At 42.4% G+C, this 72,089-nt stretch overlaps 1 protein-coding gene and 1 long non-coding RNA gene across 2 annotated transcripts; both read left to right on the forward strand.

Annotated features, from left to right (window-relative positions):
* The first annotated feature begins 17,340 nt into the window (after positions 1-17,340).
* LOC107201741 lies at positions 17,341-25,995 on the forward strand. The gene is made up of 4 exons (XR_001520382.2): positions 17,341-21,767; positions 21,948-22,097; positions 25,114-25,217; positions 25,858-25,995. It is a non-coding gene; the product is annotated as an uncharacterized LOC107201741 (long non-coding RNA).
* Positions 25,996-52,122: 26,127 nt separating this feature from the next.
* LOC107202509 (cytochrome P450 1B1) lies at positions 52,123-58,729 on the forward strand. The gene is made up of 3 exons (XM_015623300.3): positions 52,123-52,375; positions 53,131-54,147; positions 55,809-58,729. Exons 1-3 carry the CDS (start codon positions 52,356-52,358, stop codon positions 56,419-56,421), a joined length of 1,650 nt encoding a protein of 549 aa, XP_015478786.1. The 5' UTR covers positions 52,123-52,355; the 3' UTR covers positions 56,422-58,729.
* Positions 58,730-72,089: the final 13,360 nt, after the last annotated feature.

Here is a 72,089-nt window from a genome sequence, read left to right on the forward strand (position 1 = left end):
CACTTGAAGAGTTAGGCTGAGTAATTTCCTGAGAAAAAGACAACTTGTGTCTGAACTTTTTCATCCTAGAAAGGCAGGATGACTTTTCAGTGTTTTATTGATGATGATGATAATGATAACAATGATTACTATTATTACTATTGTTTCATTCACATTATACCCATGCTTAAGATGTGCTGCAGGGGAAAGAGCCCACAGCAGGGGGACCAGTGAAGAGCCAAGGTGTCTCCTCCATCTCCTTGCCTGTTGTGATCACCTGCACCCAGGGTGGGCATGTCAGAGTGACCCAGGTGGTGTCTGCACTTGAACTGCACCCAAATTCCAGAGAAGTGCAAAACCTTCCCTCCCTTGGTTTTGGAGACAGCAGTGGGGATTTCTCAGCTGCAGGAACACCCAAACAATAAGGCTGGCAAATGCACAGACAGTATATTTAATTTCCCGTGGGAGTTTTGCTGCTGTGGGAATGTTGTACAGGCAGATATGGCAGAGGTATTGCCAAGGCTTATTTAATCTGATTACAGTGCCTCATTACTGACAAACATCCATTCCAGTCCATGGAAGGTGTAGGCTATTTTATAGTGGCCCTTGTGGCTCTCATTTATTTTCTCCGGAGTTTGATCTTGCTAGGTATTTGAACTAGATGCCGTCAGGCAACAACAATTGCTTATTATAATATAATAAAGGAGGAAGGTTAAGCAGGAAGTGGAAAATTCCTGTACAGAGCCTTAGCTGAACAGGAAAACTGAAAGAGTAAAGTATGCAAGGTGTAGATGTAGATGTGTCCATCTCTCATATATATGTGTGTATAGACTGACATAATCTATATATATGGTCAGAGTCCATAATTAAGCATAATTTATTCCTATTTCTTCCTACATCAGAGCTGGGTTTTCTTAAAGCGCTTTGCCTTTGTAAGACCATTAGGTGTTCACAATGGTCTTTTTCTTCAAGACCTTCTTTTCACAAACAGATTATGCCACTCTGTGAAACTTAAAATTAGGGGTAGGAGAACTCTTCCAAGGAGTCACAAGCCTACAGTCACTGCCCTACAGTCACTGCCCTACAGTGCCTGGTAGGGAACAGTAGTGATGGACTATTTACTGCCATGCTTGTTTCTGATCACTGATGAATGATCATGAAGTTCACAGTGTCATTTTTCAATATGACAAATTTGGGGATAAAATGTCTACCTGTAATTTTACTCACTTTATCCTTCCCTATGGGTCTTGTGGGGCAATGAAAATTCCAGGATTGTGAGTACCAGCTTTCCCCCAGCCATGCTCAGACACTGTGCTCATGCATCCAAGACCACAACAGAGGTCCAGCTGAGCTTCCCAAAGCTCTTGAGGATGACAAACACTGGTCTGCCACATGTTAAGATTTCCTGCCTCTTCTGGTTAACATGATGGAAGTAAAAAAAGGAAGCACTGCAAGACAAAGAGAAAATAAAACCACAAGAATGGCCAACCTGCAGCCCACAGGTGATATGAGAAGGCCTTCTGTCAGACGTACTATTAGTAGTGAGAAGAATAAATATCGGCAGGACAGTTTTGGATTTAGCAATTGTAATTAAAAGCAGGAGGCTGCAGTAGCAGCAGCAATGTTGTGAGTCTCCCTAGCACATTGTCTGTGTGCACACAGTGAGCTAATGAAGCAGTCCATATGTTTTATCACTGTCAGCAGAGGAGGGCTATGGAGGAGTAATCTCGGGAACAGGATTATGCTGAGTGGGATGAAGAGGTTTTGTACAACAAGTAGGGATTTCAGGAGAATATTTGGTATGTCACATGAGTCTTACCAGAAGCTGTAGGTGAGCAGGTTTGAGTATACATATGGCAAGGTAGGTTAGAACTAGCTGAAAGTGATTGAACAGGTTCTTTTACAGAACTAGCAGGACAGGCCCAGAGAGGCTGGAAGAGAGAGGAGGAAGCAGCCAGGAGCCAGGAGCAGGCACTGCCCACAGTGGCACGCATGAGTGCCACTGAGCTGTGCCCTGTTTGGGTGCACACAGCCACAGACACTGGGCAGGGAATCACAGTGTCTGAGGAATGCCCAGGAAACCAAGTGTCTGATCCAGATCAGCTGAATGAGTAGGTCTCACTGGTGTCAGTGAACACAGAGGAGACCAGGGAGAGGAGGAAACAAGGAAGCCTCCTGAACTACAAAATCCCCTGCAGCCTTCCCATTACAGCTGATTCTCACTTGGCTGTGTGGGAAATCCCTGTGTCCTGCGTTGAGAGAATGAGAAAGCAATTTTCCACATGACCGGTGCCCTGGTCTCTGTATCACTAGCATGGAGATGTGAGAAAAATCTGTGCTTCCAACAGGTTTTGCCCAACACACAGAGGAGCTCTGCAATCCCTGGCACTGTGTTTTTGCAAGGTGTTTCATGGCATGCACCTCACACCATGGCATCTCAGGGATTATCTCACAGTGGGTGTAAAACACTTGCTTATCTGATGGCAGCTGGTGCCTTTCTTCTTACACACCTTTTATGTCCTGACAGGCCACCTCCTGCCACATCTTCTCTCTCTCTCCAGTTACAAGGTGGGCATCCAGCTGACAGAGCAGACACCTTTTGTGTGTCATTGTGTGAGGCAGCAAAAAAGGGCAAGTTTCTCATGTGGGACCAGAGTAATGCAGGGATTAAGCAAAGTGTTGGGGTTAAAACCACGTCAGGACCCAGAACAGGACTCCAGATTTGGCTAGAACTCAGGGAAATAAAGAGAATTTATGCCCCGTGGAAGAAGGGGCAGACAACTCAGGAGGACTACAAGGATGCTGGCAGATTATGCAGGAAGAAAATAAAGACCAAAGATTAACTCACCAAGCCACTTTCCATCATCCACCAGCAGTCTTGTTTTACCAGGGAGGTCCCAGTTGACTGGAATTTAACAAATGTGATGCCCATCAACAAGAAGGATCATACAAAGGATCTGGGGAACTACAAGTCTGTCTGTGAGTCTGACCTCAGTGCCTGGGAGGGTTATGGAGCAGAACAACTTGAGTGCATGTACAGGACAGCCAGGGCATCAGGCCCAGCCAGAATAGATTTATGAAAGGCAAGTCCTTCCTGACCAACTTGATCTGCTTTAACCTCAGGGTCACCCACCTAGTGGGTGAGGGAAAGGCCATGGATGTATTTACACAGACTTTAGTGAAGCGTTTGACACTGTGTCCTACAACATCTTCCTGGAGCAACTGGTTGCTCATGGCTTGGATGGGTGCACCCTTCGCTGAGTGAGAAACTGTCTGGATGGCTGGGCCCAGAGAGTGATGTGGAATGTAGTTACATCCAGCTGGTGGCCAGTCAAGTGGTGCTCCCCAGGACTCAGTGTTGGCCCAGTACAGTTTAATATCTTTATCAACAACCTGGACAAGGGAATCTAGAGCAGCCATAGTCACTTTGCAGAGAGCAACAAGTTTTTTTGGCAGTAGAGGATGTGTTGTATGTCAGCCACCCCAGGGTACAGGGTGAAACTGAAGATTTTTTTTCTTTTATCCCAGGGAAGCAGAGGTACAAAGGGCACTGGGAGAAGTTGGGGCTCCTCTCAAACAGCATTGGGGAGCAAACCTACAGCCAGCAGACACCCTCATCAGTGTTTCACCCTGGCACCCCTTTCCTGAAAGTCAGAAGCAGATGTACTTGGCCTCACCCCTTTCCTGGCTTGCTGGCAAGCTTTGGATGGGCTCTGCCCTGGCAAACCCATTGCTGACAGTCAGCAGAAAGCTTTCAGCTACATAGACAAGATGCCCTGCTCTCTGAATCATTAGCACCACCAACTTTAGGAGCTGAGTAAGTCATTAGTTCCTCACAGAAATATCATTTTCCCTTGGTAGCCTTCCAGGCTAATGTTGCCAAAACCTTTCTGGATGGTACAGGTAATACCATTTCTCTTTTATGTTAATTTTAAGTTCCCAGGATGAGCTGTTATCCAGGTCTGTCTCCTTGGGCATGACATCAGTCAGCAGGACGACAACTTGCTCAGATTCTATTTCCTCCCTCAAAGCCTAGCTTTAATCCTAAGGGAAAAAAAAAAAAAAAAAAGCTGTTGTCCAATTTACAGAATATTTTCTCACCCCTGAACAGCTGGAACATCAAGTCCTTCTGCAAAACTCACACCACTACAAACCAGTGACACAAAATTAATAATAGTTCCAGCTTACAGCAAACAAGCACCTAGAGCACAGAACCATTTTCCCCTCTAGAGTGTTTGTCCTCTTCGCTGATTGGGCAGGTTTTAGGAATTCCAATCCTTTTTAAAAAGTGACACACAGAAATATGTGGAAGGATCTGCAAAACACATAGTGCTTTGTTAAGATAGCACATTCTTAGTGGTCTTTAAATACTGACACTATATTTTTAATGACTGTCCCCAAACACTTCTTCAGCTTGTCTTGGCCCTAGATAAGACAGACACAACGGGAGAACTTGATTCACTTTCTTATTATATTTTTAAGCAGTATTTGAAATTTTGACTTCATAAATCATATTCTTTCACTCACCACAAATCTCCCCTTCATTACTTCTTCTTATTAACACTATCTCATTAGAGCTGGGGGCTGACCTCAGCTCTTGAAACCAAAAGCAGGACTCTTGTGATCAGGCATTCACCAATAGATGAGAAAAAAGTACTGAATGTCAGTGTTCAAATACTCCTCATAAGGAAATCTAGACATTTCCCAGTTAAAAGAGACCACGGCCACATGTGGGTCATACCTGGCTTCCACTACAGCTTGTGAGAATTAATTTTCTCAAATATCTTCCTGGTCCTGCGATAACTGGATTTCATTTTATTTCCATGGATATGAGGATTTACCCCAAGTGACTTGCAAGGGATTGGAAAATAAGCTCATGTAATATAAAAAGCTAGAAATGCATGCATTCTGAGTACTGTTTTTCTCATGAAATTTCATCCCAAATGCCAGTCCAAACCTGCCATTACAGTTTCTTACATAAATGACATTTAAGAGTGTGAGCATTAATGGGAAAGTTACGGTCACATTAAAGCACAGTACTTACAGTCACATTCACTTTCTCACCAAAAGAACCTAACGCATGTTTTAAACAGACATATCACTGTTTCCTCACATCAAATATTTAATTAGAACAGATAAATCAAATTACTTCCTTTGCCTGTACACATAAAATCCCTGTGTAATTACAGACGAGAAGGCCATCCTGCAGGCCATTCTGTGGCATTATAAATGTGCTGATTCACCTGATCCTGAGCCAAGCTCCACTTTAATCTTCTGAGTCTTGTTTTAGTTTGAGAAACAACTAAACACACCCAGTTGGGCAATAGAGATTAGGCTTCCCACTATTCAGTAAAACAGACAAAGATAGTTTTCTGAGATATGTTTGGGGTTTTGTTTTATTTTGGGTTTTTTTATAGTGAACTATTGTAATCTCTAAGATCTATAAGGATTTAATGAAAAAAGAGAAGAGGGGAGGGGGCAGGGAAAATTGATAGGCATTTCTATTATGCATTTGTTAATTAAAAGGCACAGAACTTTCCTTTGGGTCAAGAAACACTGTTGCTTTAGTTGCTACACAGTGTCTCTGCTGCCCTCAGTAGGAAGTGATCCTGACCTAGGCTAGCACAAATAAAGATGGCAGCAGGAATAAGGACAATGATGATGATTGTCATGATGATAACATCTTTCAGCTGTGACTGCAAACAGTGTCCCAACAACCAGTGACCAACAGACTTGATCCTGTTTTCAAATGCCCATCACAAATCCAGACAGAAGAGCTGCAGAGAGTAGGTGATGATACAGCTGGCTTTCTGGAACAGCATGACCTGTGGACTCTTGTTCGGCAGCTGAGATCTTTGATTCCCATCTGTGCTTGAGCAATGGTCTGTCCCTGGCAGGAACATCCAGCTTTGGCTTGGGGACTCAGAGTGCTGGAGACTTTCTCAACTCCTCCCATTTCAGCAGCTAATTGTGCCCAGTGTTAAATCTGGCAGGTTTCAACTTTGAGAAACTATTATCTTGTCCTGCCTTTATCTGTTAAAGAGCCCCACACTTTCAGGTATCTTCTCCTCCCCTTCAAATGCACACTCAGGCTCTGATTGAATTCACTCTTCCCTTTCTCTGCAATTAGTTAATTGTTCCCTCTGTGCCCATCAGCCTCCCCTTCCCCAAATCACTGTTCTTTCCCAGTTCTTTTCAGCTGGCCCAAGCCCAGTGGCAGGCACTAATGGCAAGAGGATCTGTCATGGTTCTGCCCTCCTCTCCCACCCCATCCCACACTCCTGGTGCTGGGGTACTCAGCATTCTGTGGCCCCCAAATATGTCCCCTTGGGCAAGGCACCCTTGCCATGGGCACCCTCTGGTATCAGCCTCCTGAGCACCCACAGAAGTGATACAGACCCCTTGGTCCAGGCTTTCTCACTGCTTGGTTGCTCCTGTCACAACAAAGGAGCCAGAATGTGCTTTTTCCCCTTCTGGCCTTTCTTAGCTGTTAATTCCTGTTCCTCTGATTTTTATGCCATCTGCAATTGTGTCCTCAGTCAGCCAAAATCCTCTGTTTCTTCCATTCCTGGTGAAATGCAGACAGGCTTTTCATGTGACTCATTCCCCATGAAACACATTTTACCAAAATCTCCTGTGGATTGGTATTTCCTCACTAAGTCTATGTGATTCCTTCAGACCTTCAGTTAAATCAGCTGGTGACTTCTTGACCACTGTCTTTTAGGCAGTGATTGCAACAGGAACAGAGTCAATCTCCCAGGGGTTAAGTGTGCCTCTGATTTCTTACAAGCATTCTTGCTTTACCCAAAAATGTTTTCCCCCTTTTAATCAGACATTGAATCTTGGAATCCAGCCTTTGCTAGGAAATTTTCTTCAGCAGAAGATGGTGTACATGTGAGTGCCATGAGGTCAGCACATTTCCACTGTACTTGGGTGAACCTGCTCCATGAACGTCCTTGCTGTGTGTTCTACAAAGAAGTTTTGGGTTGCCTGGAGGTGGTCAGCTCCAACAGGGAGGTGGTTTAGAGTGAAACCACACCAGACTTTGAAGGCAGTCTTTTTATCTATTTTCTATAACTCTTATATCCAGAAACTGCCCCAAGTCTTCAAATTATCAGTTCTATGGTTTTGCTTCCTATTTTTGTGGAGTTCATACTTTTGTTTTTGTTTTTGTTTTTTTTCTGGTCAGACACAAGCCTCAATCATAGTAGTAAAACAGACAGACCTGTGAAACTCAGAAGGAAATTCTGGTTGAACAAAATGAATCAGAAGTATCAGAAAGAGTAATCAAAAAGAAAATGTTTATGTTTATGGATGATATTGCCTTTTGTTGCCTAAAGGAAGGGACAGACTAGAATTGCTAGAGTTCATCAAATCTTATTATTATCCTGCATATTCAGTGGTGAACACTGAAGAATTGCAATCTCAACTTATGCCAGGGGACTGGCTATCTTCCAGACTCACTCACTGGACCAAGGTGAGCACTGACTTTCTAGCCAACGTAGTCACTCTACACGAGGCCTTTTAGAGGTCCAGATAAGAAAGTGAACTAGAACTTCCCTGGGAGATAAAGCTGAACATCATGTGATTTCAGAACTGGCAGATGGTGAAGGCTCCCTTTGCTTCTGCTGAAGGCTGGCTAACCACACAACTGTACTACAGCCAGGGCACTGAGGATGCAGAGTACAAAACATTAGCACAAAGCAAACACGAGAGTATGTGGTGACAGTGCTGTAACAGACAGACAAAGGAAGGCAAAACCAAAGCAGAAATTCTCTGCAGCACACAGACAGAGGCCACTCAGTCTTGGGAGCAAGAGGACAGTGAATAGTGAATGAATATGTAAACATCATATTTCTGCAGGTTTCTGGCCTGAAGACCTGCAGTCAATATCCTCATTTCCTCAATTAGCAGCTTTCTCCTTTGGCCACACCCTTATCTTTGAGGTATAAGTTGCCACCATTTATCTCAGTGTTCCTAAACCTATAATGAAACAAAAGCGAACATCACAGACATGAACACATCCTGTACTGCCTGGTTGTTGAAGAGATAAAGAAACCACTTTCCTTGCCAGTATCCCATGCATGTCGGAACTCAGGAATAGAATGTTTTGATCTACCAGCCTGCTATGTTGACATACTGAAACAAAAAGTGCTTCCACTCAGCCAAAACCACATATCTTGGCAATCTGCAGCCTGAAAGACAACAAAGACGTAGTCTAAAAACTTGGCAACTGTCCTGGCACGCTACACCTTGGGATTAGCGAGTCAGTCACGCTATGCTGGCTCTGGTTTTACCATAATGCAGTAACACAATGAGAAATTCTGGAGTGTTGGTCCTCAACACATCGTCTCTGCTGGCTTTCAGGAGCTGCTTCAGAAGCAAAGTAAATCCCTGAGCTAGGAAGTTATGCTCCTTTCCATAATCCCCTCCTGGTGAATGAAAGGTGTTAAATGGAGGAAAACACTGCTAACTGCAACTCCCCTTCCTCTTACTTGCCCATCCTCTACTGCAGGTGTTTTCTAAGACCTGAATTGTTGCACCATGAATATAGCACTTGCAGATCTTTTTTTAAGCACCAACAAGCACATTAAGAGATCAGATACCAGATCCAGCCAGGCATCCTGGAGGCAGATCACCGGAGGTCTCTATGCCTGGTGAAAAGACACTGCACTGGCATGTTTCTTGTGGGATACTAGGCTGGAGAAGAGTGAAGGAGAGGAAATGAGAATAACTTTGGGCTATTAGGAGGGGCTAGGGCAATTTCCAGCAGGAGGCATTCATCAAACGTAATGTCTTGTGGATGGACTGCCATACCCAAATTAAAAAGCCATAGTACTAATTGCTTAGACAGGGAACTAGTAAACACCTGGGTTAGTTTTATTAACTCTAACACAATGTTGAAAATGTCAGAGCCATGTTAATCTCTGTCACTTCAGGATCTGGCCTTACTCTGCAGAATGATGTCTGTGAAAACATTAAATCAGTGTTTGAGGACTTAAGAAAATATAAAGGATCTACTGTGAAAATCTTATAATACAATGAATTTCACCTCTTTGGGCTAAAATCAGTGAATAAATGGTGTGCCATTAAAATGGTGCTGTCAGGTGCAAAAAATCAGTTGTTTTACTGCAGATGAAAAAAGGAAAGAAGAATTTATAGGAAAATCGGGAAAGTAAACATGATGTATAACAGGCAAAATAAGAGAAATGTTCTGAAGATCATGTCTAGTAGGCAAATGGATAAATACAGCATATTGATGGAAAGCTGTGAGGTTTCTGCAAAGTGAAGCCATATGTCACAAAATTCCTAGAGTTATCTGAAGGCAACAAGTGTGCAAACAAATCAGATCTCATTCATATTCTCTAGCTGGGTTTCTAGAAAGTATTTGAAGTGGATCACTCACAGGAGACTCTTAAAGAAATTAAACTGATCTAGAAAATGAGAGAAAGAGAGATTTTTCAGGTGGAAAAAGGTTGTTAGAAGTTGAGGATTAACAGGGGGAATTATGTGCTGTTTATAAAGATACATGTCTTCTTACTGTCTTCTCTGCCACACCCAAAGTGTACTCACACCTTCCTCCCCTCAACTTGAAAACTGAGATCATTCAGCCACAATTTTTTTCATTTATTTTTCCCTTTAAGAAACCAGATTTTGTTCATAACTTGAGAATATAGTAGTGTGGATATTTTCCCTTTCCAGTGTCACTTAAGAGGGAAACACTGGCACTGCTGAAGAAGGGAGGCAGCAAGAGTGCCCATTCTAGTGACAGAAGATCAGACATTGTGCCTGTGTTTGGCAAGGACTTGGCAAACAGTAAACCAGAGATTCTACATTCCATACCTGCAAGAGTTCTCAAACAAGGAACTGAAAAATCGGTTTGGAATTACTTAGAAGACATCAGCGAGACTGAAAATAATCAGCGCAGGGGTCGGAAGAACAGTCTCTGACTTAGTGGATAAGTTGGAAGTATTAGATCCAGATACATCTTGACTTCAGTAAGGTTATGTAGCATCACATGTTACTCACTAAAGTAGGTTAATGGACATTGGTATAAATAAAATGCACCCACCTGGTTGGAAATACAGTTTGAAGGAGCACACCTCAGGAATTTGCTGTCCATCTTTATATGTGCTCCTGCAAGGGCTTTCCTGAGCAAAGAAATCAACATTCCAGTAAACAGCTGAGAGAGCAGAGAAGAGTGGGCTGAAATGTGACACACCATGGTGGAAGATTTGTGAATTATTAAGGACTAGAATTCAAGCTAAGTTTGAGAAATCACAAGGACCAAAACCCAAATAAGGATGACATTTAGAAATAACAGTGCATGGTGCAGTACTCGAGAAAGAAAAATCAATCATGCAAATAAATGCTTGGTCAAAAAGGGAGGCTGGAGTTTGAGGCTGATCCTAAGCAGAATATGAAGTAATGATTTAATGCTGTTAATTCATCTCAGCTGTACTAATAGCAGCATCATCCATATCTCACAGGAGATAATGACAGCTTTCTTCTCTTTCCCAGAAAAGACCTCAAATGCCACATTGTGTTTGGTTATAAAAGGATGTGGAGAAACTGGAGAGAGAGAGACTGGGTTACAAGACATTGAAGCATTGACTAGGAGAAAAGATTGTTCTTGCTTACCCCAGGCACAAGAAGGTTCAGGGAGGGTGATTAGATAGCAATCTCCTGACAGGTTGCTCTAAAGGTTATTTGAGAGAGGACTGTGATAAGCTTGTCTAGAGAGTTATTCAGAGAAAATGAAAATAAATTATATAAATTTGCAGCAAAGAAGACTTAATTTATGTGTTGGGAATAATCCAACCTTTTTGATAGGAGTCCTGAAATAGCAGAATAGACTCATTAGGCAAACAGAAAGATTGCAGAAAACCACTGGACAAACCATTTTAGGTAATGCCTAAATGAAGTTCTTCCTTTCTTGTTGAAAGGATTTTGCACAGATCTTCTCTGAGGGCTCTTCCAAACACTGTCTTCTGAGTCTACAACTTCATTTTTAAGTAGCCAATCTTTGAAGGTACAAATATATATATATATATATATAAATTCACCAGGTTTTATGCACACTGAAATTTAGCCAACTTTATATTCAGTAATAGCTGGGCCTGCATGTTGCACGCTTCACTGATTTGTGTAATACTGTTATGATATCTGCTGTTCTCAGCTCTGCCAAGGAACATGCTGATCTTATATGCTTTACCAACAATTTTTCTACCATCCACCAGTAAATGAGGAAACAAGTATGAAAGGTGATGATTCTACAGTATCTGCTGTCCGTGCTGTGATACTGCCTACAGGCTATAACTGAAAATCCACTGAATGAGTACAGCCCGTGTGAATCACTGTTACGAGGTGTTCAGTACATTTACAGCTCCATGAACCCCTATAAAATCCCATCTTGGCTGCCAAGAACATGTCTCTAAGATTTAAAGATTTTTTTTATTTTTTTTATTTTTTTAACTGCTAAGGGGGAACAATAGTCTGACAAAAATTAATTCATAGATGTGAAGTTTTGATCAGTATTTTGTGAAAACTGGTAAGGAACCTGTTGATATACTGTGTGGTATCTTTATAGAACAGAATATGCTGAATACAAATAGGAAACAGATGTCTTCTTCTAAGTGAAAAGATAAATTCTAATCTCAATCATTACATGGTAACTTTTTCTCTTCCCTCACATAAATATGTTCTTCAGTTTTTAATTTTCTATTTTTAAGTGACACTGCTTTTGTTACTGATTGGATTACTACAGAATATTTTGTGAAAGTCAGGGTTGTTTTTTTCCCACAGAAGTAAAGGTGAAGTTCTCATTTAGTGAAAATATAACCTTACAGTATAAAAGAAAGCTTCTTAGGTTTTTAGAACACTTACCTACCCTAGCAACCATCTGTACACAGGCTGTGTGTTGCCATCACTACCATCTCTATTTATTCATCCATCACAGACTTTCTGGTTTTCTTCACAGGCCAGGCTTTGTAGAACAGGCACAGAGTATACCTGTAGATCTCTCCTTCTCCTGTGTCAGACCTGGTAAAAAATGGAACACCACTTCATTCACAGACTCTAAACATTGGCCACAGTTAGGAAGTGACATCCGGAGAATAAAGTGCTGCTCTCACATGAGCATACAGTAATAGAGGGAAGAGAAAGCTCAAGATTGAAAGGAAACAATTTAAAGTATCTTTCAGATAAAGACTGACATGTATACTAGAATTTGAGGATGCTAAAACAATAGAAGGGCACAAAACTAGAGTGATAATAATGATAACCAGTAATGTCTGGTACATTAATTTCTTTCATTGCTCTCCTGATTGCTCTAGAGCAGAAATCTTTCAATAAAGTGTAGTGTCAATAACGTCAGTCAGGCCTGGCCTAACACCTCTTCAATTTAATGTGCTGCAGGAGACAGCAACAGCAATTTTCAGCTGACTGCTATGGAAACACAGATATTTTTCATGCAGATGTTTTCAGAGGTGAAGTTTATGGGTTTAGGTGGAACAGATCTGAAATTCAATGGTTTTTCATGGTATAAAATCTTTTGTCTCATTTTGGCTACACTTGACATTTGGAGATTTTTTATTAATCCCAGCCTGTAAACCAGAGCAAAATTACTGAATATAAAGCTGAGAGAACCATCCAAGCAGCAAGGGTTGTCATGAAGACCCCAGACAATCACATTTTGAGCAGTCCTGCTTTATTTTGTCAATTTTTGGCTAAAAAGAGCAGGTGGGTAGCTAAAGACCTACTGGTCTCATTCTGCAGCCACTTTCCAGAGGAGAGGAATTGTGTTTGAATTTCAGTTTGATAGTGCACCCTCCAACACACAAGCTATCAGCCAGTTCAGCAGTTGTGCAAATACACTCTTGTCCACAAAACATCTACAGAGCTGCGTGTTATGAACGAGTAACACTATTTAATTCCTAGGTTAGGACTTGGCATGAGTGTCTTTATGAGTTGGTTTTGTGCCATTTTTTTCTCTTGAAAAAGTCTGAAATAATTTTAATATTTTAGGACATTCTGCTCCTGAATAGAACATGTTTTAAGATACTCAAAGTGTGGAAATCTGCTATGTGTCCTACAGCCCCAAAGAAAGTATTCAAAAAGGGAAAAAGATAAGCAGAGATGGCTTTGACCTGTCCTTGTACCTTTTGGATGAAGTTGGTCCAGCAGTCCAAGTAAATCCTCACAGGCGCTGCAAATTGTCCTAGATCTAGCAAAGAGCAGCATTTCTGGACAGAAGTGCCTCTACATGATTTTACCACCTCCTGGTGGCCAGTAAAGACAGTCCTGTTTCTGGCACACTTGTCATGGCTGTGTTTGGGAGAGTTTATTAGACAACTCTTCCTTGCCATCTTAATTCCTGATGTGAAGTGTCATCTGTCTTCATTTTCAAAGCCATAAGACCCCTTTCATAAATCTCTGTCCCTCTCACCCAGAGCACAAACATACTCTTCAGCTTCTGGGTAATACAACTGTGAAGGTGAGTATTTTGGTCCAGTATATTGTGTATTGCAAAATGATATTCATATCCTGTCAGATTATTGGAGAAAAAAAGGTGTTGTCTTTTGAACAGCCAAAAATATCAGAAACATATCCATATGGTAATCTGATTATGTTTCTCATAGTGGAACAAGTACTCAACCATGTACTTTCTTTTATTTAAGCTTACAATCTTCATGAAAGACTGGAAAACAATTTTAACACCTGTAGTAATAACCTCTGAGAACTGAGAACAGTACAATGGCAGCAGAGATAAAGCACTGGTAAGAAATTAAATAAATTGGTTTACTTTGCTATGCAGATTTAAATATTTACTTCTGTAGGATTAATGCCTAATTGACATGACTAAGAAAAATATTGGCATTCTGTTGGGCAAATTCTATTCATACACATGATCCATGAAACAAAGAAACCTGGGAATATGTGATGCTGGAAGAGATGTGAAAAATGAGGGCTGGTGTAGAGGTGCAAGCTGAATATGAAATTGCAAATCAAGCTGCCACAGTGGGGGCAACCTCATAGCAAAGCAGATGATGGATTTTTTTGTGTTTTTCTGAGCTAACAGCATTAGCTGTATCCTGGGCAGAAAGGCAGCAACAGTTAAATTCTGCGCTGATTGTTTATTGTGCAGATGTGTAATAAATTCATTGCACTGATTCTGCACTGAAGTTTATAGTCCTACTTAGTCTGCTTAAACGTGGTAGGATCCTGAATATATTATGTTCTTATTCCTCAGCATTACAGGATCATCAGCTCTGATCCTGTAATGGCAATATTTTTTAACCTGATAACACCCTACGTAAGATAAGTAGTCTCAGCTGCTCCCTTTTAACTAGAAAAGCCTCACTGATGCCTGATGCTGCAGCTATGGGCTTATCTGGCAATTTGTCACACAAGTACAGTTCTGCAAACAAATTCATTTAAATACTCATACTCATGATGATTATATTTGTCCTCTAAACTTAATTTCCAGGGGTAGTCTTTAAGCCACTGTTTGGGGCTGGATGGGCAAGAGAGAGGATCACTTCATGGTCTCCTGCTGACAGTGCAGATGAGAGGAGCAGTGACACCGGTTTCCTCAACCATCCACAGTGTCTCCACTTGCTCTTTGTAATGTTGAAAAGCTTTTTACAATGAATGGTGCCAGTGACTTGAGTAGTAAGAAATCTAGGCCTTGGATGGATGCAGAATTGTAGCAGAGAAATGAGGAGGAGTTAAAGAAACAGCAAAAGGGACTTCAGCAGTTGTACTTGTTTTCCTTGGATAGACTTTGGACTGTTCACCTCGTCTCTCAGGAATTATTTGGGTGAACTGGTGACTCCATGGTGTTTATTATTTTAATTGCCATCAAACCATGTGGATGAAATTTACTGAATAATAAATCTGTAGACAGATGTACTCTGCATATCGTCATACACCACTGTAAATTTGGGAAAGGAACAAGATTTTACTTACCACATTTAATTGGGCACAGAACAGAAGGGCTCCAGAATTTATAGCCAATGCTTTCATCCATTAAAAACAAGAGATTTTTCTGATTTGTAAATTATTGGATTAATTAATTCTAAATCATGTCAGAAGGAGCACCTTGGAGTCACCCTTGTTTCTAGAGCTTGACCTTTTTGAAGGATGCCCACAGGAGGAAAGAGCAGAAGTTGGGAGAAGCACAGAATGAAGCGCACTGCAAATAATTAAAAGATGTAGGGAACTGAGTTCAAAAATCCATTGACTCCTGTTTTATTCCAGCTGGTGGCTAGTATAGGAAGCATACTAGAAGCACAGAAAATAAGGATTTCTCAATGGCACCAAATGGGTCATAAAAAGAAACTGTCAAAGGCCCTTAGGGACAGGCAACTGTTTCCCTGCTCCCAGTTACAGAGAAAGGATGCTCTATGCGGACATCTCTTTGCTGTACCCAGATTTTACAAAATATAAAGGCTCTTGAGAGGAATGAACTTTGAACTTTTCATTAGCAGCATTAATCTGTTTTCTCCCCTTCAACAAATGTCATCACCCCTGTGTGTATAAGAGGAAAACACAGCAGTAACAATGCACAGCCATGAGTGGCAATCCCAGGCTGCAAACAAGGGTAGATCTGCAAAGCCTTCTTCACGGGGCTGGCAAAGAGAGAGAGTGCAGATGTAGCATGGGAGGGATCTGTGACAGGTGACCCAAGTTTGTTTAACTCTTTTTAACTTCCAGTAGAAATCCCTCAGATGCCAGGGTTTTTTTTTTACAGACTGAAATGATTCTCTCTGTGCAGTATTTAGAGTATAATACCAATTACAGGCCCATTTGAATGCTCACAGGAAGTGGCTTCATTACTCATCCTGCTGTCAGCTTCTTGCAGTGTGGCAAAATGGGAAAATAAATACTTAAGAAAGCAGTGATTCTGACAGCAGGCAACCTCTTCAGAAAGAACATATTCTATGATTTTGAAGCAACATGTCCTGGCTAACAAGATCACCTTCACCAGCCAAAAGCATCATGTCATTCATTAACTGAGTTACATAATGCTGATAACCTTAAATATAAAGACCTAAACCCCTTGCTTTATCCAGTGCCCTACAAAACATCAAACACAGACTTGGACCCTACCCTTGGCAAAGGACTGGCAAAAGCACCATGTTTTTCACAGGCACCTTTAACCCCAGCAGCAGAGCTCAAGGAATACTGCAGGGGATTGCTTCCCAGCTTACTCCAGCATTGGCCTTTCCACCAGTCACGCTTCACTGGCTCTTGCTGGGTGTCCCCAGCAGCAGAGATGCCCAACATCATTATGCACCAAATAACAACAAAGAGAGCTCAGATGGCTTCAAAGGACGTGGGATCTGCAGCCTAGGCTGAGGGGGGCTGACAATGAGCGAGGAAAAGTCAGGCTTCAGTAACTTCTAATGACAGCTCTTGTTAGGATTAAAAACACAACTCAGCCATCGTGGTGTGATTCAGTCTGAAGGGGTGCCCATCTCCTCTGTACTGCAGGTTGCAGCACCATGAAGGAGGTTGCTATCCTCAAAATTAATAATTGCCACAGCAAAAAGTGTGCAATGCCATGATGCAAAAGTCACTGCTGTCTGCCAGACTGGAGACTGACTGCTGCCACTTCAGCTATTCCATCTTTTTGCAGGATCCAGTTTCACCCATCAACCTACATTCTTGTTACAAGTGGGAAAAAGAAAGTTGTGTCAGCAAAGTCTGTCTTTGTCTTGTTTCCCAGGCCCTCTGATCAGCCCCTGGAGTAACTGGTGCAGATGGACACTTACAAATAGCACTGGCTAGAAAAATCACAAATAAATTGCCATCCTTCATTTGTCCCATTTCTTAGCATTTATTTGGCTAAAAAAAAAAAGGGAGGTTTAACATTTTAAAAAGCTCTTGTTATCCTTTCCTGCTTTGACTGGAAATAAAACTATTGCAGCAAAAACCAGTGGTCAGGATTTGAAGGAGTCAATGGATTCCCAAGCTTTTGGAACTTTCCAGAAATGCCGTATACTTGACCTTTTTCCTCATCAGTCCCACATGAGCCCTTGGATATCTTTTTGGCTTTAAGACCATTGTGTCTGCCAACATCACAGACAAAATCTATCTTAGTCTTAGTACTTTGGCTACATCTTCTGTGATCCTCTGCTGAGGATAAACTCTTTTCACCACTCACCTCTCAGTAACTTTCTTGTGTCAAGAATGGGCTACATTCTCTTTAAATGAATGAGACAAAGTGAAAATCCAGCTGTTGATACTCCTTTTCTTCTGAGAAAGAAATAATATTTATTTACTATGATTTGTGCTGCAATAGGTCCTGAAAGCCCCAGTGGAGACACAAGCCCTGGAATGATATGGGCTATACATGAGATATGGCTACACATCCTGAAAGTTTACAGTCTAAAATAAGAAGACAAACAACTCTGATGTTATTGCAGACAAAGAATATTGCATATCATGAAATTAAACAGTCCCAGTGGGAGAGAGATTTGCTTGGGTCTGTGGATAAGATTGGCAGAAATTCATCCCCTGAGAGTAACAGTATAAAATATGAGCTTAGAACAACATTAATTACCATACATTTAATAATTTAAATTATGTGTACTTCATCTGTGCCTCAATTAACACCAGACTAGCCCATTTATTTCAGGACTTGAATATCTTCTCTACTATCTGGATTTCTGCTGTAATACTGATAGACTAACATTTTATGACCAATTCCTGCTTCTCAGGAATTTTCATTCTTTAAAATAGCTCCTTGTAGCAGTTATCTTGAACTCACAATAGCTTCACATCAAGAATTCAGAGGTATCGAATGACTGTTATTTTAACATCATTTGTGTATTCAGTTCCACAGAATTATGAAATGTGATTAGGAGAAGGGGTTTAGAGAATTTAAGTGTAAGACATTTCACAGTCATTAGCAACATCAGCAAAGCCCAGTTGGACCAACACAGGAAGGCAGAGAGAAATGCTCCTATTTTTCTAGTGTTCTGGAGTGGTTTTTCCATTTGTTGATTCTAGACATTTTTTCCAAGCAAAACCTAGTTCCAGGAGCATGGGAAATCGCCCTAGATTTGCATTCATACACTGTGGAGGACAAAAACCTGATCCTACACAATAAATCATTTTCCATTTCATTTCAATATGGAACCGCATGACAGTACACTGGGGAAAATGGAAATGTAATGGTATCACAGCTGCTCATGGGCATGTTAGCAGGAGGACAAACCCAAGATAATACTGAGTTCAGAAGTTCAGTTCCAGCACAGGGTTATAAAAACTGAATTACAACCTTTGCTGGACTCAAATCCTTGGAGCAACGACTCCCCTGACAGACACACATAGACATAGACACACACACACACGGTGTCTTGTGTCCTACAGCAGGAATTACTGGGGTGCTTCAAATGGCAGCTTTCAAGAGTGAGTATTTCTGCCCTTCCCTTGCTATCTTCAATAATTTCTCAGAAGACCCATGACCTTATTATTTCTCAGAAAATTATGGAAGTTGCAAACCAACAGAACACCAGTTTTGGAATACCTTTAAATCCCATTTGTTAGCATAATGGAAATGTGCATGATGCATGTACACATATTAATAGCTCTTTTTGCAGGAATAAAATAGTCTAAGTGTACATCTAAGTGTACTTCTCAGTGTATGTAAAAACCTATTGGATTTTAATGCCTCAGGGTGTGAAAAATCAACATTTAACCCAAGGTTCTCACCATGTTTGGATGGAAGCATCACTCCTACATCAAAATGGCTAGCTGGAAGAATGGGAATGAGAGAAATGTTGTGGAGAATGTGCAGGGTCCAGCTCCTCCCATAAACTCATGCACCTTTACTGGCTGACAAACAGACTGCCCCAAAAAGCACAACCTCAGTCAGGATAAGGCTTTGTGATGGTTTTCACACTGCTAAAGGTATTTGTAGGAAATGGAGCTCCCTGGGGCCTGATGCCCACCAGCAACTTCACCCACACTCCACAGTTCAGAGCAAGCAGAGCCACAACAGGAATCTTTCCTGATTCTTGTTTTAATGGCTGATCCTGGATTTCTTTGCTGTTTTAATTCAGAGCAGAGCCTGCTGCAGGAAGAAGGCGTGGGGAGAGGGCTAGGGTCACTCATGTATCTCCTGGCAGGGTTCCTGCCCACTACAGCTGAAACCATGGAGGTTTTTGTGGGACAGCAAAGGAACAGACCCGTAGGGAAAGGCCAAAGGAGACACCAAAGTAATTTAGCAAAATGCTGGGTTTGTTGCTGTGACTTGCTGCTGTGCTCCTTTCTGACAGTGATCCAAGGAAACTGTCAGACCACCAGAGGCCATGTACTGAAGAGATTTATTGACTTATGTGGCCACAAAAAGACCTAGTTGGTGCTGTGTTCAGTGGGTCTCTAATTTATTTCTACTTGCTATTTTCCTAACAAGATTTTCCATCTCTCTCACACTCTCCCTTTGTCCCTCTCTCTCTCTCACACTCTCTCTCCCCCCATCTATCTTTTCCATCTGAGAACCTAAAATTAGGCTTTTAAATATGAATGTAAGGTTGCCAAACACTGCAGTAGGGTTTGGCAACACTTGGACTATTACTGAATTCCTCATTGTAGTGAACATCTCACTGCAATATGACAATATATTCTAAAGCAATGGATTTCATAGCAACAATGAACTCCATCCCAATCCAGGGCAATTAGCTGAATGCAATATCCACCACACCTCTGCCTCACAGAAGATATCCATCACAATTTGGCCAAAAGCACTGCAATGGTTACATGTCATTGTGATTTAGCAAAACCAGTCAAACTAAAGAGCTACTGAAATACAGTCACTGAAATATGCTTCCTTCAACACACCTTGCATAATATTTCTCCTCCCAAATTTATGTTTCTATTCTCATCTTTAGGAATCACTAGAACTACAGCTCCCCTCTTTTAATCTAGGGTCACTTCTCACTCTTTTGGTTGGCCCACCATAGTCTTATGCCATTCCAGCATCTTTTCACTACAAGAAAAATCTATTTACCAGTTTGTACTATGCATTTCCTTTTCCTTCATGCTTAGATTTTACTCAAACACTTCTATACTTACACAGTAATCTACAACAAACTGAAAAAAAAAATCTCTTTAAAACTGATTTCTTTCCAGAAGGGAAGGAAATAGGTTTTGCTACTGTTTCCTTTATAGGATCCCCTTAGGGGCTTGCATAGATACGTTTTGCTGCAGGCTTACTGCATTGCCTGTGATTTCCACTCAAAGGACCCTGCAACAAACAAAAATCATAATCTTTTTCCCCCTGTCTATCTCACACAATATCAGAGAGCAGAGAAGAACACTCATTTGTCTTTTTTAAAATGATATTTTAATTACTCATGTCACGCCTCAGCAAAATGGCAAGCCTTTTGTTAAAATGGGGCTTAATTGCATTACGAAGCCTTCATGGGACCCTTGCACATAAAGCGCTTTTCTTCAGACTTTCAAGACCTAAATTTGCAGTTGGCTCCTGACCAGCGCACTCGAGCAGATAGGCACGTAGGTAGCGGGCAGACCCCGTGTTGATGAAGTAATCATAATTGACTGCCTCGCATGTGCTATCCCACAGATTTGCCCACAAACAAAAATTGCATCTGCACGTTGGTTTTCATTTTGAATTCGTTCAGGAAGAAAACCTAACCTAAAAAAAGAACCCCAGCCCTTAGTATGTCAGAAAGCATGGAGACACCTTCACGGACTGTTGGCTACGCCTCAACAAAGCTTTGCAACAATCTGTTAGACAAAAAAGAGACTGATGCAGATACCTTAATAAGCATCCCATCTGTGAGGTCATCGGGATATTTCAAACAACTTTCAGCTCTCATTAGTTTAGTGGACTCCACAAGCTTGTTCTTATCTTTTGTAACTTTTGCAGCCAAACTTCCTGGGAAAGCCTCTGAGCTGGGTGACATTCCTACCCATGGGTCAGTCTGCAGTAATGAGCCGCCAATTTATGTGTCCTTTGCACTCGCAGGCAGTATATGTTTATATTAACCTTTACGTTGAGAATTTTTTCCTTTATCTGTGTAATTCTCTGGGTTCTACCATGCAAATCTCGTTTTTTCTAATAGGCTGCAATTAGGATATCCAAGCTGTTGATCACAGTCATTTGCAACAGTGAGGAGCATTTTCCGAGAATAAATGGTTGTTTTTTGGGTTTTTTTTTACTATGTTTGTGATGGAATGTGTAACAGGGATTATGCCTGAAAAGTAAGAGTGACTAGTGGAGTTGCAGACTCATGGGAATCCTTATCAGCTCTCTGGTTTTGTACCTTCAATTAACACAGGAGGTATAGCATAGTCTGTTGCTTCACATAAAACACACCATGCGTGACGTTGCACGGAAATGAGATTTACAGTTTTTCAAGTCTGCTAGGCCTGAATGAGTAAATGGGTATTTATTACAATTTCTTACAGTTTTATGCACTTGAAAGGGATAAAGCAGGTTCATCAGCACTTGCCCACATGTTAGGTCTTCATTGCACTAATGAGTACCCCTTTAAAGGGGACGTTGTAATGCTATTTTCTTTTCTAAGAACTCCCATGTCCATATTCAGAATTTGCTGGACTGAACCATTCTACTGCTTAAGGTACAAGAGGGTAATATTCACAGTCCTTATTCAGATCCTTCTTTGGCTGCTGCTGTTTTCTGAGTTTTGCATGAAGGCCGTGGGTGGAAAAAGAGAACTGGTGAAACACTGATAACAGATGGACGCAGTATGAAGAAATAAGAAGAACGTTTGTCTGCAGGACCACAAAAGGTAAAACCAAAACTTTTGAATAGGATGGAAAAAGCAAGGGAGGCCTGAGGAGTAAGCCAAAAGGTGTATGCATGTGCATGGTTGGAGGGGTGTCTGCCCAAGGCAGGACAAATGGACAAATATGATTTGGGGAAGAAAGTGAAAAACGGAGGCTAAGCGGAAAATATTTCAATATTTCAGGAGTGGAGTAATCAACATTCAGACTAAAGTTTCCGTGGGAATGCTGAAGTAGCATAAAAATAGGGAAGAGATTACAGGAAAATGCCTGAATGGGAGCAGTGCAAACGAGGAGTAAATTCTCAAAGATTACCATCATCTGAAAATTCCAAGGTGAGAGGGGCAATGATAAAGGTTAGGAAGGACAGAGTAGGATGGGAGAGACTGATTTCCCAGTTGAAGGTGCAAAGTTGTATTCTGATCACATTTTGTAATTCCAAGTGTCTTCATTTTCATCCATTGTAAAGAGAACAGAAGTTTTATTCCTTCTTTTATTAACCTCCCTTCTCCCACAAAGTGCGTTGGTTCACTTAATGTGCACAACAACTTCCTTTCCAAAACAAATAGGAAACATTTATGAGGCACCACATGACTTGAGTAAGGAGGGGAAAAGCCTCCATTCCAGACTTTCTCAGTTACCTGCTGCCTAAACAGGTTCCTCTGCCTTCCCATAGATGCCAACCAAAATGAATAAAACCTGGGAAAAGTCTGCTAGGAAGCATCACTCATGTCATATTCCATAACCAGGAACAACCTCGAGTTTGGATGTAATGGGATCTGATAACAATTACTCTCATTTCCTTCTTTACATCTATCTAACACGCTATTTTCATTCTGCCTTGACTACTTACAGTTTGCAATAAACACCAGTAATATCTTTCCTGTTGGTACTTCTCATAACCACTCTTTGACACAGAGGTGTCTCTGGAACTGCATAAATGATCTGCTCTCCCAGGCAGGCTGACTTCTAGGTTTCTCCCTTTACTCTTCTTGTACTCCCTAACAAATCCTATAAAATATGACCTTAAACTCAACAATCATCACATGCTTAGAGATATTTATTTGTGTTTTCCTGTTGCTTTTCATTTTTACAACTTGTGCTCTCATATGGAGTCAGTGTGGTTTCCTTTCATTGTTCTATAAAATAAAGTAGCTCACATTTGGAAAGGGAATTTCAACCACAGTAAAATCCTTTTCCTGTCTCAGAGAAGAATGTTTCTGGGATGGGTTAAACACTCTGTTTTCCTCATGCAAACCTGATGCAATTCAGAACAGACAAGTAAAATGCATTGTTGGACCACAGAAAAAGTGAGGTGAGGAAGAGAGGGTAAATAGCCAGTCCTGGGCAATGAGAAATAAATCCAAATAGTAGCCAATGCTTTTCAAAATGCTTCTGCAAAGGTATTTATAAAACCAGTATTTGCATAGGAGATTGAAGATTTGCGTGTGTTTTATGATCCTGAAGTAGCACGCAAAAACCATTCACGAAACACAAAGCTTTGCTGTGGATGTCCTTGAAAGATGGAAGCTTTACTATAATTTGTGATACAGGATATTAACTTTTGGAAATGACAGCAGTGCAGACATACAGAAACAGAGAAAATTTAACCCAAATGTTCTAATAAGGTCTCAGTCTTCTCTCTTAAAAAGTCTTCACAGGGAGCCCCTTCATAAGACTTGCAGTAAGAGCAGAGGGTAATGTTTTAGGCAGCTAAGACAGCAATATTTCATTTGGTTTGTTGAGCTGATACCTCTCAGACTGATGATTCACAGCATCATGATAACTGTCCTGCAGAACCATGTTAAACAATACAATTTAGTGCTTTCAGCAACAGTTTCATGACAGGTTGCCAATAACCAGTTTGCTTATTATGATTATTTGGGAAGGAACTAATCTGTAAGACACCCTTTCTCTCTGTTTCCTGGAAGGTCCAAGAGATGCAATAAAGGCAGCTTTGCTTCTAGGAGCCTGGCATAGCCTCGCACGCTGCCATCTCCATCTGCAGGGACACACAAACACTGCCTGGTTCTAGCCCCACAAAGCACTGACCTCAAGCTGCAGATATGTGCTTAGTGATACAAAGACTTACACAAATGTAAAAAAATGTAAAAGCAAGTAAGATCATCAGGAAGAACAACAACTGCTGTTAGAAACCTGATTTATTCTCTGTAGGATAAACAAAAACAGCATTTATGGGCAATTATTAGCCCTCCATAGATTAATGGCACATACATGCCCTTTATAGATTAATTACTCTATTATAGGGTGTTTTTGAGGGGTAGACATAGCCTAGATCTCAATGCAGTAGCTTAAACATGGGTGTTTAGAGGCATCTGAACCATGTCCTAGGTCTCTTTTCTCCCAGGTGCCACCCAGAAGTTTATGTGTATCCTGTAGATTCTGTGTAATTTTATATGTCTTGCACAGCTGTCTCAAATCCACATGTATGAGAAATTAGTGATTCAAGTATGGACAAGCAAATTCCTAGAACATCTAACTGGCAGAGAGTCTGCAGAACAGTACCCCTCTGGCCCTGAGCCCTGCTCATAATCAAACAATGAAAGTCATCACAATATGAAGAGACAATCCCTTCAGCAGGTGGTAGTCTAGATTTGTCAGTAACCAACAGGAGAGTGGAGAAGATGCTCAAAACAATGGGTGAGAAGGGACCCTGCTGACATATCAACCCCTCTGTCCTGGGAACAACCTTTTTGCCAACACAGAACTGCACACAGTGCATGAAGTGATGGAGAGCCTGCCTTGCTCCTGCATACACCTCTTGCATTTCTCAAGTCCAGAAGGTTCTTTCCTCCCTTAGGATGTCATCAGAGGAAGGAGACAGCAAAGCCAGGACTGAAGTAGAAGCATATAATCTGCTACTCAGTGGTCAAATGGTCTTTTACCCTGTAGTACCACAGGAAATGCCAAGGATTTACCAACCCCAGCAAGCCAGTGCCATTCAGCACCAGATCACAGTGTGGCCATGACCTATTATTTCTGGCTAGCTGACCTACCCCAGTGATGTGAGTGCTCACACAGGCCTAATGGGAACCTAGTACATTCTAAAATGCCAGCATGAAAACAAGATAAATTTCTGTCAGATTGTCATCAGACCAATTTTAATCTCCCAGAGCTAAACAATCCCTTCTGCTGAAGGCTCCAGATGGGATAAAAAGAACGCAAATAGCAGTCTAATCAGTGTGATAGAAAGGAAAGATGTGGGAGCAGAGCCTTGTTTTCTACTATTTGAAACCCAGCCAACGAGTCAATTAATCTGCAGCAACATGTATAGTACCAGTAACTTGTAAATGAGATGATTAATATAAATTTTAAATTTTCTTTTTTGAGATGTGAAGTTGAAGATAGTGTCCTGTAGGCAGGTGGAACACCACCTCTGGCAACATCCAAATAGTCTGAAAGAATCAAGCATTGAATTTCTTTCAGCAACCTGTGTAAGTACTTAGCCAATTTCAGCAGATACAATCTCATTAATAATATTTCTTGCACTTTCTTTCATGTTGTTTTCAATTGGATCTTTTTACGGTTTTATTTTGGAAATCAACAGACATAGAGAGAGGTTTTAAAATTAAATCCCCTTTTTCACCTAATGTTTACTTTTTTTTTCCATGTCTGACAAAGCTTGTACTGCAATAACTCTATGCTTTCTAACCTGGAAAAGTGCTTCATGCTTAACTAGTGGATGCTGATAGGTTTTTTTCTGCTCTGTATTTATAAAAGAATTAGCTGTAAAGAGAGATAGCAAACCAAAAAATAAACCAACCAATCAAAAAACAAACAAACAAAAGAAAAACCAAAAAAACCAAACCTGCATGAAGGTAGCCATGTAAGATTTACTCTTTCAGCTTGTATCCTCCATTTACCTTTTGTTGGCATCTACTTTTAGTAGATATTTAAAATAAACCAAAATAAGAGACTCAGAAAGTATATGTGGGTGCTCACTCTGCCCAGGCTGAAGCAGTCTCTGCCACACACAAACAGGTTTGGAACTAAGGTAAAAGGAATGGTGGAAAAAGGATTTTTGAGGGCTGTGCAAGATCCTCATTGTCTTGTGTGAATATTCTCTCTTACCAGACTTAAGCTGATTGATGTCCCATATGGAGAAACTTCAAGGGTTGACAACTGCTTCCAGAATTAAGCCACATTTCTACAGATTTAAATGATAAATTGATATCTCTCTGTTACATTAAAAAAAATAAAGTTTTTTTTTTTTCCAAGGAGTAAACATTTGTAAAATAAATTGAACTGTAGCTTTCATTATCTTTCTTAATTCTTCAAATCCCCCAGTCTCCTTCAATCCCATGCAGCAAATATCCCACTTTTAAAACATTTTCTCCATCACCTACCTCACTGATTTTATTAAGGTGATTCCATTTCTGTTATGGTTGAAATTGTGGTGGTGATTTTGCTGTACAGTCCGCTGACAATAACACAGGAAAAAGAGCGAAAGAGAAAGCCAAGTATGGATCAGACTTCTGCAAATATTTCTGTACAGATGGATGCACATGCAGAGGTGAGCTCACTGAAGTGAATGGGATGAAACACCACTCAAAGCTATAGGTAAGTGCTTACAGTAAGGTACATAATTAAGCTTCCACAGCCAACAGACATAATGTATTTATTATGGAGAGGTAAGAGCGTGGACAAACCCTGGAGAAAACTAATGAAAGGACATGCTCGTCAGAGTTTCTTGCTGCAGGTGCAATTAAATGATTCTTATTAGAGCTCCAGCCAAATACTCTGTAGGACAGAGAATATGGATTCGGTGTTGGGTGTGGAACAGCTACCCTTACAGACAGCCTGAGAGGGGTTTGCCCTGAAGAAAGCCAGTGCCCTGGTAGACCAGTTTTAAACTAATTCATGTGAAGAGGCACAAAATTGAAGTCCACTTGCAACAGTGAACCTGTTTCAGGACAGCCTCAAATTTGCTACAGCAGGTTTTAATTTGTATGCAAAAGCCCACATTCAGTGAGCTTGCTGCCAATTAAGACTATTTATAGAGAACATGATGTTTAATTTCAAACCTCGCAGTTTCAAGGAAGAGGGGGCAGGCCCTGAATGAATGCAGATAAGAGGCTCCCAACAGCGTTGGCGTGTGGCAGCATTTGGCCGCAGACAGACATCCCCGAGTGGCGATGTAGCTGTGTGGGGACAAGATGTCTCCGCCCTCCCTTGCCTGGGCTGCCACCTCCCGGCTTGTGAGAGCCATCCGGCCCCTTTCACTCCAAGTGAGCCCGACTACTGCCAGCAAAACTAAGTCATTTTAACAGAAAGAGTCCTGGAAGGAGGAAAGAGGGACATTTTGCAGGAGGTGGAGGCTGCAGCCAGCACTCCATGGCACAGATGGGCCACAAACCACATCTGGGGATACTCCACAACAGTGAGCCTTGCTCCTGAAGACCAAAAAACCTTGCCACTGGCAGGCTCTTTGTACAAAATCTCGCTTTTCATGCAAGTATTTAGAATTCTAGAAGATATTTCAGGGTATTTTTGGAAGTGTCCCTTTCCTGGCAGGTTTACAGCAGAGCCAGGACAAGTTGCAAACACTCTCAAGTCACAGAGCAGCCAGCCGAGAGCACCCAAGGCTCAGAAGCTGCCGAAGGGAGAGAGCTGCTGGCAGGTTTTAACAGGCTCCCTCCAATGGAGGTTTTTAAAAAGCACAAAACACCACAGCAATAAAAATGTAATGCACTAACCTGAGGTAAACCTGAGAATGAGCTGCTGAGGAAAACCTGCTGTTGATTTTGAGAGAGGCACAGCCCATTCCTTATCCCAACCCATCTGGCCTGGCAGCTAGAGAGTCTCTTGGCACAGTGCTTATCAAGTTCTTAATTACAAGTCTTATCTATCAAATTAAAATTCATTAAAAAATGTCTAGGTGGGCTCTTACTAGTGATTCTCTGTGGCAATGACACTGTACCAGTAAAATACTTACAGATTATGCTGGGTCCTGCCAGCTACACTGCATTGTACTGAACGTGATGTCAGGTATTGCTCATTATTAGCTGCTAAGAAAAACTAAGGGAATTTCCAGCAACAACATCGTTATTGTTAATGTCACAGATAAGTAAAACCTCAGCTACACTGGTGTACAAAAGTCTTGCTGTCCATGTGCTCAGGAAAAATGAAATCTATCTGAGACATAGGCAAGGACCACAAAAATGCTAAGAGGATGGGAATGCCTGATGCAAGAGAAAACTGAAGGAATTTATCCTGTTAAAATGGTGAGATATTATATTGCTGCAATTTAATAGCAAGTGCCATGGCAGGAGAAGATCCAGCCATATTCTGGCTATCAGAAGGGGAATGCTCTGGTGCAGCCTACCTGTAGCAGGAGTGAAAGCAAACAGCTTCATCTAAGCAATGGGCAAGAAATGATAACTTTCTCATGGTCAAGCTGCAAATTACTGATCTATAGTCAATTACACTGAAAGGAGAATGTTGTAGCATTCTGCATTAATGTTGCATTGATATAGTTCCATATTTCTTAATCCATGAGGTAGAAAAACATTGCTTTGTGATGTACATATCTTGAAATATTTTGTTGTTAAAATAATTTAAACTTTTCATTAACCAATACCAGTAGATTTAGAGGAGTTTAAAGCACAATTATGTGTGTAGCCTGCACTCACAGTCCATCCATCAAAAAGAAAAAGATGCATTTTCTGGGAAAAGCAAATAAACTGATATGAAAATTCCTGGTAGTACTTTCTAAGCATATATCCAAACCTGTTCATGTCCCAGATACCTTGCTAAGAAGAATGCAAAGGTGGTTAGCCCAGTAACAGTAACCAAAAGATGATAATTACTGTACCATTTCTATGATCAAGTTTCAAATTAGAGATTGAGACTGGGACATACATAGAGAGGACAGCATGGATCCCATCCTAATGAGATTTATCTTGTCAGAACTGATAAACAATAACAAACTCAAGAATGAGAAAACATGAGTTGGACTTGAGCCATAATAATTATCTGAGTTTTGTTATATTTTAAAACACAGAATAGAATTTTAAAAGTGTATTTGATTCCTGGTTTGATAGCTCAGGTTCTTCCTGAAACCAGAAAAGTTCTGAAATTTACTAAAAGCAAAAGGGAAGTAAAGGAACTAGCATTCACCTCTCATCAGGATGTAGAAAAAAAATTATAGTCCTGTGGGACTGAATTAAAGAGTGTCAATGCTGCATTGGCTCAAGTAAACAAAATGCTCACCTATCAGTATAAATGGCTTTCTCAGAACAATTCTGTTTCCTAGTTATTAGATGTTGTTTTACTCCTCAGTAAGGTAAGTTTGGTGGGAGATCTCTTTGATTTATGAAATACTTTCTTTGTTGCAAAACCCCATCTATAAACAAACAAATTTACTGCAACTTAAGCTGCAGTTGCTCCTATTATACTGTCAGTTCCGATTAACTTCACTATAATCTGGTGCATCAGTTTATTATAACAGGCAGACACGGGTTTCTTCTCATGAGAACAAAGTAATGGATATGGGGAATGAAGACCTTTATTTTTAGTGCTGTAGTCTTTTCTAATGCAGCAAAAACCAACAAGAACGAGAACAATGATGGATCCACAAATCTTTCAGATGTGTCATGGTTTAATCCCAGCTGGCAACTATCACACAGAGGCTGGCTCGCTTCCCCCACCCCAGTGGGACGAGCAGCAGAATCTGGAAAAAAACCAACAAAAAACTTCATGGTCTAAGAACAGTTTAATAACTGAAATAAAGTAAAATATACTAATACTAGTAATAACAGTAATGAAAAGGGAGATTACAAAAAGAGGGAAAGAAATAAGACTCAAAAAACCAAGCAATGTATGATACAACTACTCACCAGCTTCTGACTGATACCCAGCCATTCCCCAAGCAGCCATCAGTTCCAGGTAACACTCCCAGTTTATATATGGGGCATGGCATTCCCTGCTATGGAATATCCCTTTTGACAGGTCAGGCCAGCTGTCTTGGCTGTGCTCCCTCCCAGCTTCTTGTGCACCTCCTCACTGGCAGAGCATGGGAAACTGAGAATTCCTTGAGTTAGAATAAGCACTGCATAGTAACAGCTAAACCGTCAGAATGATGTTACCAACATCATTCTCATCCCAGATCCCAACCACAGCACTGTACCAGCTAGCAGAGAGAAAATTAACTTTATCCCAGCCAAAACCAGGACAAGATGTTGTCTACCAAGATTGTGATAAAGAATTTGACATAATTTCCAGCAGCATTCTCCTAGAGAAAGCATCTGCTCTTGGCTTGGACATGTACACTGTTTTCTGAGTAAAAAACTGGCTAGATGCCCAGGCCCAGAGTGGTGGTGGATGGAGTTACATCCAGCTGGAAGCTGGTCACAAGTGGTGCTCCCCAGGGCTCAGTGTTGCAGCCAGTTCTGTTTAATAACCTTATCAACAGCCTGGATGACAGGATCAAGTGCAGTCTCTCAGTCTGCAGTCAACAGCAAGTTGGGCAGAAGCATTGATCTGCTGGATGTTGGAAAGGCTCTGCAGAGGTTTCAGGACAGGGTGGATCTATTGGGTGACACCAAATGTATGATGTTCAATTAGGCCAATTGCTGGGAGGAGAGGGACCTGGGGATGCTGGCTGACAGTCACTGACCACAAGCCAGTGTGTGCTCAGGTGGCCAAGAAGGCCAATGGCATCCTGGCCTGTATCAGCAATAGTGTGACCAGCAGGAGCAGGGCAGTGACTGTCCTGTACTTGGCACTGGTGAGGCCACACCCTGAGTTCTGTGTCCAGCTCTGGGCCCCTCACCTGGGGGGGACATTGAGGGGCTGGAGTGTGTCCAGAGAAGGGCAACAGAGCTGGGGAAGGGTCTGAAGCACAAGTCCTGTCAGGAACAGCTGAGGGAGCTGGGTGTGCTTATCGTGGAGAAAAGGACGCTCAGGGGAGACCTTATCACTCTCTACAACTGCCTGAAAAGAGGCTGTAGTGAGATGGGGCTTGATCTCTTTTCCCAAATAACAAAAGGCAGAACAAGAGGAAACGGCCTCAAGTTGCTCCAGGGCAGGTTAAGATTGGATATGAGAAGAATTTCTTCACAGAAAGGGCTATCAATCACTGGAACAGCTGTCCAGGGAAGTGGTTGAGTCACCATCCCTGGAGGTGTTTAAAAGATAGGTAGATGTGGCACTTAGGGACACAGTTTAGTGGTGAACTTGGAAATGCTGGGTTAAAGGTTGAACTTGAAAATTTTAAATGTCTTTTCCAACCTAAAAAATTCAATAATTTTATGATTCTATGGTTTTGGTGCTGACCTTAAAGAATAGCTGTCATTCTTCTCACTGAGAAAATCACTCATTATGAGACCCTTTCCAGTATCAGTTTAATTGGTTCTGCCCCTCTCACTGTAGTGGTAAAGTGCTGCATTCCAACACACAGCACCCAGGCAGGCAACATGGAAAGTTTAGTTTAATAATTTTCTCTTGTTTAAACAGATTAAGTAGATTCCATTTTTGCCAAATACTTTATACAAAATAAATCATTTGAGAGCCTGGACAGTTATGCTGAAAGAATTAATTACTGCCTGACAACACCTGTCATCACTTTTCCATTGAATCAAAAAACAGATCACAAAGACAGCTATAGCTGAATAAGTTCGTCTCTTATTTACAAAGTAAAAAGTAACTGTGCTCCTTAAAAAGTTCAAGTATTTTGTTTGATGGCTAATGTTAAAAAGAAGTGTTTTAAGAATAAATAAGAAGATAGTCTGAAATGCCTCACTGTGGTTTGCTAAGCATATTTTCCCATATGACAAAGCAAGCTTTCCTGTTTCCTTGCTCATGGATCTAGCTTTCATAATGAGGGTGACACAGATGATACAACTGTGGGTCTACATTGCTCGACTTTCCCTCTTGTCTTACCAGAAGGACATGGGGACAACAGCCAGGTATTTTGTCTCCTAAAAGAACTTCACTTTACCTGTTGATTCCTTCTCAACCTCCTGGCACAACCCTGCATTCAAAAGAGACATAAAGAGGACATAAAAACTGCTCGAAATGTGCAGTGACTATGCAATCACCCAGAGGGAGAAGAAACTTGCAGGCTGACATCTTTACAGGAACAAAATAACATATGAATGAATCTACTCTTCTGCATTATCAGAGGAGATATGGTGTGATTTTTAGGGTTGGTCTGTACAGGGATAGGAGCTGGACTTTAATGATACTTATGGGTCCCATTCAATTCAGAATATTCTGTGAGCCTCTGATCCAGCAAGTAAAAGAATCCTCCTTTTGGAAGAAGAAGCACTTGGATCTGGAGGTGAACAACATATGAATCATGACCAGCCATAAAAATTCTATTCTGTTCAAAACTTACTTGATGTTATGAGCATTCAGGGCTTGCTCAAATAAATCCCCCAGGCAAGCATTTCCTACAAACAGGCTCTCCCACCTGTCTAAAATCTTAAAGAAAAAGGAGAGGTGGGATTATTCCTAGAAAATGATAGTGAAAACCTAAAGATTGAAAAATCCCAGATTAGACGCTGACAAAGTGCTCTCTGTGTAACTGCAGCACCCCATAGCAGCCATACACACTCTCAATACGTGGGAAAATTAACACCAATAAGGTTTGACAGGGATGTTTACCTACAGGCTCAAAAGATCAAGTGAAGAACATTGAATTTGTATGTTTAAATCTGAGGGAGTTCATGCAAGTTTCACAACTAGCTCAGGTTTTACATCCCTTCTAAACCCATTTTTGAGCCCTTTCAAAGTACTTCCAAAAGTCCTGCTGCTCACAGAAGTACCCAGTCCTCTTCCTCACTCATCCTCACTCAGTCCTGAGTTGTTATTTCTTGGCAATGAGTCTCAAGCTCCAGCTGTATGTTACATAAAATGCATTTCCTTTAATCTATTTGGAATTTTCTCATATTTCATCTCCCTTGCTCCTGTGTTGTGAGAAAGGAAATAAAAGCAACAAGTCTAACTGCTCTAAATGCTCTACCATGTTGTCCAATTTTACACATTTGCTGTTGCTTATACCATCCCAAATGAAAAAGCATCAATCCTTTCATCAATCCTTCTATAGAAGTTTGGATTCTTTGGAGGCAGAAGCACCCTCTTTCTACTCTTCATGTGCTAGAAGGGGAAACTGAGGAAGCTTTGCTACCTCTGCAGTCAGAAAAGGACTGACACATCATGCCTGGTGAGGAACATCTGAAGACATGGAGATCAAATTGCTGGACCAAGCATGTTCCAGACAAAGCCAGCTTTTTTGTGCATCAGCCTAAGGCATCCTAAGAAAATCATTTGCTTGTAGACTTCTTGGTTGTCAGGTAGAGGAAGGCAATGAGTAAATTAGACTATCAGGTGCTTTCCTGGGTGACTCTGTGCTGTCAGTCACAAACAAAAGCAGCTCCCACCTCACATGTCAATAGATGAAACAGGAGTAATTCATTTAGTCACCTAAATCCAGTGCTGCCTTCTTTCCTTTCAAGTTAGAAACTTTACTCCCCTTCTAAAGTATTGCTGACGGCAAATGTTGCAGAGCTGTGCAAATCATTATCTTTCAAACACATTTCTTTAGTTATTGCTAGGTTTCAACATTACCATTTCAAATCCATCTTAGAAATGTATTTCCTAAAAGGAATAGTGATTACAGTGGCCCAAGGAGAATACAAACTTCATTCTAGTGAAAGCAGAGACTCAGATTTCAAATGTCATTGTTGGTTTAATACTTTTCACAGCACAATCTTATTTCTCATAGATACAAAATGACTGAAAAACTGAAGACTGCCACGAATGGGACATACTTCATGGGATAAAACTTGCCGTAAGTGGGAATTCTCATCTCAAAACTTTTGCAGGAAAGTGGACCCAGATTTCTCATTCATGGAATGCACATAATTTTTAGCGAGGCCCAAATTACAAAAAACTGAAATACTTGGATTCTCCACAGCTCAGGCTACTTTATCTTTTATCCCAGAGCCACTCTACCCCTTTGAGCAACATCAGTGAGTTGGAAAGGTCTCTTACGGCTTTATAATGAATAAAATAAATGCTTCATCTAAAACTAGAAACAATTCACATACTTCTGAAGATGTAATAAGAGAGTTAGGGCAGAAATAGTTAGTTTTCTTAGAAAGAAATGCAGATGAGCTGAGTTGTCTAGATCTGGATCCCTACTGTCTTTATAATACCCAGTCAAAAAGACGGAGAGCAGGAGTTCTGCCAGCAAATCTCTCACTAATAGCTGCATATAAGTTTGTTGCTGCTCCAGCAAGAACCAAGTTGTATCAATTGGAAAAAATAAAAGCTGGTGGGATTGACTAGTCTGAGGCCACGAGGAAAAAGAGACTGGCCTGACTGTGACAGACTTCGGATAAACCACCTGCTTTGGAAACCCAAGGCAATGGCCAAGTCCTGAGTATGCATATTCATGGTATCCAAAATATGCAGACTAAATAGCTTAGAGAAGGCTCAAATGATCCTAGGAAGCAGCCTGCCCCTGCATGGCCCTGTGCAAGCACCAGTGTGTACTGGCATGCTGAGGTGGGCGTCCCCAGAGGGTGCCCTGTCTGTCCCCAGGCCAGCCCCTTCTGCCACTGAGCTCTGGTGGAGCCCCCACCCCACCCTGGGAGGGGACAAGGCTCAGAGGAGACCTGCCATCCTCAGCCCTCTGGGGATCCACTGGGAAGAGCCACGCCTAAAGGAGTCAGAGTCTTCTCCTTGGAGAGAAGGAAAAGGAAGACCAGCAAAGTTCAGCGCTACAGATTAAAGAGTTTATAAATAGACACTGTAAATGCTGTCACATAAACAACAAAAATGTCAAAAAGTCACTTTGGTTTGGTTCAGTATTGGGTTTGATCAAAAACTTGTGTGCTATCAATGTTCTCTCCCGAGCACAGCACGAACGAGAAGAATGTGACACATCAGGAAAGAAGGAGTGCTGAAGAATGATTAATGTAGCCATGCCTTGTAGCTCTGTAGTGAAAAGCTGCACTGAGAAACAGTATATATGCATAAAAAATAAGTAGGTGCAGTATCAGGCCCTGCGGGGCTCCAAAATACATAGAATGACCAGAAAATAAATTTATCAAGAGACTGATGTGGAAGTCAAGAGGAATATGCTCTGAAAGGTGTTTCAGAAAATTCAAGACTTGCAACCCCAAATGCACTACTTCACTTCTGGCCAAGGGATGTGAAACTACTGAACCTGCCCCTGTGGATTAGGGTCTTGTGGCTGAATTGTCTATTAAAGGATGAGCCTGTGATGAAGTATGCCCTTCAGCAAACCTCTGATGATACATCTCTCTTCTGTTCAGTTTGACTGAAGTTTATAGGAATTCCAGGACCCTGGGGATCTCAATTCCTCTAGTTTAGAGAGGCCAGTGGGTTCAAAAGCTGTTTGTGGGTCATTAAGACACACACGTATGTGCAGACAGCAAGTATTGCTCTTGCTTTGCCTCTCCAGGAAACCAGCTTAAACCAGACACTCTTCTCATCTGCTCACTAAAGAAAAGCATCCAAGAGAAATGTGGACAAATATTTTTCAGGACTGCTGCCTGCTCCTTTTAAATAATTGCTGCATTAAGGGAAGTTGGAACAGCCTCAGAGATCAACACATAGTTCAGATTTCATGAATAGCTGAGCTTGAAAAGCCAGGAAGGAAAACAGTCCAAAAAGGCTGTAGGTGGTCAAGCACATCTGCAAAGCCACTTGAACGGGATCAGACTGTGAAAAAACGACAATGAAAAACAAAGTGAGAACCCAGTGCTGCAAAGGCAATAGGAGATAGAATCTTACCCTTCTGTACAATTTTCTGACAAAAATATCCAGGGTCCTAGGGAAAGACAGCCATGCGTCTGTCCTGGAGCCAGCACTGGGACTGAAGTGACATACAGAGAAATGGTTTTACACCAATTAACACCTTCTAAGCATATATATATATGTGCTTCCAGTGTAAAAAAATTACAAAAAGCAAACAGACCTAGCTGGCAAGAGCCATTTCTGTTAAACTTAATGAAATTGTTTCAATAAACACAAACAAAAAGAATATAAAAGGAAGCTAATACTTTAATAAACTTAACAATCTTCAATATTCACTCTTTCGATGACCCAAGAGGAAAAAAATATATCAAGTTGGGCATGTGATTGATGGTAATGTTTGTCACTTTTCCTCTAGTAACCTTGTACAGTTTGTTATGTTTGTGGTTCACAACTTAGATAAAAACAAACCATCATCCTAAAACACAGGATTCACAAATCTCAAAATGCAAGCAAATTTGCTTCCGCAAATTATCAGATTATTTATCAGATTATTTATTTCATTAACAACTAGCCCAATTACAAAAGCTTTGCATGCTTGCACTTATAAACCACATTATCAGCTTCATTTAACTTCAGTTGAATTCATGCCCTAACAAGTATTTATCAAGATAATACAAATGACATCACATATTTGGCCATAAGGTGTTTTACAAGTCATACCTGGCTAGACAGTGTTTATTCCCCAAACTCTTCCGTAATTACAGATATTGCTTAAGTATCTGATGTGTGTGCTGGTGCTCTGAAATGCTCCATGTAAACACACCTTGGAAAACTGACTTACCACCTGTGGGGAAGATGATATCATACTTCCTAGGTGGTATTACCATAAGCCCTCAGTTCACGTTTGCTTGTAATATGAGACATGGGAAACACATGCTGCATGTAGCTAGAAGAAAAAAAATGACACATCTCACTTTTTAATCGTTTCAACGTTCCACAGCATAGCCAAGTATTCTGTGGTGTTTTTTTAGTATAACGTTCTTTACTAATGATTCTTGTCTTCGTTCTCACAATCTTCCCAAGCTGGTGCACTCATTGCAGTGTAAGCCTCTCATGCTACAAGACATCATCTTAGTCACAGCTGAAAATTTTAGTGAAATCAAAGGAATGAGCCACATATACCATGGAAAAACTGGTCTGCTGTCACAGAGGTTTAGCCCAAATCTTCCCAGCTGCGCCAAAGAAGGTCCAAGTCAAAAGAAACGCTACTGCATATACTAAGCCAGAGAGGTGTGAGGAACACATGAAGAACCTTATTGGAATGCAGAAGTGCCTTGTAACTTCCACTAAATCCCACAACAATCCCACATTTCCGGTGGTTAATAGGGAAAGTATATGATAATTGGGTGCAGTAATTAGATGAGTCCTCCACATCTGCTATGAGCAGAGGTGTTTACCATGGAAGTGGAGCTACTGCACTTGCAGCAACTTCAGAGAGGGAATTTACCCTAGTAGGCATTGATTTCTTTGGAAAGACTCTAATGAGAGTCTTTCACATCTGCCCAGTTTACATAATTGCCCTCTTTCTACTTTCTGTCCCAAACAGTACAGCTATCTTAAATGACAAAAGATATGCCACTGAAATACCAGAGACATTTTCTGAAGAGATGGAATGGACAGATACTGAAGGAAAGAAATGAAAGATAATTTTGATGAAGAAGATGATCTTACTGTATACTCCCCAAATAAACACTGTGGTATTTTTTCAAGCATCAAAATAACCTTGCTGAGAGATGAGAATGAAAAGTCAGGAATGTATGTAGTGTTTTCCAAGAAGATGATAAAAAATAGCTTCTGCTAAAGTAGAATAGCTGCTCCTGGGGACACATAAACCCCTGTGTCATTCCCATGGAAACAGGGAACACTTTCAATTATCACAACATTGTTATGACGATAAAACCAACAAAATCAATGTAAATCAAAGAGAGCTATACATCCATGTATTTAACTATTATAACTTCTTCACACTGCATTTATTCAACTTTTTTCATTACCTCACAAGATCTTGCTTCGGGAATTAAAATATTGAAAATAAACTCCATCCTGCTTAGAAAAGAGAGGTACAAGGTAATACAAATAGCAGTCCTGGACTGATGTGTCACAAGATTTATCTTTAAAAAATTAAATATTTTTGTTCTACACACTTGTACTTTTTTGAATGCTCTGTCCTGTTTTAGAGTAAAAGCAACATGGGAATAACAAGGTACCTGAGGAAAAAAATGAACAAGAATCACCATCACTCTGGGAGCTCTAATTTACAAGGAGACATGTGGGCTCAATCTAAGTAAAACTAAGGGGACACACCATGTCAGACTTCAAAGGTATTCAAGACTGCAGACAGAAGAACTTACGCATTGGATCTTTAATGAATAAAAAGTGATGTGTCTGAACTGCAAGAAGGAAACGTGAAGCATGACATTTGGCAAAGGGCAACAAAGCCCCAGATGTACTGTCAAAGGACAGAGTGGGATCTCCAGAGGGAATGTTTTTCAGGACAGCTCAGATGCACATCTGTTGGAAGCATTACAGGCATATTTGATCCAGGTTTGGCAGCAACAGGGTGGTCCGTGTTATCCTTGGAGATTCCTCTCAGCCCTCCATGGCTCCAGATCCATAATTCTTCTCCTTGGCAATTTCCAGCTGTAGTTTTCAGCCACTTGACCTCCTAGGCTGCTCGCTCCGCCTTGTGCCTGGGGGCACAAAGCCAAGGCACAAGGGGTCCCAGTGGGGAGCTCTGTGTCCTCTGGATGCTCACGAGTGCATTGCTGGCGCTGTGAGACGTGCACCTGCAGCCAAGGTGTGTCTCCAGGTCTCAGCAGGTGAACCATGCATGGGTTTCCTCTCCCATGAGCCAGGGCATGACCACATCCACAGCAGAGTTGGAGTCATTTGTCCCAGATGACAACTGAGAGGTGTAACAGAACATGCTCTCCCTGACCACTCCAATGTGGAGTTGACTATGTTTTGCCACAATTATTTTTCTGCCATGCTTGGTGTTTTAAATCTATGTTTTGTTGACAGATTTCCCAAAGGAGTTTATAAGAGGTGCCAAGAAAATGTTACAAGTAGGGTGAGCCAGTATCATCCGCCAGCCTCAGCACTTGGCATAAAGATGGAAGTGAGTGTGGTGCTTAGCTCATATTAATACAGGTCTGACTTGTCAAAACAAGGTTTGGGAATCAGCAGAATCAGGTGCATGTATTTATTCCTCTGGTATAAAAGAAGATGTTGGGATTTTTTCTCACATTTTCTTAGTAAGATGTCAAATGTGTCAAATGTTCTCCATCCATGGAAACACTTAGCAAGGTTATGCCTGAATGTAAAAAGATAGTAGGTATAAAAGGTAATGCCAGACAGAAGCATGAAAAAAGAACATGAATCTGTAGATAAAGTACAAGGAACAGAAATAATTAAATTTGATTTAATTTTCAAGCAAGTAAAAAATGTCAGGGATGGTCTCTGGAAAGTCCCTAATCATGTTATTTCACTGTTTTGCTCTCTAAAATGGAATTTCAATAATTATCCACCTCACAAGTGCGCTGTAGTGCTGTGCTTAGGAATGACTGTGTAAGGGTCTGTGATTAGCTGACAAAAAAATGTTGTTCACATAATTATCACTATGATCTGTGCACATTTATGCAAATATGTCTGTGTCCCTAGGTGATTTGTTTCAGATGCTGCCTGGAATTTAGATGCAAGTAACTCCTTCCACTTAAATTGTTCTTCTATAGTTAGTACAATGGATTGACAGAGTTGCTTATACTTATTACAACTGGTTTGTTGTATAATCTGGACAGTTGCCTAATCATAAATCAAGACAAAATAGGGAAGAGCCCAGTAAAAATTCATGCTGTAATATGTAACAAGGATGCTGCGGAGCGAAATATATTGAGGAGGGGTACATTAAAATCACAGGAAGCAACTGTTTTTTAAAAGTCCAATGTTGGCTTAAGAAACAGAATCCATGTACTTACTTGTTGAAATAATGTTTTCAGCCATCCTTGGTGGAAGTGTAAGAATCATGCTCCATAGCGAACAAGTCAGGCAACAACTGAGTAATACAATACAATGCAAGCCAAGCTTGCTTGGAATACATATCTAAAATACCTGGGCTACGTAAAACTGCCACAAACTTGCTCTGTCAGCTCAGATTAGTCCAGATTATTCTAAAGATACATGCTCACCTGTGCAGAGGTAATGCCAGACTAGATAGGACTTCCTTTCACATTGCTCTTATGGGTATCACATCTCCTTTCACAGCTGGCAAAGTGTAAAAACTGTGATAGGACAAGTTTACTGTGCCAGATGGTCTGGTAACACATTGAGGTGGCATTACTGTGCATCCATGGATCCTACAGCTCAGCATGCTGGGAGATGGCTGGCCAGAGAGGAGAGCACCTGTTGTGTGCTGCCTTGGCTTCCAACAATAAGAGCTTGAAGAGAGTTAAATGAAGGAGTTGCAGTTATTAATGTTACCAGAAAGGAGGACTCCTCATCAATGTGAACATTAAAAATCATAGTAAAATCATCTAACAAGGCTGTTAACTAATAGGATTAAAAAAGCACTCAGATATGAGTGACATTACCAGGACAAAGAAGAGGCAGCTTCAGAACCCTGCAAGAGAAAAAATGTACGGGCTAGCACAGAGCAGGCAGCTCCCTGGCTGCTTCTACCTGCAGTGTTCAGTAAAAGTGTATTAAAGTGCACCAGGGCCAACCCCATCCCTGCTCTGCAAAGATACCACAGGACAAACAATCCTGTAATGAGCCACAGTTAAACTCATTCACACCAATTAAAACAAGGTAGAACCACGTACACGACAACAACAGCAGAGAAACATTTTTCTAACTTGCCAAAACCTCCAATGTTCTTCCAGTGTGCTTCCTCACTTTCACTTCCAGTGTTCTTCCTCAATGTGCTCCCAGTATTGTCTTGGTACCAAGATTTTCTTACATTTAAATCTTGTGTGGTGATCATGTAAGTTTTAGTCAGACATCCATAAGAGCTAGAAAAAACAGCTTCAGCCCTCATTACTTTTTGAGATATCCACCTAAATACGGAAGTCCTTATCAATCTAAGCAAGGCAAAGGGTTTCTACCACTTAAACTTTGCTACAGGTGTCTCTTGAATACAGCTCTTTCATTAATTAAATGTGACAAAGTTCCCTGAGGCTTATGCAGAGGCAAGGTTGCCATTCAGGGACTTGAGTATTGAAACTGCTGACTATCAGATAGGCACCATGAACCAATATAATTTGTATCTAATTCTCTCCACTGCTATTACTTAATCATCTTGGTGTCTGGCCTTCTCTGCAGCACACCCAAATCACTTGGGATACTAAGCTTGTTTCCCATGTTTGCAGCCTGCTGAAGCCTTCCTCTCTAACTTGAACCAATGGGAAAATAATGACTTAAATAAAATGTTCTATCATTTTTCTTGACTGGAATAACTTTAAAGAAAATATTATTCTACTTATGTCAGTGGGATAATCTAGAAAATATTGAGTTTGTCAAGATTTTTCAAAACCTGCTGCCATGCAAAAATGCTAAATATAAGGTTAGCATGATTGGCATGGGGGCAGTATATAAACAGTGATGCTGCAACCAGTCCTTAGTCACACTTACTGAACTCTTTGTACCTCCCTCCTCTCCCTCTCCTGGCCTAAGCACTCTTTTGGGAGTGACTTCCCACTTACCCCACAGCAGTGAGCGCCACACAGGCAGAGCTCTGCCCACTTTGGGAACTACAGCAGATTGTTACTGCTGTCCTATTTTACCCTTGTACTGTTTCAGACTTGGCATCCACTTTTGTGACCCCTATGCAGCTGGAGATGACAGTAACTGGTTTGTCCTCCTAATCTGATGTCAGGTTGCCCATCTGAGAATTTAGAATTTTCTGAAGACATAAGACATAACTCATGGTCCAGCTGCTACAGCTTTGCAACTTGATCAAATGCAAATGCTGAGTGTTAGATAGGTATTCTGAACTAATCTCAACCACTCTACTTTTGTCTACTTTTTGTCTTCAGTAGCACTTTCTCTTGCATGTACACGTGAAATGTAGGCCTGCTGCTTCTTTACAGCTTCTTCATACCTGCCTCCTCACACTTCTCTTTCAATAACATAACCCAGGATTATTTTAATGAAGGAAAAGGAAAATATTTTACTATGCTTGTCACATGCTCTTTCACAGCCTGTCTGCTGGTGGGCTTTCTCGCCCAGGGGGAAGGGAAAGGTCAAGGCACAGAAAAATACCCAAGTCTTCTTCAGCTTTCGCTCCAGGATACAGTTTATTATCCAAACATCAAATTCATAAAGTAACACGAAGCAAAGCTATTCCCTCATCCAAAGCCAGCTGCAGGGGCTCCCAGGCTTTCCATGCCAGAAAAAGGGCACACATCTTCATCTAAACCCCTGATGACTCAAGTGACAAGCAGGCAGTCTGTAACCCTTTCCTGACTGTTTAACCCTGTCACAACAGAGTTTGCAGTTGTAAATGCTTTATTCCAGGACTGGAGCAGACAGTTTCACACTCTTTCAAGTTTCTAAGTGCAGAAAAACTTCATGGTTGGTTTAGATATTTTTTAAATTTTTTTTTGGAGGGTGGTTTTTATTTTTGGGGTTTTTTTGTGCTTACAGCAACAATAGGTAATTTTGCTACACTTATTAATAAACAAGTTGTGGACAGCAATATGTTGGGTTTTGGGTTTTGGTTTGTTTTTTTGGTTTTTTTTGATTGGTTGGGTTTTGTTTGGGTTTTTAAAATGAAAACCTTTATTCCTCAAAAGAAGCCTGTAGGGACATTTACATTTTTATAAATATAGTGACCACAGAAAGACCAATCATGTGTTTAAGAGTTCACAGCTTTTGCGAAGTTGCTGTTAGATGTGAGTTTTCTACACTGGTATTAAGTATCAAGACAAATGGGGAAGAATTAAAATGCAGACATGCAAAACGTATGTATTTTGGATTCTTAGAACTGTAAAAACAGGGCAAATGGTAAACAACTAAGGGGAAAAAGAGCTTTTAAAATAAAACAAATTCCTCAAAAGGGCAGCTAAGGAGTGTTGCAAGCAAGAAGCAAAAAATCAGCAGAGAAGAGAGAAAATCAAATGGATTTATTTTGAAAGATGATTCAGATAAATGCCTTTTGCAAGTAGACCATGGTTGCCTGATGACTTTGGGCTTGTGAAAGTGCAAGGCAGAGTTGCATTGTTTGACTTAAAAACATGAGTAAAAAATCAGTCGATCAATCGTTCTACAAATGTAAACAACATTTTCCTGGATGCTGGCTGCACAAGGTCTATCTTAAGCTACAGAGCAGTAGAACAGATACTGGGCAGATCCACACACAATGATTGCTCCCAATTTTAGGGGGAATCTTTTTTGAGGCAAAAAAGATTAAATGTGCTTATGTCCAGAAATGCAAATGTACACAGAGGTCTTGAAATAATAAGTCCATCTTGTTTGCTGTTATTTTAACAATCATTTTACTATGCCCTCATTTGTAAGAGTAGCACCTGACTTTCTGTACCTTTTCCTGCTGTTTCTGAGAGAAGTGTGAGTAGAAGTTCTATCTCTTAAATCCCAAAAAGCTTAATTTAACTCGTGTTGCTTTCAACTCCCTGGAGATAAGAGGTGGAGCTGAGAATGAACGGGATCCCTCCAGTTTCCTGAACCTCCATACAAAATGTGTAATTAATTCCTCTGGTGCAGCCTTTAACACTGGGTTAAAACACATACCAGCAATAAAAGCAAAAAGTTTAAGACCTCAAAGTTAAATTGCCTGGCAGATAAAGACACTTCCTTTCTGCTTGAAGACCTAGCTAATTTGACGTGAAATCACTGAAAAGAAATTTTTAGCACACATCGCTAGGCTTTCCCTGCGGAGTGAGAAAGTCAGTGTGAGCACTGGACCCCACATCTCCTTGCTGTAACTACGTGTCTTCTGCTGTAACTATGCAACCCATGAGGGACGGATACTCTTTATAACTTGCTGAGGGAGTTTAGGTCAAATGAAACCTCTCCAAACTGTGTGGGGGCCACGTCCCATTCAATAAAAAATGTGGATCCCCTCTCTACCCAGGTCCCACACCTCGGCCGAGGTGTGCACCCCTGCACAATCTGCCCTGATGCTGCTGCCATGAATTATCTAATTTATAACTTCCTCTTCCACTTCCAATCTTCTGATCTTCTGCCTGCCGTGCAAGAGTACGTACAAACAGACAGGTGTAAATATCCTACCCACCTTTTTTGCCTAATTTTCATACAGCATTCATGATCAGTTGCAGGTGCAGCCGTGAGCAAACTACAGCTTGGATAATGTGATCATACATTCCTCGCCTGAAGAAAGGGCAAGACTTGGTCTTCACACAAAATTGCAATAGAGGCCTTTACGTAAATGGTGGATTAATTGGGAACCAAATCAGGTTCTGTCACTTTAAAACTTTCCTCCACCCTCCATCACCTCCATCCATCAGTTGCCTGCAGCATGTATATTGAGGAATCGCGTGCAAACCTTACCATAACCCAAGGCTTAACATAAACTATGCTCTTTCAGGTCATTGGCAAATAACAGGTATATCCGGTTGTGCCTTTGTACTTGCCTGCACGCAAATTAAAAGCGCATGTAAAGTTACAATAATCAAAGTCAGTCAGGGGGAAGGGGAGGAGAGCAGGGGGATAATAACCAAGGGATCGGGTTATTTATCTTCACAGGGAATCCACTGAGAGAAGCCTCCTTGCATGCCATTTACACCTCAAAAGAAAGATAGGGGCAAACCTGGCTCTTGGCCAAAAACATCCCCTACAGCACCCTAAACTGTGCCTAATCCTGTCTTTGCCCTGCAGCTGATAAAGACCCTGTTACCTCCGCTGCTGCTACTTCTTCCCCATGGTGCTGCACAGCATTTCAAGTGTCCTCCTTGGCTGCAGGGTGAGTGTGTCTGTGGGAGACAGCAACTGCCAGGGTGGACTTTAGGCTCTCTTAATTGAAGAATTCTCTTCTCATGGTCTCAGCTACTGCTGCTGTCACCACCTCCAGTGCATTGCTGCTTCTGCAGCTGCTTCAGCCCTTATTCCCTGACAGTGTCAGACACTCTTCCTGCAGGGTGACCCCACATCTGCCCAGCCACCCCAGGGCAGGCAAAGGCTCCCACACTGCTCTCCCTTCTAGAGGAAGTCATCAAGCCTTTGTGCAGCCACCCTGAGCCTGGGTGTGGGTTGCTTGGGAAAGGGAAGAAATTATGGCAATTTTTTTCTGTCTTTCTCCTTTGGCGTGCCATGAGATTAACAGACATTAGCAAATGCCTCTTCCCGGAGTGATGTGACAAGATGAAACCTGCCCTGACTGGCACCTGCAGTCTGTTTCCCTTATGGTCTTTGATCTGCCATTGCTGAAGGTTAGAAGACCTGAATGGCTCAGAAGCAGACACTTCCTTCGGCTTGCTTTCAAGTGCTAGGAGCATGTATGCATCAAGACTGCATTTTCTCCCTGAAAAATTTACTAAGGGATAGAGGAATTATTATTATTATTATAATTGCTATTATTATTATTATTACTTGTCTTACAGAAGAAGCCAACCATCTTGATAAAGATTTCAGCCCTTACACAGAATGCTTAGAAATTCTCCTAAACTAAATTTCCCATCACTGACTACAGATGCCACAAAGGGAGTTTCTCCTGTTCCACTAGTTTGAATATACATTCTCCAAATCTTTGTTCAAATTAAAAAATGTGGAAACAAATAACTCCCATTTCCCCTACCCTGGGGAGGAGCATAAATAATTCTATAGGCTAGGGTATTACCTGCATACATCACAGTCCCAAATATTTGAGTCATTTCATTTACCACTGAAATGCAGCTACTGCTGGAGGCAAATGCACCAGACCCTTGGACAGCAGAGCAGAGGAAGCCAAGAATGCCCTGCTGCAGAGGGGTGTGCTAATGTTTCCTCAGCCAAGCTTTATCAGCCAAATCACAGAAGGTCCTTGTTCAGATTTGAGCATTTTCACCTGACAGGATACTTCAGTGAAGCCAGTGTAGCATAACCACTGTTTCTGCTGGATGATCTATCCCTCTGCAGCTTTTCCACAAATACTACTCAACAGTTTATTGAGCTGCAGGAGTGGAAGGGAGAAGGAGGTGAGCATGTTTCTTGACTAATGTGAGCAGGGCTATCTAAGAGATGACATTTACAAGAAACTCCTTGACTGACATGAAGTTTATTAGGTCCATAACATGAATCTCCTTTGGGAAATCCCAGCTAAAAGCCTGTCTTTTCACGATTAAAAGCTAGGGAAAGTCCTCATGATGGACAAATTATTGTGTTCCTCTTTGTTTCAGCTGCCATCTCAACAATCAATTTGTGCCCAATGCCACCTCCTCTCTCAGAGCACCTGAAAATCTGAAAGCAGCAATAAGGATAACAATGTTTTTAAATGTTAAAATCTTCCCATTGTAAAATTTCAATCTTCTAGACAAGAAATTACTCCAGGTACTATGGAATCCATGCCTAACAGTACAAGAAATGTCAACATATCCATGTGAATATGTAGGTAAGCAGAGCAGGCTTTTCAAAAGTTAGGATAGAAGCCCAAAGGAGAATTCTGAAATTCAACTTGGATAGCTTAACAGAGAGAACTAGCTTCAAATTGTGTTGTCCATTTTATTATTTTGACCACTTGTCCTGCTGTCAAGCACCAAAAATGGCACACACCAAACGCAAACTGAAGAACCCAAACTACTGATATTTGTATCATGGGAAATGATGATATTTGTGCCACGGGAAATTATTGGTTGGGAAGCAGTGAGAGGAATATTTATAGGCTGGAATAATAAATGGCTAGGATGCTTAGGGGACAATATAAGAAAATCCATATTCTCATCAAAGAACTGCAAGTTTCTTCATTCCATCTGCGAGTGCTTCACTGTCTTCTCCCTCTGTGCTGAAGTGTCTACTTGCACAGAGTTCCCTTAGTTGGAAACTCTGGGCTGTCCTTTACTTAGAATCTTACCCTACTTTATTAATCTTGTCTGAAATTTTCTAACCCCTCCCCCAATCCATATTTCACAGGGTAATCTTTAGAAATGTTCTGTCCAAAACCAGTTGAATTTATTCATGAGAACAAGGAAAATAAGCATTCATGTTAAAACATGAAGGAGCATTTTCTTTGAGAAATTTTGTCTAAGGTTCTAATGCAGGGCCTTGACATTTTTCTGGGTAATATCTTTTCTCTTTTTGCCTTGTGCTCTTCCCTTGATAATTCACTCAAATTTGGAAAAATGTGCAAACTCTGAATAACTGTGTTTTGCAAATCCATAGTAAAGATTTTGTAGAACTTCACAGGCAAATCTTTGAAACCTTCACTCCTAGAGAATATGCTTCTGCCTGTGGGGAATTAGATTTTGCTTTTAGCTATAGCCCAGGACTGTTTTGAACAGTATCTGTCAATACTCCAAGGATACAAGTGCACTGGCATTTTTTTAAATGAAAATACTAAAATCTTAGTGTTAATAAAGCAATAGCACTACAAAAATGGTTGTTTAGGTAGTAGAATCACTACTACTGATACAACACCCAACAAAGTCTGGAAAACAAAGGTGAAATATAATATTGATGGTTAACATGATAACAATATTGGTCCTAAGCAATGTTTTAATTTTAAAGCTTTGAAGTGATCTAGAACATCATAAAGGCTATAAGATTTAGATACTTCAACATAAAAATGGACATGGGCAGCACAGCTCTTGGTTCTGCAAACCTCAAAACCAGTGTGAGGATGCAAAGCTGCCAGATGTCCCTGGGAGCCCCCACTTGCTGAAGCAGGAGAATGAGCAGGCACAGGAGTTTGCCCACATGTCACATTCGAGGACAGATGCAATAATGCACACCTTGAACAGTGTCTAATCTTTCATGAATGTTATTTAATCCCTCTACTTCAGCCTACTTCTTTCAGAGCACTTTAAAAGAATTTGTACAGTGCCAGTAAGAAGACACACAAAAAATACCACAGATGAGGGCCCAACAGTGTGTAAACTAGATTTTGCTCTTTTGCCTTATAGCAGAAGGCAGCTTAAAAAGTCTTCTCAAAAGGTATTCACAAAGGTATCATCTCTGTGTTTTCCTCTCAAGAAAGACTAAGCTGTATGGTTTCATCTAATACTGCCAAAAAAAAAGCAGCAAACTTTGGAAAGAAATACTGTAGGAATCAGGCAAAATTAGAAGTTTCAGAATCAAGTTTTATGCTTGAATTAAGTATAGCGCCATGTCCTCATTTCTGTAATCATACCTGCGTGTTGCCTGTGTGGAAGCAAACCACAATATACGCCTTTAATTTGTAAGTAACATGAAAAATGCAAACAGATGGAGAGGCTACAATTCAGTCTACCACTGAGCTGAGCCCCAGCAAGTACTGGGAGGTTCCTTGCCTTCTCACTGCAGCTGTGGGAATTTGGCTCAGAATTAGACGCCAGATTTAGGTCTTTCAATAGTAAAGCGGAATTGAAAACGTGAGCTGGGAAGTCAGTGGGAATGCAGGGAAGAGTGAAAGTCCAAAGAAAGCTGCAAGTTAATGAAGGTTAAGAATGAAATATGCAACCACAAATATATACGCTTTAAAAAGCATACCACAAATGCTTTATTTTAGGCCACAGTGAGTGGCCTAAATCAATAATCCTGAATCATGGAGCTCCAGCTGGCTCCTATATATGCCTGGCACTCTGGGTAGCACTGAGGATGTGGCTCCTTCAATTTTGCTTACCTCTCATGTTTGGCGTAACCAAAAAGCTGCCAAACTGGGCCAAACCAGGAGCCTGCATCAGAAATGATCTCACTATCACCCACACTTGTGGTGCCACTGTCTCGGATTAGCTCAGACACTGAACACTCAGTACAGGTAAGGCCAAGGAAGCAGGGACACCTCTGTGGTGCTGAGCAGCAAGCACAGATGGTGGCCACAGAGCCAGCAGCCATGAGGTGGCACAGCAGCTGAACTGAGCAGATCTGCTCCAGATCTGAAACTACTGGAAGCATAATGGTAACCCTGCATCACATGGGAGAGCCACATAAATGTAGTCTGAGTGATCTGCTCCAAACACAGAGGTTTACAGGTTCTTATTCTGATTGTACTCTGGTTGTTGTAGTGGTGATCTCCCTGACTTATAGAGCTACTGAGACTAGGGCTGAACGCTAGAGGTACATAAATACATCTGTACAATTTTAAGCAGCCTGAAACAATAGGATATTGCACTTGGTTACATTTCCAAGTGATTTGTGTTTTACAGCTATGCTACTTGCTTATTCATCTTTTATAGTATTGTGCAACACTCAGAATCAGACAATCAGAAACAACATTGCCAAGGATTGTTTAACAATGAATGGCTTGGATCACTCTACAAATGGTAAACAATTTGTACAAGCTCTATGCTGAGGCAATCCCAGGATAAAACATTGCTCAACTAATCCACCTTGGAATTTTGTAAAATTAAGAGAGTGGAGGAAAAGACCCATAGTCCCAGATATGGGAGAGAAATCTAGTGTTGGAGGGCTCTCCATGGAAAGATTCAAAAGGAAGAGGTAAGAAAAGAAAATAGAGCAATGAGATCAATGAGATATTGACCATGGTAAATTCCAGCTGATGCTCATGAGGATTTATGAGCAGCTCATCAGTATTCAAAAGCAAAGGCAAGGGCTGCCATGGTTAGAAGTAAAACTAAGAACTGATTCTTTAACACCTGGTTTAGGTAAGTAATTCTTAAGACTTGTAAAAATCTCCTAGGGGTTAAGGAGTTTTCTTGTAAGAGGGAGGACTGTGGCAGACATAAAAATTCTCTCTCAAAGGGCAAATTAAGGCTCTCTAGGTTGTGCAATTCCTCCTCCTTTATCAAATTTTTACCTCCGCAACAAGGATGCTTGTCCACATAGGGAAGCAACTTTATTCAGAGTCACAGAGGTACTGATAACCCCCACAAACCCTGCATCTGGAATTCCTACCAAATCAACCAAGATTTTTAAGAGATTAGGCCTGAATTCCTCTCCCTTAATCCCAAACCAACTCACTTGTAGCCCTTCAACTCCTTTTCTTTTCCATATATTATATCAAGCAGGATTTTCTAGACCTCAGAAATAATTCATTTTACGTGGCATACATTTTCAGAGATTCAGTCTTCAGTGCCTAACAAAACCAACCAACTCAGGAATCTGGGACTGGTTTCAGGATCTGCATCTCAATTAAGTCCCTAGAACTGGGAAAAAAAAGAACATCCATTCTTTTAAGAGCAATTCTGAACTCCTATGCTCCTACAAACAAAAGAGGTGGGCAATATGTAGAATGTAACAGAGACTGAGGGACTAATCAAGGTCACATAGAATCAGAGTTTAAAAAATTGGGTGAATGTTCAGTGTATACAGTCAAAAGAATACTCAGGCTATAATAACTGCAATAGGGAGCCAAAGCTGCAAATAGTACAGGGGGACCAGGTGGTACTATCACCACAGAAGAAAATATATAAAATAGGTTTTCTTTCTTTCCTAATAGTGACAGAAATCCTGAAGACCAAAGAGAAGTGAAATAAAAGATTTTCCTTACAGAAAAAAAAAAAGTACCAGGATCTAAAACTTCTAGGCTCCTGCCTTAATTTTTGAGTTTGCAGGTCATGATAGTGGAAATATATTATTTTCTCTGTACTTCCTGCAAGTAGCCAGGAACAATCCAATTGCAATACAACTAGTTTAGTTGATGAATCAAATTAGGTTTAGGGACTCACTAAGGAGAGCTGGAATGCCTGAAGTTTAGGCAACTTTGTACCACAGTCACCAAGAAAAGGGCAAATTTACCTGCTGGCAACAGCAAATGCCCAGCACTATAACATAAAGCTCAGGAAACTGATCCAAGCTAGTCCTTACCACCCAGATCCAGTGCCTGGAACAGCTCTTCTGTTCAGGGGAAAAAATCAGTGCCACACAGATCTTTTTCTGGAACTTTGCCAGAAGATGTCTCCTCTTTGACATGAGAAGAAGGAGGGAGTAGTGACAACTTTTCCATAGCCGAGTGGTTATAGCATGTGAAATTTGGGTTCAATCTTCTGATAGTGATGGAGATATCAGAACACCCTAACCTTAGTCCCATAGGGATGAAGCTGTCTTTGTTTATTTTTTGAAGCTGGGGGTATGTGTGCAGTATCCTTCCACTTCACCCTAGAAGTGAGACTGGGAAAGGAAAGCTCACTTTTCCCAGCACTGCTCAGAAAAAGTGGTTTTGACACCTCTGTTACTTGGCAATAACAGGAAGAAGCTCCAAGCCAACAGATGATCCAAAGCTGATGCTAGTCTGAGCAAGAAGGAGCATCACCGTCTGGAAGAGCCTGGGACAGTGACAACAAGCAGGATTACACTTTTAAGCAAAGACAGAAGCAGTAGCAGCCTGGCCAGGACCAGGTTCATATCCTGAGCTGGGCTGACTCCCAGCATCTAATTTTGTCTAATCCCTAAATGCTACCAAAAACACTGTATTTTCTTCTCATGACGTGACTGTAAGGAATCTGAAATAAATGTTATATTTTCATCTTTTTCTTGTTAATGCAAAAAATGACAAGAACAAAGCAAGGGCGTTCTGTTTTCTCCAGGAACGATTTCCTCCATATCTGGGGGTTTTGCAGTCCCGGTTCTCCCGGGGCGCCGGAAAGCCCGGGGGGGCTTGGAGCGCCGTGCCCACACGCCTCTTGCCAGCTCTCCCAGTGCGGGCGGAGGCGCCAGATTTAAGAGTAAAAAGGCGCCGTAAGCGGGAGAGAAGCGAACTCAGGGCGGAGGCGAGGCCGGAGGGCACCGGAGCCGGCCGAGGTGCGAGCTGCCCGGCGCTTCCCAGCCTCATTCTCCCCGGAGTTGGTGTCAGGTATTGCGAGGAGGGGTAGGGGCCCGGGGAGGAGATGGCTGGAGGCTTTCCAGCCCCGGCTCACGCAATGCTAACTCCGCACGCAACGGGGAGGCGACAGGCGGAGGAGGGGAAGCTCATCGGCTTCCTCAGCCCCTAAGATGCAGGCGAGACTTCGCCTCCCGACAGCGAGAGCTGCGAGCCCGCCCGCCACCCCGCTCCCCTCCCGGCACCTCCTCCGCTAAAACTTTTGGCCCCGGCCATAAAACCATCCGCGGCTCAGCCGCTCCGCTTGGCGAGGGCCCAAGGGCAGCTGGCAAATAACTGCGACCCCTCAAGCCAGGGGACGGGCCAGGCAGCGGCGATTTGCCAGCGGGGCCGTCCGCGTCCCGCCCGCACCGAGCCGCGCACCGCGGATGCCGGCGGGTTTAAAGCCGGGACTGGCAATGCCAGGAGCCCAGAGGTGGCGGCTCCGGTTCCGGCTGAGCCTGAGAGCAGCGGGCCGTCCTCTCCGCGCCCTCTGAGCCTCTCGCCCTCGCTCCCTGCAGCGGGCTGGGCTGGCCCCGTCCCGTCCCCGCAGCCCAGCAGGCGGGTGGGAGAGAGAGAGGGAGGGGGCGCAGCAGCCCGCTAGCTCCCGGTCCGCGGGGCTGAGCGAGGCAGGTGGCTGCCTTGGGGCGAGCTCCGAAGGGTTAAAGAGCGGGGAAGGTGATAACTGCGCTGGGATCGGGCGCAACTGGCACTTGGCTGCGCATGACCTGCCAAGCTCCGGCTGACAGGTACCGGGGCTCCTAATGAGTTTCCCAAAGGTTTGGATCTGAACGCCGCCGTCGCCGCTCTCCTCGGAGCCGCAGCTGTCCATTAAAGCTGCCGCCGGCTGCACAGCTCCTCTCCATCCTCCTCAAGGTCTCGGATGGTAGCAGCGTGCAACAGGTCAGTTCTGCTACTAGAGCCCGCCGCCTATTTCACCCCTCCATCCCCTCTCTGCTTCTGGAAGGCTGGAGCAAATGGTAGGAGCGGGCTGCCCCCGGGCACGGAGATGGGAAGCGGGACCAGTCAGCACTGCCACAGCAGAGTCCTCAGGCATCCTCCACAGCCCATCCCCGGGACCGCAGACCGCCAGCCTGCGGTGCCGCGACGGGCCCGAAGGTGCGGGGAGGAGGGAATGGCTCGGGACGGAGAGGGCTCCGTGGCCGCGTGGGGAGGTTTCCCTGGAGCAGCGGGAAATTCCGACAGTGGGGCGGGTAACCCGTTTCTTGCAGGGGATTTTCCGCCGAGGGCAGGGATGCGCAGCACCGGAATTAACCTGTCTCCGGCGCACGGCAACTGCCCGCATCTGCGGAGGCTCGTCAGGAAAGAGCATCCTCCTGCTTCCCACTGTGCCTCTCAGCCGTGACCTGTTGGATCTCTCGCTGAGAAATTTCCTTACCGGCGGAGAGAGACCAGCGCCTGCCCCGCCAAATACCACTTCGATCTCTTATTAAGATCTTGCCACTTGATTATCGATTCTCCCTTGTCTTTCGCACAGGATTCGGGGGGCTTTAGGCACACGAGGAGCGAGGACTTGCCCGGACTCCGAGCGCCGGGACGGCTGCCGGCACTTCCCCTCGGCCCCGCCAGCGCGCCCCGTCCGGGCTTCCCCCTGCCCTCGGGGACGCTGCCTGCTGACCTCTCCCTTTCCCTTGCAGCATGGCCCTCGAGAGGCTCGGGGAAGCGCTGCGCGGCATCCCCCCTTTGCAAAGCTCCCTCCTGCTTCTCCTCTGCCTGCTCGTCGCCATCCACCTGGGCAAGCTCCTCCTGCAGCATCAGCAGCGCCGGCGGCAGGGCCAGCGCCGGGCGCCGCCGGGCCCTTTCCCCTGGCCCCTGATCGGCAACGCGGCTCAGCTGGGCAGCGCCCCGCACCTCTCCTTCGCCCGGCTGGCCAGCACCTACGGCGCCGTGTTCCAGCTGCGCCTGGGGCGCTGGCCCGTGGTGGTGCTGAACGGGGAGCGCGCCATCCGCCAGGCCCTCGTCCGCCAGGGGGCCGCCTTCGCCGGCCGCCCGCCCTTCCCGTCCTTCCAGCTGGTGTCGGGCGGGCTCAGCCTGGCCTTCGGCGGATACTCGGAGCTCTGGAAGCTGCACCGGCGGGCGGCGCACGCCACGGTGCGCGCCTTCTCCACGGGCAGCCCGGCCACCCGCCGCCTGCTGGAGCGGCACCTGGTGGGCGAGGCGCGGGCCCTGGTGGCGCTGCTGGTGCGCGGCAGCGCCGGCGGCGCCTTCCTCGACCCCTCGCGCGTCCTGGTGGTGGCCGTGGCCAACGTGATGAGCGCCCTGTGCTTCGGCCGCCGCTACAGCCACGGCGACGGAGAGTTCCTGCGCATCGTGGGGCGCAACGAGCAGTTCGGGCGGGCGGTGGGCGCCGGCAGCCTGCTGGATGCGCTGCCCTGGCTCCAGCGCTTCCCCAGCCCCGTCCGCGCCGCCTACCGCGCCTTCCGCGACCTCAACCGCGACTTCTACGGCTTCGTCCGCGGCAAGTTCCTGCAGCACCAGCGCAGCCTGCGCCCCGGGGCCGCCCCCCGGGACATGATGGACGCCTTCATCCGCCTGCAGCGGGAGCAGCCGCGGCTGCAGCTCGAGCACGTGCCCGCCACAGTCACCGACATCTTCGGCGCCAGCCAGGACACCCTCTCCACCGCCCTGCAGTGGCTCCTCATCTTCCTCATCAGGTACGCGCCGGCGGAGGCGGCAGCACTCCGGCCCGGGGTAGTGGGGGGAGGTGGGACCCCGCCCGGGGTGCGAGCGCCTGGGGGAGCACCTTTTAAACTGCGCCGCACTGGCAAAAGCGCTGCTGGGAGGGCTCCCGAGGCGGGAGCAGCCGGCCCGAGCCAGCCCGTGGAGCTCCGGGCCCGGGCATAGCCGGGGGCGCGGCCCCGGAGGGGAGCCACCGGCGGGTCGGGGGTCTGCGAGAGCGGGCAGCGCCAGCCCGTGCAGAGCCGGGTGCCTCAGAGGGCTCCGATTAAATGACATGGAAGCTCTGGGAAACCTGCCAGAAAGAGATAAGAAAGTATAAAAGAAATCCCACCCAAACTCAGGCGGTCGGGTTATGGTGCATAAGGAGAGGCTGACAGAAAGGCGGCCGAGCAAAACCTGAAAGTAAGAGATTTTAGCAGGTCAAGATCAAGGAGATCATAGGAACAGGATAACAGCTGCTTAAGCACGATAAAGAGTTCGTGCACCGGTTTACAAACCCGCTATTATGCTGAGCTGCCGTTGCGTGTGCCTTCCTTGCCATTGCGTGACTGGGCAAGGCAGAGCCCTCGGGCAGCCGGCGGGAGCGCTGCCCTGGCACCGGCCCGTCCGCCGGGGAAACTCGGACACGGGAGGTGCTTTCAGACAAGGTGCCATTACACTGACTCTCTTGCCTTTTACTCTTTTACTGACTCTCTCGCCGGCTTTTACTTTCACCGCCTGCGTAATTTGTTGGTTTATGCAAACATTATTTACTCAGTCATTTCTTGAAAAACAGGCAAATATTTAACTCTCCAGCTAAGGGTGTGATGCCCAGTGTTCACGAAACTTCTGGGTTTCTCCCCATTTCTCATGTTCGCCCAGCATTTGACAAGTGAGTCTGCTGCAGGAGGAAAAAGCAAGGATGCAGAAGCCAAACTTCAACACTTAAAGCAAATGAAGGCTCCTAGGCAGAATGTGTGGTTTTAGACAAGAAAAAGATGTATTAACATTTTGATCTTATTTGGTTACTGTATAGCCTTCCAAGATGTCCAGACTTCAAGACAGTCATCTTTAAATACATTATAGAAAAAACATAATTTGATATTAATTAGAAAATATCTTCTCAAACTAAAAGTGGGATGTTCATAAAGCCATTCTGACAATGTAATATTTGGGATCTAGTTTAGAAACCTCCAGGCTTTCAAAGGTATTAAATATATCTAGTGATAACAAACTCCATGCTAACTTTAAAAAGTCACATACAGAGTTGGAAAATCAAATTCTTGTTCCCGTGGAAAATCCAATACTTAGAAGAGACAAGTAATTCTAGTTTTAGAATTAACTTTCAAAATTGGATCAGAATATTCAGTTTCAACACACTTTAGGCTACTGTTATTCTTCACGTTGAGAATCACTTATGTGGGATATTAAAGTAAAAACGGAGAAAATCTAAAATTACACCATGGATGTAAAATTACCCATGGGATGTTTGGTTTTTTCTCAAAGTTTTCAACTGAGGTTTACACATTCCTGCTCAAACTGCATCATTTAGGATAGTGGTGAGATTCTGTGAAAAATGTTTACAGCAAGGATTATTTGTAAGAAAAATCCTTTGAAAGTGTTATGTACGCACACACATTCTTGCTTTAAATGACAGGTATCCGAAAGTGCAGGCTAAAATGCAAGAGGAAGTGGATAGGATTGTTGGAAGAGACCGTCTGCCGTGTGTTGAAGATCAGCCTCACCTGCCCTACATCATGGCTTTCCTGTACGAATCCATGCGTTTCAGCAGCTTTGTGCCTGTGACTATCCCACATGCCACCACAACCAACACCTTCATCATGGGCTACCTCATTCCCAAGGACACTGTCATCTTTGTCAACCAGTGGTCGGTGAATCACGACCCAGCAAAATGGTCCAACCCGGAGGATTTTGATCCAACAAGATTCCTGGATGAGAACGGGTTCATCAATAAAGATCTCACTAGCAGCGTGATGATTTTCTCCTTGGGAAAGCGTCGGTGTATTGGAGAGGAGTTATCCAAGGTGCAGCTCTTTCTCTTTACCTCCATACTGGTGCATCAGTGCAATTTTACTGCTAATCCAAACGAGGACCCTAAAATGGACTTTACCTACGGGCTGACCATTAAACCTAAGCCGTTCACCTTGAATGTTACGCTTAGAGGTACGATGGATTTGCTAGATCAGGCTGTCCAAAGACTGCAAGCAGAGAAAGCAGCCAGTGAAAGTCAGCTGTCAGCAAATGCCTAAGCAATAAACCTTGCATCTACAGATAATCTCCCTCTCTTTTTAGATTTGTATAACTCAGAGCTTGTTCTGGTAATATTTTTGGTACATAGCCAATATTACACATTATAAAAGCAGGAAGAAAAGTTGCACAAGGTATAATTCAGTCATCTTTTTAATTCTAGAAGGAGAGCCAGGGGAACAATATATTAAATGGTAAAACATATGCAATTTGAAAGTAAGCCTTTTCTTTTCTAGCTTGTTCACAGAAGTTATCATTATAAAGTGCTTTTTATCTACTGACTGGTTGGAGCATCTCCAGGAACTGTCTCTATAATCCTTTCCATGTCTCCATCCACGATGCCTTAACTCTAAGTTTGCCTTCAGTGACTCCACATTCAGAAGTGAAATTTCTTATTAAAAACAAACAAAAGCAGGTGCTCAGAACACTGCAGCCTGCTTCTGAATTTACTCTGCAGGAAATTGCCATAGGCTCATGGCAGCTCTGGTGTTGTGGCTGCTGGGATGTACATTAATGCCTCAATAATAAGTGTTCACGTGATTTTTGGTAAAATGGCAATGTAAAGTCTTGCCTTCAGCATTCCAAAATGTTTACAAAAATGCCTGAAAAAAATAAAAGTTTTGCTTGAGAGCATGTTTGATACTAAAATTCATGTTTTATATGAAAATAAACAGAATGTCCTAATATAGTAACTTTACACAAAGTTTTGAAAGACCAGAATTTCTAAGTCATTAGATGGCAAGGGTGATACGAATCATATGCTAATCTGTTCATTAGCAGGTTCCTTAACAAAGTAAATATTTGAATCAGATTTATAAAGGTACAGCTGAACTTTATGGTTCTTTATGAAGGAGTTAATACTGTTGTCCCTAAGCACATAGTTAAGTCCAGTAAAATCCACATCAGCCAAGTTAGGTGAAAGTGAGACCGGATTGTTTTTAATATTAAAAATGTATCACTTTTTTATACTAAAACATTAATGCCACAAGCCTCAAGTAAAGCATACAGCAAACAATACCCATATTCATTAGTCACTCTGTTAGGTTGAGTTAAATAGTATATCTGAATATGAACTATATACTTTTAGTACAATTTGTTTGGAACAAAGTCTCAGAAGGAAAAGTAGCATTACACATCCTAATTAAAGTACCCATTAACTGAACAAAAAGTACTTTTACCATATTTGTGAGGCAAAGTTTATAAAATTTAAAAGAACCCACCTATTATTTTAAAGTAAAACACACATGAAACTTTATGGCGTTGAACCTCCAGTTATGCAGTTTGTGAAACAAACATTGTTTCTCTAGAAGGCAAACAGCCCTGTGTAAATGCCTGATTTGAAAAGTGTTGGGCACTTCTTCAGGGCTGCGGGTTGCCTTCAATCACATATGAAATCCATCAGACATGAGAGTGCCTCACAGGACTTGCTGTGCTCATCTGAGTACCAGCTAAAGTATTAGTAGAGCTAAAAAAACAAGATTACAGCGCTACACAGTGAAGTAGCTCTGCTGAGACCTAAGCAAGTAAGGATTTGCACTGTGACTTCCAATAGATGGCCAGTCGTAGTCACACTGGCAGCTGGGGCAGAGCTCCTGCTGACGCTGGGAAGAGCTGGGTTAACAACACAACCCCAGTCTGATGTACAAGTTCACTACTGATTTTAAAAACCTGAATCCAGCCTACAAGCACTGCTCTATAACCCCCCAAACTAATAATGTACCTGTTTAAAGTCTCTGACTTCATATGCCATCTCTTTTTAGAGCTAAAAAAAGCTTTCTGCTGCACACACATGGAGTAACCTCAGGTGTTTTTCTGAATTATGTACAAGTTTGTGATATCACAGAACTTAGCCTATACCTGTGAAAAGCTTTATAAGATACTTGGCATTTTCATATGGAGATCTACATTAGATCAAATGCTAACAGAACAATTTTTCTTTTACCTCTTTAAGTCCTGTTATTAAAACAAATAAATTATGTAACCTACAGCTGAATAGCTATTCTAATGCAAGGATCATAGATTCATATTTTAATAAAAAATGGCTTTTGCAGTTTTGTACTTTTCCAAAAGCTTTAACTGTGCATTGGCTACTAGTGCAAAATCCATCCACGCTGCTCATGTCAGTCAGGGGGTTACACACTATATAGCTGTTGGTCATGTAATGCCTCATGTAATCTGTGACATTACTCAAATTTAGTAGCACCTATTTAGAATGTATGCAGTCATTTAGCAAGCTAAATTCTATGGTCATTTAGAGATGTATCATTATGTTACCAAAATATTAAATAAAATTATTCTTACACTACCACTGCTTAGTTTATATACAGCTTTCTAACATCAAGAAAATTATTATTTCTGATTTGGAAAGTATTATTATTTTAGATATTTGTTCATATACTTTGTATCTTCTTCCCATTTCTGGATTTTAAGTTTTTTCCTCCATGTTGCCCTTACAGCTCCTCAGGTCTGTCTGCCTTTCATGCCTTGCCATCTGTGTTCAGCTTCCTAATGCTCCTTGCTAAGAACATTCCCTGCTGCTTGCCTCAGCATTGATCTGAAGTCTCCCATGTCTTTTGCTTTTTTTTTTCTAATACCTCTTAATCTCTCCTCAGCCTGCACAATCTCCTCTGCTATGTTCTTCCCTCTGCCATTTCAGTTTACTTCCGCCTCCCCTATTTTCAAGCCCACAGACTGGTTTTCCTTTCCATTTTTCCCTCCTATATATAGTGCTGGCATCTGTATACTCCTGGCACTGGGGACCAATTTGTGCTCTTTTGGCCTGGGTATATAGTCAGGAGTGCCAGGAATGGAAATCTCAGGGCCAAACAGGTCTTGATGTGCCCTTGCAGAGCAATCTCTCACAAAATGAAGGCAGCCTTGTGGTGAAGGGTGGCTGTTGCTGCAAATGTAAAACATTTCTTCATGATGAAGCATCTCCCCCACCCCTTGGTCTTCTTTTCCTCAGTCTGCTACACAAGCCTTCTTACTTCAGAGCTGTCTTAGAAATGATCACATCTTCTCTAACCCCAAGGTAGTGGAACAAGAGCTGGGTGGGACAGGAGGCTGGGCAGACTGATGAGCAATAGTTCCCTTCTGATTTATTTTCAGCTAGTTTCTCCCTATGGGGGAAGGACCAAAGTTCAGGCTGAGTTGGTGAAATCAGGAGCACAAGCTGAAGAGAACTTACAAAGTGCTCCTATGAATAGCTAAGGGCCTGTGGAGCAGGTGTAGTGCCCAGAGATAGCCCGTGCAGTGTGTACAGCACAGGGGCTGGCCAGTGGGACAGTGTGGATTCAGAGCCAAGAGCACCTCCCTCACCAACCTGCAACTGGGTCACCACAGCAATACTAGACAAAGACAGGCTGCTCTTTCTTCATGAAGCAGGAGGAATCTAAGCAGCTTCATTCAAGACAAGAGTTTTCCTTTAAAAGTCTTCTTGCTCAGGTTGTAGTGATTTCAGTGGGTTGGGAAAGCCAAATGTCATCTCATGCTTCCTTCTTCTGTGTGTGTGGCACCCACAGACTCAGCCCATCCCCCAGAATTTTACTAACATCCTTTATTCCAGTTGAGATAAGGTATTAAAAATCCAAAACAAACACCACAAACCCCCAAAGCAGGAAGCCTAGACTTAAGCATACATTTCTTGGAGAGACAGTAGCTGTCAGACCACCCCGCTCCATAGCAAGGAAGGGGAGCAAGTTTGCTGAGCTAGCAGAGTTGATACAGGATATGCTGATACCAGTCAAGTGTACCATTACAGTCCTTATGAAACCAATGGAAACTTGCTGGCTTCAGCAGGAGTTGGTTCAGAGCTGCTGAAATCCATACCTATAATATAACAATTATTAGGAAAAAAATTCATCAGAGCCTGAGCTACAAGCACTGCTGTAAAGGTGTGAGGGGGTGTCCAGGATCTCTGCAACAGCTGTTGGTACCAGCAGAGTGATGGCACAATGCAATTAAATGCAATGCCACTTAGTTTTGCATCAGACTCGATGGGTTTTTGTGAGTGTCAGGGACTGATGCATACGTCTAGGAAATTGTTTCAGACTATCAAACCAGAGGAACCAGAGACTAAGCAACTGGGAACTCACATTTTACCTGAGGAAAGTTGAGCAATCAGCCTTGGAAAGTAAACAGTTAACATCTGCCTTTGCTGCATTTTTAATTTGGTTAAACATTACTCAGATCTTTCATTTGCCCAAATAACAAATTCAGCTTGGGATAACACTGAAGGTAGATCTGGCTTTCTTCATGAATGAAGAGAATGGCTGGATTCTGAATGGTGCTGTTATTCTGGCATACAGTACAACACAGATACAGTGATTCAAGTTTCAACAACTTCTTTGCTGTTTACCACCCTGCACTTTTGCAGCTGACTTTTTTCCATGTTTCAGTCACTTGTACTCAGACCAGGCCAGCTCACTTAACTGTCAGGTGAAAACAAGCTCAGCATTAAGCACAGACAGTCTGGAACATTTAAGACAGCTGTAGCTGATGCTTTGACAGCCTTCCTTTTGGGCTTTTTGCCAACTTTTCAGACAGCTCCACAAACCAAAAAAATTGTTGCTCGTCTAGTGTTGTCCTGGCCTTCAATACTTATGTTCTTACTTCAATATTACTGATCTTGCTCCAGCCTGAGAGCTGAGCAGGGGATACCCAACTCAGAAAAGTGCCCTTCAAGTCCCTGTGCTCTGGGTCTTTATCTGGGGACAGCAATCCATCACTATAGACAACTCAGGAGATACAGGATGCTCAGGCATTTCAAGTGCACATGGGCAGAGGCAGGGAAGGGAGCAGATTCACAGGGGACTCATTAACAATGCATTAATCAACTGCTGAGCTATATAGAAGTCATTTGCTGGAGTGGCTGAGAGCTGGCAGATGAAAATATGTGTCTGGACTGCAGCAAGATTTCAGCTGGGAAGGACGTATGCACAGGATCTCTGATTTCCAGTAAAAGAGGGCTGGGTGGTTTTACATTGCTTGTACATACACATACAGACAAAATATGCCAGGATTAGGGTGATAAGAATCCATATGGTATTAAAGATACTCCTATCAGCAGCAGGGAACATCAAACTGAGAGCAAACCTTACCAGGCAGATTGATTGTTTTTCTGAAAGCTTTGGAAACAAAGGGTGTCCAAAATGTAAGTCCTGACTGCCTGTTAACTCAAATAATAGATCTGGGAGGCATTAAACATGGAAATGAGAGCTGAGGAACTAAACATGAGGGATCAGCTGCAGGATTTGAGAACAAAACAAGTCTGCAACAAAAGGTCATGGCTAGTCTGTCATTCTCCTTGCCTTGGCATCCCCAGTACTTGAGAATGAGAGAAGGAAGAGACAGCCCAGCTGCAACAGTCTGAACACCTTTTGGTGGAGTCTTCCTCTTGACTTTCAGACAGAGCAGTAGAAGAGGCTGGCACTACACCAGAGAGAAACAGTTCTGATCTAGAGGGTCTGTTCAGAGCAGCTCAGTGTCATTTATTTGAGCAAGGTGTGCAGGAAGAGTTTGGTATGAGTTGGTTATTCTCACACTATAATTTTGTCTTCAGCTGTATTTAGGCTTGCTCAATACCCCTCAAGGAAAGAACGGCTTATATTGTGACATGGTCCAGAAATGGGCCTAATCTCTGGTGTTATTGGTATGTTTTCAGTGGTGGCTCAGACTAGGCTTTATTTCTGCAATCTCCCTTCTCCCAACCTGACCTCTGGTAAGAGAGAACTGTTATCACACAGAAACAGGCTTCTAAACCTGTTTGATAACAAATGGGATTTCACATAATCACATTTTCTCTGCTAAAAATAACAGAATATCCTCCACCTATTTAGACTCTTCTGCTCGTCATAATAGAAGTGGACATGTGGAATGAGACATCTTGCTCCCAGTACAAAAGCAAGATTGACCAAGCAAGACAAAGTTTGACTTCACAAAGCAAGTATGGTTTGCAATTGTCTGCAGGAGAGCACGCAACAATACCCCATGCTTTTTTTATGTTTTCTATTCCATGAAGCATTTCCAAGCTGCAGTTCAAAAATTTAATTCAACTGTATATCTTCTTTTTGATTACACTTTTTCACCCTACAGAGGAAAAGTATAAAGTGTGAGGCTATTAATCTTCTGTGGTTCAGGAAATTTATATAATTCAAGTTTAAAGAAGTGCCACCAGAACGTACATTTAAACTTCCATAATCACCCTAATGAAAAAATGAGACTCCTAAATGAACCTTTGTCTCGTAACACAGTTCATTTTCCTTACCTTCATTTATGTGCTCTGCTGCTGGGACACAGTGTTGTGCTTCAACTTGTTCCAAGACATAACTCTGTTCATCTCTCTGGCAGAGGAGAGAAAGAGCGGTACCTACAGAAGCTGCCCTGCAGGGAAGCTTTCTGAGCAACCCTTCCAAGTGGCACAGAAACAAAAGAGAGGTGTTTTCCACCAGTTTTCTCAGGATAAGCATTCTTTCTCTCACATGCCTAACATCCTGCCCAGCCTGCATCTTTGCAGTATGTGAGGAGCACCAGTGCCACAGCGAGCTGAGGGCAGCTCAGCCAGTGGGGACTTTGGTCAGAAACTACACAGAGTCTTTAAAAAAAAAAAAATCAAACAAGGAAGAATTCCTATAAAGGAGAGCAAGAAAAAAAATCTGGAATAAATAAATATTTAAATTGAGAAGATTCTCCACAGAATTACAAAGCAGATCCTCCAGTGACATCATACCTGAACTGAAGCTTTGTTCAAAAGTACCTGTTCCTGATGGCATTAAGACAGATATTTAGCACCTGTGTGTGCAGACATACAGCACACTGACAATCTTGTTCTCTGCATTTAAAAAAGGTTAAGGTACTAACTTCCTTGAAGTCGTCAGCAGAGGTGGAATACAAAAAATTTGTCTTATAATGTATTCACTATACAATGCTGTTCAAATATCTTCATGCCTTCAAGCCAGCAAGAATCATTTCCTATCTTCACAAGGGGTCTCTCACCCTGATATAATACTTTTCTGCTTGAGTAAATAGCTCTAGCCTGTTCCCAGAGTTAAGTGTATACAGTAGTTTTTATTGGGTATAAAGCCATAAAACTGCTCAGTAGAACAGAAAGGGAAGTTCCTGGAATAAACTGATGCTCCATCAACTGTTTGAATGACTGAAACTGTGAAAGCAGAAGAGATGCATGAGGGTTGGATAGTAAGGTTAACTTTTGCTCTCAAGAAGACAGATAGCTTTTCTTAGGATTTATGAAGAGTCAGTTAATGAAGTGACTGGACTTCTTTAGCTCTCTTTATGTAATTATGACCAAGTTCCTCCCTGAGGATTTGTCATACCTCTCTTCTATTCAAAAATTTCACTGAAATACATGGAACTCTAGGTGGCAAAAGTCAATTAACTCACTTAACCCAAGGCATAGATACTAATTTTTATTTTTCTAATAAAGGCACTCTGCTTTCTGGAGAAATCCAGCAAAGCTTGTTCGTATGCCAATAGAAGCAGTTGCTCTCCGGGGTCAATGGCAAAGAAGATTCTCTGTGTTCGGAGGAACAAGTACAGGGAAAATTGGGACACTTGAGAAATGAGAAGAAGAACACATCAGAGAAGGAGAAATAACAGGCCAAAGTTAATGGAAATAATTATTTTTATCTCATGGAGAAGAATGAAAGTGGGGAAAGAGAATGTGAGCATTTGCTAATGGTAATTTGCCACATCCCCACATACAACAGCTCCCCAGGGTACCCTAGAGACCACAAGTTGTGGTTGATGGGACTGTGACACACACATGCCCCTGCAAAGGGCAATTTGTCCCATCTGCCCCTTTATCTCCGCAGGCAAGAGAGCACAGCCAGCCTGCCCGTACCAAACATATTCAGGTTATTGATGTGCCATGTCCTGCCCTTGCTACTCACACATCAAATGCTAGAGAACTGTATTTTGTTCTGCTCTGCTTAGAAATAGAAATGTTAAGCTACAGAACATCATTGGTGGTGCAGTTAGATTAGGAAAAAACCAATACTATTCTGCTGGTGGGACACATTTCCTTAGGGATTGAGGAAATAAGCCATTCTTTAGCTAGGCCATGTTGCACTGTCTAACGCAACTGCCTGATGTCACAGAATCACAGACTGGTGAAGATGAGAAGGAACCTCTGGAAGTCATCTGACTTGACACCCTGATGAAGCAGGGCCTCCTGGAACTGGTCTAGTTGTTCTACCTTCATGTTAATAAGTTACCCATAGTGGTTTTTTTACAGTAAACACATAGCAAAGATGTTCACCACTGGTTCACTTTCCTTTCTTCTTAAAGTTAAACCCATATGGGCATCACTCTGGGAAAAGCATTGCTGTCCCTAGGAAGTGTTCTTCCACAGCATCCTTCCCATCTTTCACTGGATGAGAAAATCCTTCCCTCCACTTTCTTTAGGAGGCATCCCCATAGGCAGGAAGAGAGAAAGGCTGTGTAAGACATCATGACTGCCCATCTCCTGCTGTTTTGAGCCAGATTTCATGTGATTTTATGTTCATTTGCTCCCTGCTTCAGCACATAATAGAGAAGATCTCTCTGTCCAGCACGAACTGTCAGAGACTTTCCTCCTGCTGAACTGAGCCAATAAGTTGTTCATGTCTTCCCCAGATGTTTCTGTTTTCTGAACTAATAGGAACCACATGTACTCCCGGCTCTCCCTGAAGATCTGGGCCAGCACAAACAGAGGAGGGGGGAATTCCCCACTTGACTTCAGGAACCAGGCGCCTGCACGAGCAGGGTTGGCACAGGATGCTTCCCAAGTGAAGGCTCTAACAAAGGACCACTCCCAAACCACTGGGAAGAGGCCACAGGTGTGACCAGCTGTTGAAAATGGGGACCATTTTCAAAAGATTCAAAAGATTTTAATAATTTTAAACTCTTAAATAGCACTTTGATACTTGTAGTATCAAGTAAGCACTACAGGCAGCAAACTTACCTATGGCAGTAGGTGAAGCATCCGTGCAATTTAAGACATGGATAATAAACAGTGCCCTGTTTGCTCACGGAATTTTAGTGTAGAAATCTGTGTTTATTGTAATGGTCATCATGCAATCAAAGGATCTAAGCTTTCCCCTTAGTTTTTAAAACACAAATACCTTGTAAAATACTGTTATCTGTTCTCATGTTTACAAATATCAATACCACTATGGTCAATGCATAGCATGGCTTCAGTCAAACTTTGTGGTCAGGCTTTAAGAGAGGAAAACCTACAGAGCAACACATTTGCAAACACCTAAGTCCCTAATCTGGCCATTACATTTTACTGACTTTTTTTTTTTTTTTTTTTTTAATTTACTGCATACTGAAAGTTAAGTTTTAAAGACAGGAAACAAATTACAATTTATGCCAATGCAGATCTGGGCAGGGGAATTCAGGCTGCTGAATACTTTTCAAAAATAACTAGAAATTAGAACTCTACCTTTTCCTTTCCAGTGTTTGGCTTGTGGGTTGGAATCTTTTCCTTTGCTCTCTCATTCTTGCATAGATATTGGTGAAAATCCCTTGCAGAATACATCCCTTCCCAGGCTCCAAAAACGGGTATCAAAACTCTACCTCAAATTTTTAGAATCTCTTTTATCCAGCACACAAAAACATGTGATTACTGATGTTCACCAAACCCAGGATGATTAAACTGTGCCACAGAAGTGGTCTCCAAATTTATTAGGAGGTACATCATGTTTTCAGCTTAAATGCATGTGGTTTATTGCCTTTTTAGTTCTGACTGCTAAATAGCAGCAGTATTTAAAAAGACAGGCTTCAGCGACATATGATTCTTGGATAAATGAATTTCAGTAGTAGCACAGGCTTACACAGTAAGACTGGAAAGTAGCCCAGTGTTTTTCTAGAAAATTTCTTTTCCTTTGTCTAGTTTTGGCCAGATTATATATATTTTTAATATTGGTTCTTTCAAGGTGCTGGCTCTCAACCTGTGCTCAGTAACACAGTAACAGAGCAACCTCCTGCAGAGGTCCTATGAATTCCTCCACTGAAACTTTAACTCCTAAATCAGTTTGAGTCCCTTCTTCACAAAAGCACTCAGACTTGAATAAGGAACAAATTAGAGAGAATCACCACATCCCTATGCTGGTTTAAAAGACCAAAAAAATATAAAAATCAGACCACCCTAATTGTAATTCTGCACTTGTGGTTTTCAACTTCTGACATACAACCCCAAGATAATTTTATACACACTACCAGAGAACTTCTCTGCCAGTAGCTTGTAAGGCATGATAAAGCCACATATTTTGTCCAGGAATACACTAAAACATGGGGTTAAAGTTCATAATTGACTAAAGCTTCATTCTAAGTCCAGTGATCTTAATGAATGTCAGTATTCAAATTTCAAAGACTGTCAGGTTACTTTCTTCTCCCAGACGAGCAAAACAGTGTCCAGGAGACAAAGAGTTTGATTTCTGCCTCCTTATTATTATTTTTAATGAAACACATTGAGGGTCCACATTGTTGTCATAACTTGGTTTATTTTTAGCTGGTAATATACTTAATAAAAAACAGGTACAAACCTCATCCTGCTTTAGAAGCACATCTTGGAAATCGGACAGCTCTGCTAAAGTCATTATAAAACAAGATTTTCAGATACTTCTAAAAAGCCATAAACCAAACTGTTCTTAATATGTAATAAAAGAACTGTTTATCTATGTGCATGCATTGAAACATCTGATGTTGCACTTTTCCCTTTATAGGGAAAGGCAACCTTGTCAGAGAGACCACACACTATGTCATATTTAGTACCTGTTAGGAAAATTTCAGCATGATTTTAATTATTTCTAAGCTTGGTAAATCCCCTTCTGCCTCTTTGCTGGAAGGGTTTACATCAATTAAAATGGAGTATCCTGTAAACTGTTTAAATGCCTAGAAAACTTCAACTTGCATCCTAGTTAGCAAATTATTCTTCTTCTAATTGTTCTGCTACAGCCTTGGCCACAACAAAAAAATAGAGTTTCACAGGTAGCATAGTACCTAGAATGCCATCCAGATGTCCCTGTATTGCTCTCAATACCTGTGATGAATTGCTTGTGCTGTCTACAGAGCCATCCTGCACTGACAGAAAAGCCAAGAGAGAGCAGAGGGGCCACTTGGCTCTGTGACACCAGACTCAGCTCCTGCAGAATTTATATCTAGAGGGTGAACTTCTAGAAAAGCTGGGACCATGAACCTGGTGTTCTACACCTATGGCTGTGAATCTGTTGAGAAATTTGCATATGCAAAACCAAACACATTCATTCATCTTAGGACACCACCTTCTGGAGGCAAGGCTATCTGGGATCCTGCCCACCCAAACCTGAGGGAAGAACTCAAACAAGGAAAGACAGGTACAGAGATTACTCAGGAGGGAGCAACGCTTTTGCTGGAAAATATATGGGCACATGGGCCAGGAAGAGAGGCCTCACACTTCATCTTTGGCTCCAAGTCTGGACATATAATGATGTATCATACCCTTGATAATCAAGGACCAGGGCTCAGCTGAAACATCTCCCTCATGTTGGGCTATTCAGAGCATTAGAGCCTACAGACTCTTTTTTTTCAGAGCAGAAGTACACAGCAAAGCAATAGCCCTGTAATCATGTCGGGGCTTTCAGTTTCAAGAAGGCCAGCATCAGAGGTTTTCACACACAGTTATCCTTTCAGAGGGAGAAAATGAGTTATGACCAGCAGAAGAAATTCTGCTGTTAAAAGCAAAGCTGGGGCTGGAGTTCACTGATCTGCCCCTTATATCTTGGTCTGCAAGGTCCAGGGGACAGCAAAAGGCAGTTGCAGGAATATATAAGAAATAGAGCTTCTTGGTTCCCTTCAAAAGAGACCTCAGCATCTCCTAGCAAAGGGCAATCTTCACCTGCAGCCAGACATCTCCCTGCTCTTCAGTCTGTCCAGCAAGATGAAACTCGAGAGTCTAATCCATGGTAAATTAAAGAACCAGCATGTGTTTTAGTAATTAAAAAGAACATTCCAAGGAGTATCAGAGTTTGTCCATACAAGCTGGCTGGGAGGGAAACCTTAAACATTCTTGCATGTCCTAGTTCACAGCTGGGATGCCCACGTCTTCTGACAGTACTTGTTCTGGTAGCACAAACTTTGTTCTTATTTCTTAAGGAAAAAACATTAGGAATAATGAGATCACCATACTCTCATACTTTTTTTTTTTTCTTTGAGAAGTACAAGGCCAGATTTATGTTTTGTTTCATACTTCACTCCTATTTGGAAAAAGACACGCATCTCCTATTAGGTAGCCTGATGCTGCAGTAGGATTGAACACTGTTCTCCCATTGTGAACAGATCACGGAGATTTTGATACTACAGAGTTGGGTCATCTGAAGTTTCCTTGCTTCTGGATGTTTCAAGTAAGCTGAAGCTTTCTGGGAGCAGAGGAAGGGTGTTGGTTACCAAGGACATTCAACTGGTCCTTACAGTAACAGAAGATGGATTACATTAGCAGGACAAGACTTCTGGTTATGTCTAACCACAATAAATACCATATGCTTCTGATATATTTCTGGTTTACCTCAGGGTGGAGTTCTCAAGCTTTCAAGACAATATGCCCTAGAAGTCCTTTAGACACCTAACTCCCATGTAAAAGGAGGACAACAGCCTGCCCATAATCCTTCTGTGAAAGCTTTCATGTAAGGAGATACAAGTGCCACAGCTGAGTTTCATATTGTTGCAGGAAGAAGACAAACTTTTTACATAGCCCCTGCAATACTTAGTCATTGAATAAGTAGCTATCCCAGAAAAATGTTGTATTGCCAAACATCTTCTACACAGATGCACATTAGAATTGTTTCTCCCCTGCATTTCAGGAATTAGTAAATAATGCTGGGGCCAATTCCCAAACACAAGGTGATTTTAGTAGACCACCTTGCTTGGGACCAACCCAGAGTCACCAACCGTTAAATATAATCCCTTAAATTATACACCACTGGTAATGTCTGACAAAATGCAAGCCTAAAACAAATTTAGGGTAGCACTTATATGTGGCAGCGGCCTCAGGGGAGACAAAGAGTTACATTGTCCCACCCCAAACCCCTTGTGAAGGGCGGCCCAGGTGTTCCGATTGGGTTTGAGTCCCTGGGGGGTTCTCCCTTGGTGTGTTTCTGATGGTTCCTGACCCTGAACTCCACCCTCAAAGGTGGGGACCCTCAAGAGTTCTGTCCCTCAAAAACCCCTGCTGTGCCTCTGTTCGGGGCTCTCTGCTCTGGACCTGACTTTGTTCCCATGCTGAATAAATGGTTTCGTGAACGGGGCCCGTCTCGTTGGTGTTTGATGCTGGTCCCCAGAATCCTGCTGCTTCCCTGGACGAGATCCTGAGGTTGCTGGCTGCAACACTTATACACCAAAGGCAAGGGCAATCATGGGATTTAGGGGCAGAAAAGTCTCATCATTCCCAAAGGGCAGATACATCAGTTTCTCCAATAAGGGGGTTCATTGCCAGGTTTACAGGATGGACTGAGAACACATCACAGGATGCAAACACACATGCTCTGTCAGGCATTTGAACAGGGACGGCTGCAGACCCTGAGGGGAACAACACTGTGATACACTGTGTGATACCTTAATTCTTTCTGTTCCTTGCATGGCCTGGGATTCCAGGCAGGCTCATGAATTTCAGTCCACAACCTAGAAACAGAAGAGCTAATTGTAACACCAGCACATCAAGGCAGCCAAGCCCCTCACCAAACCTCTCTCTGGGGCTTCCTGTAACCACAAAACTTAGGTGTGCATTTTGAGCCATAGCCCTCATAGCAAGCCCAGCCTTTCCCCGGGGAAAGGGATGGGTGTTAAGAAGGAGATCCCAGGGAAGTGCTTTGCTAATCACACTTTCAGCTCCAGGAAAGTGTTCTTGTCCCCGGGCAATCTTTTCAACAAAATTGCATCTGAACGCCAAAAATGAAGGAAATGAAAAATGAGTAAAGAGCAAATTAAAATCCCATAGCATTTAATTGTGGAATCAACAAAACGCTGTGTTCCTGGAACAAGCGCTGTGCCTCAGGCACCTCAGCAACTGCTGCCCGGCACTGAGAGAGGCTGAGCCTCCTCCGTGTCCCACTGTCCCAGCAGAATGATGGCTGGGAACACACAAGACTCAAAGCAAAAGTCCTGCTACATGGCGGGGTTTCTCCTTCCTTTCCTTTTTCATGTTTGCAACACTGCCTTGAATGTGACTAATGAGAACAGCTGAAACAATGGATGTGGCATCTGCAGAGCAGCACATGGTCAGAGAGGGAATCACAGGGCTGGTGACTCAGTGGCTGCCCAGCACCACCCTTTCCTTGTATCACACATCTCCTTGCAGGCTGATCTGCTTATTAGGATACAACAGGCTGCCATGTGATCTCTGTTTAATGGAAGCATAGTCATGGTGCATTTATATATTTCTTTAAAAATTTAATTGATGGACACACCTCCTTGCAAATCATTTTCAAGGAAATGTTGAAGCTACTTTCACCAGGGAAAACAGGGGTTAATTATTAAGAAATAATATAACTCAAAGTTAGCACATTCATTCTGCTATTAATATATTTTTCTTAAGTTCTTACTGTATTATGATAACATTGTGCTGAAAACCGTTTTCTTTCCTACATCAGAAAATCTGTTAGCTTCTCCCATCCTTTGAGTTTACAGCAGCTTAGAAACTGCAGCTTTTGCGATGTCAAAAACCTAACAGCAAATTCCATCTGTGCTGAAAGACAGTGAGTCTCTCCAAGGCTGCCCTGATACCTGCAATATCAAGAATTACTCAACCTGTCTGAATATGAGATATATGCTTCTGTCAATAACAACTGGAAAATCTATTATGTCATTGGAAAAAAACGTGGATTTGAGCAATTGGGTTGCTTTGTACCCAAGTTTCCACATCACCTGTATTTTATTTTAATTATATTGAGAAACTGACTGCAATTTCCTACATCTCTGGTGCAAAAAAAAATATTTTGCAGATTTATAAGATTAAAAAAAAAAAAGATGCTCCACTCAGTTGCAAAAGCTGCCCCTAGAGATGAGAAGGGACTCTGAAAAAACAGGTACATAATTAAAAGTATGACTGAGTAACTCAGTAAATACTGCATTACCCCATCTCAGTTGTACATACTGTGTGCACTAAGCATTAAATATTTTGGAGGCTGTACATAGTAATGAAGATACCAGTGCAGAAATAAAATGCTGAACTAAGATTCCAAATTCCTCTGTTTCTGACTGCCAAGCATCAGAAAAATCAGAATAAAAATCAAAGCCAGCTTGAGAGAGGAGGAGTCACAGAAAATCAACATAATAAAACAGAATTTGTCAAAACACATGGAAACTGAAGTCCTGGAGATGTACACAGCTTTGCTGCAGGTTTAATTTTTATGGATACTTTTCCTTCTGGTCATAGGTCTGTCTCAGGTCAAACCTACTGACAGGCCTGTGGTTCCTGCTTAAAGTTCTGCCCATACACTTGGCAAAAAAAGCACTTGACAGCCCCTGCAAAGCTGCCTCTAAAGCTCACTGGTTTAGGGTTACATTTTGACTTCTCCTTACTTGGAATATGGCTGAAAATACCGCTCTTTTTGGCACAAAAACTGGGAGAGATTCAGTGTAATAGGGGTGAGTGCACCAGTTATTAGCATCTCAGCAGGAGCCGCTCAGGGATGCACTT

This window comes from Parus major, chromosome 3 (genome assembly GCF_001522545.3).
Source record: "Parus major isolate Abel chromosome 3, Parus_major1.1, whole genome shotgun sequence".
NCBI lineage: Eukaryota > Metazoa > Chordata > Aves > Passeriformes > Paridae > Parus > Parus major.

Coding starts and splice junctions, on each gene's coding strand:
- LOC107202509 (XM_015623300.3), top strand. CDS start 52,356: ATGGTAGCAGCGTGCAACAG. Junction 52,376..53,130: donor ATGGTAGCAGCGTGCAACAG/GTCAGTTCTGCT, acceptor TTTCCCTTGCAG/CATGGCCCTCGAGAGGCTCG. Junction 54,148..55,808: donor CTCCTCATCTTCCTCATCAG/GTACGCGCCGGC, acceptor TTTAAATGACAG/GTATCCGAAAGTGCAGGCTA.